The sequence below is a fragment of the Monodelphis domestica genome, chromosome 2, assembly GCF_027887165.1.
Source record: "Monodelphis domestica isolate mMonDom1 chromosome 2, mMonDom1.pri, whole genome shotgun sequence".
Lineage (NCBI taxonomy): Eukaryota > Metazoa > Chordata > Mammalia > Didelphimorphia > Didelphidae > Monodelphis > Monodelphis domestica.
In genome coordinates, this window is record NC_077228.1 from 300490802 (window position 1) to 300562890 (window position 72089).

General features: G+C 38.1%; 2 protein-coding genes across 6 annotated transcripts; one reads left to right on the top strand and one right to left on the bottom strand.

Moving 5' to 3' along the window:
• The first annotated feature begins 8667 nt into the window (after nucleotides 1-8667).
• Nucleotides 8668-24322, top strand: TMEM14A (transmembrane protein 14A). 3 transcript variants are annotated; one of them, XM_056818400.1, is made up of 6 exons: nucleotides 8668-9861; nucleotides 15107-15400; nucleotides 15753-15838; nucleotides 20209-20310; nucleotides 22165-22252; nucleotides 23696-24322. In XM_056818400.1, the coding sequence occupies exons 3-6, from the start codon at nucleotides 15763-15765 to the stop codon at nucleotides 23733-23735; spliced, it is 306 nt and encodes a 101-aa protein (XP_056674378.1). In that variant the 5' UTR covers nucleotides 8668-9861; nucleotides 15107-15400; nucleotides 15753-15762; the 3' UTR covers nucleotides 23736-24322. The 3 variants fall into 3 exon arrangements, with proteins under 3 accessions (XP_056674378.1, XP_001370631.1, XP_007484153.1); XM_001370594.4 differs by having other exon boundaries at nucleotides 15282-15400; XM_007484091.3 differs by lacking the exon at nucleotides 15107-15400.
• Nucleotides 24323-28348: 4026 nt separating this feature from the next.
• On the bottom strand, nucleotides 28349-43315 carry LOC100016934 (glutathione S-transferase alpha I-like). Of its 3 annotated transcripts, none has more exons than XM_001370611.4 (6): nucleotides 43080-43315; nucleotides 39292-39343; nucleotides 36135-36267; nucleotides 33850-33991; nucleotides 30008-30139; nucleotides 28349-29032 (listed from the first exon to the last, which is right to left on the bottom strand). In XM_001370611.4, the coding sequence occupies exons 1-6, from the start codon at nucleotides 43164-43166 to the stop codon at nucleotides 28862-28864; spliced, it is 717 nt and encodes a 238-aa protein (XP_001370648.1). In that variant the 5' UTR covers nucleotides 43167-43315; the 3' UTR covers nucleotides 28349-28861. The 3 variants fall into 3 exon arrangements, with proteins under 3 accessions (XP_001370648.1, XP_007484154.2, XP_056674377.1); XM_007484092.2 differs by having other exon boundaries at nucleotides 29982-30139; XM_056818399.1 differs by lacking the exon at nucleotides 39292-39343 and having other exon boundaries at nucleotides 29982-30139; nucleotides 43080-43313.
• Between the last annotated feature and the right edge of the window lie 28774 nt (nucleotides 43316-72089).

Genomic DNA, 72089 nt, shown 5'->3' on the forward strand with positions numbered 1-72089 from the left:
CAAAAAGAAATAACCTTAGAAATAAAAAAAAAGAAAACATTGATCTTAAAGGCAGGATGTGTAGAGACGATTTAAGGATTATTGATCTCTTGGAAAACAAGAGAAGTAAAAAAAAAAATCTAAATGTCATAATGCAAGAAATAATATAAGAAAATTGCCCACAAAATTGACCACAATAAGAAAATTGATCACAAAAATAATATACCAATTGAAAGAATCTACAAATCATTTCCAGAAGACATTCAACATTTTTTTTTACTTGATGGTGTTGAATATATCAGTGTACATTACAATAGATTTTTAGTCAGAGGATCTATGTTCATATTCTGGCTCGGAGAACCTTACATGTATTTGCTGTCTATGTAATTGTGAGCAAAACATTTAACCTCTCTGGGTCTCAGTTTCCTCATCTGTAAAATGAGAGGGGCAGCCTAGTTGACATCTAAGGTCTCTTCTAGTTTTAATATAGGATCTTACAATTCTATAATCCTGGGATATACCGTTTTAGAGTAATATATCTTGCAAACAATTCCCTATGCGTGTTATTGTTCAGTCATTCAGTGATGTTTGACTCTTTATGACCCTATGGACCATACCATGCCAGATCCTTCTATCCTCCACTCTTGCTCAAAGTTTGATTAATACTGTCTGTGGAGCTCTTGGCAAAGAAAATGGAGCGGTTTTCCATTTCTTTTTTCAATGGATCACATTTTGTCAGGACACTCTCCTATGTCCTGTCCTTCTTGGGTTACCCTGAACTGCAGTGCTCATAGCTTCAGTGAGCTTCTCAAGCCCCTCTGCCACAAGGCAGTGATCTGGGGAGGGGATTGCCAAAGGAATTTAATTCAAATTCTTTAGGTGGGCTTTCAAGGTCCTCAATATCTACTATGATTTTTCCCTCTCAGACTTATCTCTCATTTTTCTTTTCCATATACTCTATGGTTCAAGCAAATGGGAATATTGACTGATTGGACCCTACAATATTTCCCAACTCTATGCTTCTGCTCATGCTGTTCTCTGTTCCTCCAACTGGTAGTGTTCTCTCCTCCTAACTACTTTGTATTTAACTATCTTTATTTATTCCATATATATTTAGGATGTGAGGCATATTTAGAGCTTCTCTGCCTGCTCCTAGATAATTATTTATGCTAGATTACTTGTGTTTTATATGGGCAAGAGCCATTCAAGAAGAAAAGGTATGGATGGGTTAAAAGGAATACTGTCAAGAGGAGTACTGATCTCAGTGGATTATTGATGTGGTACTACTTGTACATTTGTACAAAACTCACTGTACCTAACATTATGCTCTGCCTAATAATGCTCTATTTAATAATGTTTGTTGAATTGAGTTGAATTAAAGGCAGCAACTATGTCTTATTTATTTGTATTAAAGAATCTTCATCATGGAGTCTTCTACATAGTAGGTATTTGATCAATGTCTGAGGGTTCACACATCTTTAAAAATACCTTCCCTTCTGTCTTGGAATCAATACTTTGTATTCTAAGACAGAAGAGAGGTAAGGGTAGGCAATGGGGGTTAAGTAATTTGCCCAGAGTCACACAGCTAGGAAATGTCTGAGGTTAGATTTGAACTCAGAACTTCCTGTCTCTAGATATGGGCCTTAATCCACTAAGCCACCTAAATGCCCTTGGTTCATGTATCAATTGACTGTCCATTTGGAACTTATATAATACCTTTCCCTGTTCCTAGGGCAAGACATATGATTATGGCTGCAGGTTATAGTATAGAAATAAACATTTTTCCAGAAAAGAATATAAAATTGTTTTTACACATATACATACATACACCTGGAATTGTAATCCTATTTTCCCATTTATTAGTCAAGCTCCTTTGTCCTTACTCCTTTCAGAGAATATACTTAAGTTGTACTGCAATGTTTTGATGGAATGGTTCCAACCTTGCCCATGGGTGTTAAAAGAGAAGTCTCAGTGCCACCTGCTGTCTTGTCCAGGAAAAGGAAAACAAGAAAGTCAGCAACTGGTTTCATTTAATTTGTTGACTTGAATATCCAATTAACATTTCAGTTTTACTTTTCTTGAATTAATCCTCAGTACTATAATTGCTGTGTATTTTTTCTTTATATAAATTTTTAAATATTTTTTCTCCTTTGGAATTTTCACACTTAAATTTGGTTTGTCCAAGTTGCTGTTAGCAATTTGCCTTTGGGATGTGAACTTTTTTTGGTATCATTTTTTTCCTTTGTTCTTGATTGCTTCATCAAAATTTTATATTTATTAAAGGCACGCATTGTATGGAATATTTTTGTTCAATGGCTTGAATCTTGTTCTCAACCTTAACTTCTCAACTATGTTCTGGTTTTCTCTACCCAACTCTCTTTTGGACCAGTCTATGTATAGATGTTTTATTATCAATTCAAATTCAACATGTGCACAACTATAGTCACAGTAAATGCTTGTTGAATAACACTTTGTGAGTAGCCAAAGAAGGAGTTGTGATGTGTGCTTTTAAAAAGGTTACAGTCTAGTTGGAAGATAAGATACAAAGACATGAACAAGGAAATGATACCATAAGAGTGAAATAACAGTTCATAGAATCACTGGCCATTTAATCCAACCCATGACCTGGAACACCTTTACAAAAGCTTGATGCTGGCTTTTTGTTTAGGTGTGTTCAACTCTTTGTGACCTCATTTGGTGTTTTCTTGGCAAAGATACTGGAGTGGTTTACCATTTCTGTCTCCAGCTCATTTTACAAATGAGGGCATCGAGTCTAGAAGGGTGAGGTGACTTGTCCAGGTTCACAGAGTTAATAAGGTCTGAGGCCAGATTTGAACTCAGGAAATCTGAGTCTGAATTCAGGATCCAGGACTTTATCCACTGCCCCATCTAACTATGCAAATGGATCCATTTAAATGTATATGATAAATTGTGAAATATAGGCCAATAAGGGAGGTTACACCCACACACACTGGTGAATTGGGAGGAGAGAAAGGGTTGAGGGAATGAGAGGGGAGAAGAGGTTGATATTCTCCTCTCTTCCCCTCAATGAAGACAACCCGAGTTTATCTCCCTAAGGGACAGAATATGTCTCCTCAGAGAATGGGGTTGGGAGGTGAAGGTTAAAGACTGGAGGAGAGGGCTTTAGAGGAATGACCCACTGCCTCCCTTCTTGATATTAGCTTTTTGTTGAGAGGTAGGATGAATTTTCCTGCCTCTGGATCTTCCCAGTACCCTAACTACCACTTTTCCCTTTAAGATCTGGTTTCACTCCTCATCCCTAGTCTTGAGCTAGTCCTCCTCTTTGGGGAGAGGTATGGTTCCCCCCAAATCTTCAGTCCCCTTCTTTAGTGTCAGAAAGTAAGCGGATTTGATCTAAATAGTATCACTTTAATAAAGAACCACACAGGGAAGGGAAATTGAAAGTTGCATAAAGAAAGTGGGTAGCAGGAGTCCCTAGAGACTGGCAGACTGACCCCCCTAAATATTGGGGGTCCAGGTCCTCAGCCTTGACCCGTATTTGGGTCAGCTGCTGGTTGTTCCTACTCTTGAGCTAATTTGATTAAATTGCTGGAGTTCAGGACAAATTGGGGCTAGAGAGGTAGAAAAAATCCAAGAGGATTTTCTCAGTAGATGGCTTCTTCAAAGTCCAATCTACAATGTTTGAGATGAACAAAAGACTTCCAGGGATCACTAGGAAGCAGTTGGTGTCCAGAGAGAGATCTCCAGCCTCTGAGATCCTCTTGTCAGGTTCTCAGCTGAAGGAGTAAGAGTTGAAGTGGCAGTTTTGAGTTCTACTCAGCCTCTGTTCTCACCTTGGAATCCTGAGTCTCTTTCTTTCTGCCCCTCCCCCACATGGGCTGCTTCTTGTTTCACTGGATCAGATTTCCTTCTTTTGCATCTTCCTCTCTTTTGTAAATTCTCCTCTTACAATTCCTAAGAAATAGTACAATAAATGCTACAAGAGTTCAGATGAGTTATCATTGTTAGATGGAGTGATCTGAGAGGATTCCATGGGAAGAACATTTTTTACTTTATAAAACTGGGGCCTTTTATTTTTGTAATATATTCACTTTCTATTATATAACTCTTCAACCCCACCCTGCTTCCCTATCCATTGTAATAAGGGGTAAAGTGGATAAAGCATTGATCTTGGAGTTAAGAAGATGAGTTCAAATCTAGTTTCACATACTTACCAGCTGTGTGATCTTGTGCAAGTCATTTAACCTCTGCAGCCCCTGTTTTCTTATCTGCAAAAAGGGATAATAATGCAAACTATCTCCCAAGGTTATTGTGAGATTATAATTAATCATATCTGTAAAGCAGTTTGAAAACTTGAAAGTGCTATATATATTTATATTATATATAGAAAATAATAAATAACATAAATATATAAATATATATATAAAACAAATATATTTTTTAATTTAGGAAAAATCAACTAATATATCAACCACTTTTATGTTCCAGCATTGTACAAACATATCCCCCTATCGCTTTAATAGAAGGGGAGAGGTACATTTTCTCAACTCTTCTTTGGGACTTAAGTTTGATCATTATAACTACATAACTTTCTGTTTCATCTTATCTTTTTTTTTCATTTTCTATTTTGGACTCATTGTATATATTATTTTCCTGGTTCAACTTTCTTCATTCTGCATCATTTCACATATCTGTTTTGTGTGTAATTGGAAATCTTGTGCCTTTGAACTACATTACCCAGGAGCCCACTCACTTCCTGTCTTGCCTGCTGTCCTAAACAGGAGATAAGTTGAGTGGGGATCATTGTTTAGTCTCTGCTTCCTGTTGGTGGATTTTTGAGCAGGTAGATTTAATTTGAGCAGGTAGATTTAATTTGAGCACATGGTTTCATTTTGTTAAATAATTGCCTTTCTATTTCTTTACTTCTAGTGATCATTAATAAATCTTATAAAATGTAATATTTGAAGTTATCGTATATTAATTTTATTATTGGATATCGTATATTAATTTTAATTTTTACACTTGCCATGCTTCTCTCAATTCTTTACATACAATTTGTCTAGCTATTCTCCAATTGATGGACATTTAACTTTGCATCTAGTTCTTTGATATTACAAACAGTGAACTTATTTTAAGTATGTTGGAATAAATGGGATCTTTCTGTCTTTACTTCCTTAGGGAATATGACTATGGGATTTCTAGGCCCAAGGGTAAAACACCTTTTTTGTTTTTAAGCATAATTCCAACTTTTTTCCAGAATAATTGGATCAAAGAATCCTATGATTCTATGCAGATAGAATTTTATCTATATATTTAGTGTGCCTGGACCTCCTTTAACAAAATCATCTTTGCCAATTTGCTGGATATGAAGTGAAGATTCAGGACTGTTTTAATTTGCATTTCACTTACTATTAGTGGTTTAAAGCAATCTTTAATACAGTTTGCTTTGCTTTTGAAAACAGTTGCTTATCCTTTGACCACATTTCCATTGGGGAAAAGTCCCTTGAAGTCTTATATATTTGATTTCATTTCCTTAGATGCCAGATCTTTGTCAGATTTGTTTGTGGCAAAGGACTTTCCCATTCAACAGTTTCTCTTTTTGTCCTCATTGTATTGCTTTTGTTAGTGCAAAAGCCCTGCAACTTCTTGCAGTCAAAATTATCTGATTTATCTTTGGGGATATCTCTCCTTAGCTTAGATAAGGGCCATTGTCAGTTGTTTGAAAGGTTACCTGCATCTATTTTCCTCCAATTTTTAACAATGAAATGGATCAAGGATATATGTAAAACCCAGTGGAATTGTGTGTAGGCTACAGGAAGGGTTGGGGGAGGGGACAGAAAGAATGTGATTCTTGTAACCAAGGAATAATGTTCTAAATTGACTAATTAAATACAATTTTCAAAAACAAAAATCAATGAAATGACATTCTATATTTAAGTTGTTTTAGCTTCTGCTACAACTGCCATCCTAATGAAAAGGAAATGTTTCAGTAAGGATATGTGGAATAAGGAATAGAAATTTAAGTGATTTAAATTTAAATTTAAGATTAAAATTTAGGAAACTGAGGCAGGTAGAAATTAGTTTCTCTCTGTAAGGAGTATTATATTTTTATGAGGTTTATTAAAGATTAAGGATTAAAGAAAATACAGGATAAGAAACACATGCCTAGGCCAGAGAGGCCTAGACAAGATAATCTCACATCATGGAAGAGCCTCGTCTGCTCCAAAACGGAAGTCCAAAAGACCACAAAAGCCTTTGCAATCAGGTTAAATCCCTTCTCGATCTCAGCCCACCTGAGAATTCAGTGAGATTACAAAGCATTTTGGGGAAGTGGAGCAAGGGCTTGTGGGGATTGAAGTCCAGAGTTCAAATCCATTTTTTACATTTCTCCATGTGATCATTTTTGGAAAAAATTAATTTTTTCCCCAAAAGGATCATAAAAACATAATCAACTTAAAAGATTGCAATAATGTGAGGATAAGAGAAAAAAAGAACAAAACCAATAATTGCTGGACGCATTGACAGAAAGCCAGTTAGGGGGCAGTCCCCTTTGGCATGAAAGTATACATGAAAATAAATGTTCAATCAACTACACCCAAAGTTCATTTTTGTGCAGCTTGTGGTCTGGAGGCTTCTTCATGGTGGCTTCTCCAACAGTTCAGTTTCTGGATTCAGAGAGGTAGCATGTTTTTTAACCTAAAATTCTTCTAAAAAGGAATTTAAACTTTGTAATTTAAATAATGATATTTTTTTTACACCTTCCCTTTCCTCTTTCTTTCTTCCTTTCCTTTTCTTCTTCCCTCCTGTTTCTTTGACCTTCCCCTCTTCCTTCATCCCTCCCTCCCTCCCTCCCTCTCTCTCTCTCTCTCTCTCTCTCTCTCTCTCTCTCTCTCTTTCATTCTTTCTCTTTCTTTCTTTCTTTCTTTCTTTCTTTCTTTCTTTCTTTCTTTCTTTCTTTCTTTCTTTCTTTCTTTCTTTCTTTCTTTCTTTCTTTCTTCCTTCCTTCCTTCCTTCCTTCCTTCCTTCCTTCCTTCCTTCCTTCCTTCCTTCTTTACTTACTATATTACTTTAATTACTTACTGTGCTGGAGGCTCCATTACTAAAGTATTTAAGGTAAAGAGAAAAGCTGGAACAATGACTCTAAAAAATAAGGTCAAGGAGAGACTGAATTCTCCCCCCTCCCCCCTTCTGTTTCCTTCTGTTGGTTTCAACAGTGATTCAGAGTTGGTAAGTTGACTGCAACTTCTAACAGATTAATCTCACTCTATAATATTGAAAACAGGGATTAATTTTAAGGAAGAAGGGTAAAGGAGTGGGGATAGGAGAGAGGGAATTTTGGTTTCCCTAATCTATTATAAATTCAATATAAGTAAGTAAGGTTGAATAGTCCTTAAGGATATTGTTAGCAACTTGAAAAGATCTTCAGAGCTGTACCACAAATCTTTCAAGGAGAAGCCAATAACCAGAAAGGTAGAGTAAATCTCTCTGATAGTTCCTTCCTCAGGGTCCAAGGAAGAAGGAGTGAGTAAAAACAGCTTGTGCCATCTTATTCAAACTGCCTTCCTCCTGGCCACATTCTCCTTTGGAATCTTCCTGGTTTACAGAACTTCAAGCTTCCATTCCTTGCACTTGCTTGCAAGTCTTTCTGTTGTAGTAATAAGTTCTTCACATGACTATACTATCTAGTCTCTTACTATATTCTCTCATAATAAAGCTTGTTTCCTTGAAATGGAGTCAGTTTGAGCCATCAATCAATTCCTTGGACAAGATCTAATTACCTTAACCACATCACTGCCTTCTGGATTCAAGTAGAACAAATCTAATCCTTCCGTATGATAGCCCCTTCATTTACTTGAAAATAGCTATCATAAGGCATTTCTTTTCAATTGTGGAATGTACCTTTGGGGATGTCACAGTCTCAGCTTCTGTATCCTAAGATCCCCAAACCTCCAGACAGACATGACACTCTAGTATCTCTCTTAAGATGTCATTCTCCCATGAGAAACAGAAGTAAGACACAGCCTTGGGTATCTCATACAGTTTCAAAAACTATAGGAATACCACTAATAAAAGGAATAAGGGATTCTTTAAATTCTGGTCATGATTACAGTGGCATGGGATGCTGAAGAGTTCTCCCCTGTTTCTTGGGATCTACCTTCTGTCAGCAATGGGAGCTCCACACAATGCCTGGAGAGCAAGCATATCAAATATGTCACTTGTGCTTTTATTCTAATAAAATTCAGTTCAGCATTTATTATTTCTACCATATACTTAGTACCATGTTAAGTGATAAGGAAAGAAAATTTATCAGACATAATCTCTACCTTTAGAGAGATAATGACCTACTGATGGAAATGAGTCAGATATGAAAATAAATATGGATACAAGATGGATACAGACAAAATCACCTGGAAAAAAACAAAACAAGGATGGAGAGACCACTGTGTAGAGGAATCAGGGAAGGTTTCATAGGAGGAGTTGGTATCTGAATTGGTCTTGGAAGAGAAGGTTTTCAAGAAAGTAGAGAAAGGAATGCATTTCAGGTTTTGGAGACAGAAAACCAGGTTAAGATCAAAACATCTGTCCTTACTTATAGAATTAATGGGAAAAAAAAACAGTGAAAGAGGAATCAGTTGGGTTAGAGTCAGATCAGAGAGGGCTTTTAAAATATTAGGTTAAAGAGTTGTTATTTTGTTGTTGGTTTTTTTTTTACTCTTCTTAAAGTAGCAAGGAGAAGTTTGAAATCCGGGAAGTGACATGGTTACGCCGATCCATTTGGAAGATTATTTGGGCAGCTATTAGTTTAATAAATTACTACCATTCAATGGTAGAGGCAGAGTTATGTAATGGAAATAATATTGGCATTGGAATAAAAAAAGTTAGATGCTAATGTCATTCGTGGAGCTCCCTACTAGACCAGTCAGTATACCTCTCAGACTCACTTCTCTCAACTATATAAGATGGGGGTGGGGGACAGGGATGATGATGATAATCATTTTTCCCAGGGCTGTGATGAAGAAAGCACTACATCAATTAGCTTTGAAGCGTTTTGTTCTTCATTCTTATTTTTGTCCACTTTGACTATGAGACCCAGCCTATCTCCTGAGTTGCAGCTATCCTGAGGGTCTTGGTTGGAAACCCCCCATTTGAATCACCTCTATGACCTGTCTGAACCTGTTTCCTCAACTGCAAAATGAATGGGTTGGATTAGCTGATCTCTAAAGGCCCCAAATCTATGATCCTATGGTAACGACAGGGCAAAAAAATGCAGTGTAAAGCATAGAACCAGGATACAGGGTTCTCTTATGAGCGTCCTGGTTACATTACACAGTTGTTTCCATATAATCCATCTGAACGCTTTTCCAGACCCCATTTTTCTCCAGCAGGTGGCACCCGCCCCCTCCGCCGTCCGTGACCGCAAGTTCCAATGCCCAGAGCCAGAAAGCCTGGCCCGGCTGCCAGATAGTAGGATGTGCTGGAGCTTGAGAGAGCACTGTAGGCGCGCGGCTGTCCGTTGAGCTAGAACGCTGCCTGGGACGTTCCAAAAACAGAATGTGGGCCTGCGACGTTCCCATAAATAGAACAAGGGTCGGAACGTCCGATAGAATGAATGCTGCCCAGAACGTTCAATAGACAATCCAAGATAAGGAGGTTTGAATCCCTCCTGACTCCTCCCGGGGCCTAGGCTGCTGAGGTTGGCCCTATTACTCGGTTCCGTACCACTTTCGGGCGCGGCAGCAGGGACTACACTCCAGCTCCGGGAAGGACGGAGGAGGGACGAGAGAGGGAAAGTGCGCCTGCGCAGAGACTAGGAGGAGCCTGGCAAGGCCTGAGGAGGGAAGAGAGGAAGGGAGGAAAGTTCAGAGGGTACTAGAAGCGCGCACGGCTCCAGGGCGCAAGGTAAGCAACTTACTCGAAACTTGAGCTGGTGGCTTTTCTCTTCCCCAGCTCCGGTGCGTCTAAGTGGGGCCAGCACTTGCCTCACCTGCAGGCGTGGGTTTGGAGAGCTAAGAGTCATTGGCAAACTGTCCAGTATCTCTTAGAATTCTCTCACCTGGAAATGCAGCCCTTGGTTCCCTTGCTGATGGACCCAAATGAAAGAAGGAAATGCTATAAGTACTGAGCAGAGACACTATTTTTCCTCCAGGGAGTAAACGAGACAATTGACCTTGTAAGAGACAGAAAGGTTTTTGCAGGATGAATCATCAGATAATCGCCAGGGTCCCTTCCTACTCTTCCATTCAGTGGCTGCAACCTGGGAGCAGCCGGTTTCACGCTTTAATCCAAGTTTCCAGGGAGGGGACCCTTGGTTTACCTTTTTCTTGCGAATCTAATTGCTTCTCTTTCCCTGTCCCCATGCGGTAGCAGACAGGAACCATTCCTGTATTAACCGGACTTCGTCAGACTGATTTCTCTTAGTCAAATTGCAACACACCCCTAAACTTATCAGGATTATTGTGGAGAGGGTAAAAAGCTTAAAAAAAAACGAAAAAAAAAACCCCACACCAAAAAAAGGGAAAAAAAAGTCCAAGTTTAGCTCTCAAATCCAACATCATATCAAAACAGCAACTTACTTAGAGAAAGGATCTGGTCATGTGGATGTTGAAGGTTCCGGATTTCAATCTTCAGCTCACCCTGTTAATGTTGTCACATTGCATGTCTCTCCTGGGTTCAGTTGCCTGAAAAATAATGGCCTTGAATATGGTGCACTTGACAGTTGAGAAATGAGAATGTCAGTGTAATTGGTAAATAACTTTCAGTTCCCTGGAGAAAGGTAATAAGTGTTAGTAGAAACCATTTCTTATTTTTTAATGTATATTCCTGGTACATAGAACAGCCTTTTATACACAGTGGGTGTTTAATAAATGACTGGTGGAAAGAGGCCCGTAGACCAGGGGTCAAAAAACTATCCTAGATTCTGATCTTGTTTCTTTACTAATTGTATATACTAGATGATCTCCCATGTAATAAATTATAATAGTGATCACTGAAGTTTATGTAGTACTTTTAAAGTTTGCAAAATCCCCACCACTTTACTGAAAATGATTTTTTCTCAACATCATCAATGACTTAATTTGTAAAACCCAATGGTCTTTTCTTGTTTCTAATTCATGACTTTTCTGTGGCATTTGACTGCTTTTTTTTCTTCCTGCATTTCTCCCTTTTTCTCTTGGCCTTTGTAATCCTGCTTTCTCCTGGTTTTTCTTTCAGAAAACTTCTTAGTCTTCTTTACTGCTTCCTCTTTTCCCCCCATAGCCCAAAACTCTCCTCACTTCATTTCTTATCTCATCTTTGATAATTTAGTCCATCAGTATGGCTTCCATTCTCACCTTAATGCTGATAACTCCTAAATCCATGTATGTATGTATATATATATATATATATATATATATATATATATATATATGTCTAAGTACAACCTCTCCCTTGAGATCTAGTTTTGTGTTCCAATGGCCTGCTGTATAGTTCCATCTATATGTTCTACTTATGTATTAATTATAATTAAATTGGAAGGAACCCCTTCCCAAAATCTGATCCTCATTTCAGCTTACTAGCTTCTCTCAGTGGCAACAGCTTTCTTCTAGTGCAATCATCTTTTAATTTTTTCCCTCTTCTACTACATCTGACCAGTCACCAAGTCCTCTGGAATCTGTCTTGTAATCTCTTACATCCTCCTTTTCATGTTTGTGCCATCATGTATAAAAGACCTAATTTCCTTTCACCTAGCTTTGTACTCTGTTTTCCTGCCTCCAGTAGGAGCTGTAGCTTAGACCTACTAAGAATAAATCCTGAACCAGTGAGAATGCTAGAACGTTGGTCAAGCTCAACTATATCCATTGACTTCTTGGTGTTAGTTCAAACTGAATTTGGTGCATTTTACTAATGAGACTGGCATTTCTATAGCAGGTAAAAGTTAAGGCTCAGGGAGAACTTGTAAGCACACCAAATCTTAACTATATGGGAAATTCTTAAAACTTTCCTTTGGTAAAGTTTCTGATAGCTAGATAGCTTGTTTTGTGATGTACAATTATCACTCCTTCAAAGACTCTTTGTTGAGAGAGTAGAAGTAATGTTGGAGTTAAAAGAGGCCTGGGGTGGTAGGGGGTAAAAAAAAAGATGTCCAATGAGAGCTTCTTTAAAAGGTAGGTTAAATTGGTGCCATATTACAATCATAGCATTTCAGAGGTAGAAGAGACCTTAGAAGGCCTTTAATGAAACCTGAAAGTAGGTTCGTTGTAGTTTATGTCTGTGCCCAGTACTAATGGCCACTTAATTCCCAATTGGGATTTTTCATCAAAGGCAGATGGAAGGGCAGATATAGTCTCTAATAAAATATCCAGAAGTCCTCTAAGAGTTCTAAAACATTTAAATAAGTTTAGAAATAAACATAGGACAGGTAGGTGGCACAGCCAATAAATAGAGTGCTAAGTCTGGAGTTGTGAAGACTCTTCCTGAGATCAAATTTGGCCTCAGAAATGTACTTAGCTAGGTGATCCTGGACAAGTCACTTGACCCTGTTTGCCTTAATTTCCTTATATGCAAAATGATCTGAAGAAGGAAATGGCAAACCACTCCAGTATCTTTGCCAAGGGAAGAGATGGACACAACTGAAAAATGATTGAATGACAGAAATAACCTAAAGAGCTTTAATTTTTTTGGTTTTGCATCACCTTTATTTCCCAAAATAATCTTCCAATCTCCTAGCCAGACAGTCATCCTTTATAACAGGGGTCCCCAAACTTTTTACACAGTAGGCCAGTTCACTGTCCCTTAGACCATTGGAGGGCTGGCCTATAAAAACCTAACCCTAACTGGGCAGCAGTAAACACAGTGCGGAATCCCCTCCCCAGATCGCTGCTTACCATGCTGGGCCATTGTGCAGCCACATAATCCTTTGTGCAGTGCCTCATTCTAAGGCACCACGCAAAGGATTATGTCACCAGAAGTAGTACTGTACGTGAGCAACGCCGCACTTTGTGGCGCCGCCACATACAGTGCTCCTCTTACTGACCACCAATGAAAGAGGTGCCCCTTCCAGAAGTGTGGTAGGGGCTGGATACATGGCCTCAGGGGGCCGCAGTTTGGGAACCCCTGCTTTATAAGAAAGGATTAAAAAAATTATAAAGAGTTCAGTAAAACTGATCAATATATTAACCACACTTGATATTATTTGATGTAGTGTTCTATGTCTATAACTTCTTTTCTTTTACAAAGATAGCAGGAGTCAGAATAGAAAGGAGGAATACATTCTCATATCTTTTTGGAAAGCTGGACTTGGTCATTATAATTATATAGCATTCAGTTCCTCCCTCCCTCCTTCCCTCTCTCCCTCCCTCCCTCCCTCCCTCCCTCCTTCCCTTCCTCCCTCTCTCCTTCTCTCCTTCCTTCCTTCCTTCCTTCCTTCCTTCCTTCCTTCCTTCCTTCCTTCCTTCCTTCCTTCCTTCCTTCCTTCCTTCCTTCCTTCCTTCCTTCCTTCCTTCCTTCCTTCCTTCCTTCCTTCCTTCCCACTTACATTATTTCAGTCACTATACATGTGATTTTCTAGGTTCTTCTTACAATTCATTTTGCACTACTTTATTCAATCTAAAAGTTCAAACCCTATTTATCCAAATCAGGGAAAACTTACTCTCCAGCACAGTAGCACTCCCTATTTACCTGACCCTGAGATTTCTGGTAACTTCCACTCTGTGGGACAGCCAGGAAAATCCAGGAGGTCCAGATGCAGAAGCAAAACATAGAGATGACAGACTGAGATGTAATTGGTTGGTTTGTGTTATGATAAAGCCTGTGTTAGCCTGTGACGTCAGTCAAATCCAGGCACTCCTAGTCCCTAAACCATAAAGCAATGGACAATAAAGAAGAAAAAAATTAATTGGGATTAAAGCAAAAGTGGTTTTAGAGATTGTTAAAAAATCACTGTGGATGGTGAGAAGGGACAACAGAGAGCTGAGGCAGCTGTAGGAGAAGAAATGGAAGAAATATCATTTAGAGCAGTTATTTTGGAGGAAATTGCTCTGTTGTTCAGTCATGTCTGATTCTTTGTGACCCCTTTTGAGGTATTCTCAGCAAAGACACTGGAGAGATGTGCCATGTCCTTCTCAATTCATTTTACAAATGAGGAAACTGAGGAAAACTGGGTTAAGTGGCTTGCTTGGAATCATCAAGGAAAAGTTAAAGTGATATTCACTCTGCTGTTTTTTTCACCCAAGTCCTCTGATGCCTCCTTTGGGCATATAAGTGGCTCTGGGTTCCCAAAAGCCATGTCATTAGTGCACAAGGTCCAGCAAGTGCTACCAAGCTGGGAAATCCTTGAATATAGTCATGGAGCCGGGCAGACTGTGTGTCCATCCTCTAAGGACTATCTTAGCCAAGTCTGGAGAGGCTCCTCACCCTAAAACTGGCCATTGGGTGATCTATTTGTTTGTTTGTTTTTCAACCATACTAACTCATGAAGACTTTCTACCAGGATGCCAGGAGTCATCAAGTCCACGCTATCTGACAGAGTCACAGATGGAAACCAGGGACTGCACGACGGCCCTCAGGAAGGATGGAAAACCCACTCAGACCCCCTTGTGCGATTTCTCTTGTTCACACCCTCTTATTATTGGAATTGTCATGATTATTATTCTTACCCAGCCCCAAGAAAACAGATGAGAGCAAAATGCCTGCAGGGATGACAAGATTCCCTGACCTGTCATATTAATTGCCTTTCTTGGAGAGGCTGGTACGTTCCACTTCACTGATTTGTTTTGCTAACTGTAGCCAAGGCAATATGTCTTAGATACCTTAGTGAAACATTAGAAAATGAAAGCTTGATATTGGAATAATACTTAAAACTGGGTTATATTGATTAATGTAGACTTGAAAACAATGTTGTGTTGATTATCTCCTTAGAAATCTGATTGATTATGCATTTGATTAGTGTAATGAATAATCACTCTTGGCTTAACTGCATGTTGAAGCACCTCATGAATTAATGAGGAACTTCTTCTAGCTGTGCTGCCTGTGATAAGAAAACATCCATTTTCTGTAAAAGCTTTACATTTGTTGTTAGAATCCATGGAATCAAAGTATGTAGGATAATTATACATTAATCAAATGATTTGTTAAAAGTTAATGTATGACTTTTTCCATTACCTGTAAGGAAGTATGGATGTTGAGAAATGAAACTGTGTGCCAAGTAGATGTGTAACCACTGAAGGTATAAAAATAAAGATCAATCTGGGCCAAAGCGGAACAGTTTCTTGTGATGCCTGGCTGCAGGTGAAAACCTAAAATGTCTCCCCATCTCCTTCATTATGCCGACACTGTCACACCAGCCAAGGACCCCCTACCCTGCGGGAAGACTGGCCCCGCCCACAGTGCCAGGACACAGAAAGGCTTACAATCTACAATGGTGGAGGGAGTGTCCACACCAATGAAATCATGGATCCCTGAGGTATGATCTGCCTATGGCAGACAAGTGTGGAATATGTTTTATATAGCTTTAAGAACCAAGTTTTAATTTGTGACAGTTCATTTATCTGGAGTCCTGATTCTCTTGACTACCTCATTCCTGGATGTTGCCAGATTTCGTGTGTTGTGGGGAAAGGGGTGGTAAGGAAAAGAAGGGTTGATCTTAAGCATTTGCCTATATTTTGTTTTTCAATAAACAAGCTTAAGAGAAATTCTTGATTTTATTTTATGTGCTGTAAATCACTTTTATGTGTCTGATTCCTATTTTCCTGTTAAAATTTTGTTTTAAAATGTTTTATCTTATTTGGGTCTTTTCCTTTTCTATGTTTCTTTAGACGTGTAAACATGACTATTGACTGGATTGGATTTGGCTATGCTAGCATGGTAGCATTTGGAGGCATTTTGGGATACCATCGCAAAGGTAAATTCTAAATTTTAAATCTAAGAGAGACTTAGGAGTCAACATTTTGCTAGAATGATATGAGGACCTGTGAATAGGATTAAAAAATTATGCTTTTCCATTTTATTTATTTATTTGTTTATTTTTTGAAAACGTTATTTAGTTAATTTAGAATATTTTTCCATGGTTACAAAATTCGTGTTCTTTCCCTCCCAAGCCTCTCCCATAGCTGATGCACAATTCCACTGGGTTTTACATGTGTCATTGATCAAGATCTATTTCCATATTATTAATATTTGCACTAGGGTGATTGATCATTTAGAGTCTACATCCCCAATCATCTCCCCATCTACCTACGTGATCAAGCAGTTGTTTTTCTTCTGTGTTTCTATTCTCACAGTTCTTCCTCTGAATGTGGATAGCATTCTTTCTCAAGACTTCTCCATTTTAATTAAGTCCTTAATTTCCTTACTTTAAGTTCCCTAGTTATCAGTTAGAGATTTGATTTTTTCCCTGCCTATGATTAGTCAGGGGTAGCTACATGGTATGGCGAATAGATCATCAAGCCTGGAATCAGGAAGATCTTAGTTCAAATCTGACATCAGACACTTATTGTGTGACCCCTGCACGTCACTTAACTCCTCTTAGTTTCTCTTCCTCATCTGTAAAATGGAGACACACTGGCTAAGGAAATGACAAACTATTCCAGGATCTTTGCCAAGACCCCATGGGTCCTAAAGATTCATACATGACTGAACAACAACAATAATCCTGGTAGGAAGCTTAAAGAGTTAATATTGATAAAAGGAAAATGTACTTAAGTATCAGGTTAGATACAGAAGGACATCATTTTATGTGAACTCAACACATGCAAATTCAGATATGTGATTGGTGATCAAAAAAATAAAGGCAGAAAAATACATAAAACAAAACAATTTTAGTTACCACTAAATCCCACCATTTCCCCAAGCCGTGTAAAGTCTTCCAGTTCCCCCAGTCACACTCATTCTCACTCTGATAAGCATCAGTGTGAGTCATTATGTTGTTTTACAATAACTATCAACTCCTGTATCAGTCTTTATCTGGGGTGCTTGCTTGTAACATGTCCTGTCTGCATTCAAGCAGCGCTTCTTCTTGTTTAGTAACTCTAGTTATTAATAATAGCTTAAAAGTATAAGAGTAGTGATGTTGGTAGTCTGATAAGCCTAAGAAAAGTCTTCAAGTGCCTACATATGTTCATGTAAGAAATATTTATTAAATAATGAAGTTCTTTATTGTGACTAATTTCCAGTTTATGTGAAAGGTCTTATGATGGTCACATAAAATGAGATTCTATTGCATTGTCTTCTTGCTAGTGTCCTAAAGAAAGGAGAATCCAACTCACTGGAAAATTCAAGGTGAAAAACACCTCGTATCAGAATTTTACTTTTAAAATTCTCATATAATTATGTAGAGAGTCATTGTTGGGCAGTAGAGTTGAACTCTGAATTGGAATTAGAAGATTAGAGTTCAAATCTAGCCTTTGGCACTTAGACTTTGGATAAGTTACTTCTCTTGGTCTTGGGTTACTCTAAGACTTTAATTTCTCCTCTGATCAGATCCTTAATTTATTTATTTTCACAGGCATATATAACTGAACAAGGCAAATTGTATTGAAGAAGATAAATTTATAGGCAAAATCTTTATTAAATTTCTTATTGATTTTTATGTTTTTGTAGAAGTAGGAAGTCAAAACTGTTTTTTGGTTTTTGGAGGAGGAAGCTTTTGCATTTCTGACAAGTTGGTATGCTAAAGAGTTTTGAGTAATGACATAGTAGCCAGGGTTGGATGTAAGCACTGACTTTTGTAGAGATCTCTCAGAAGAGAAGGGCAGAAAACCATTTGTCTTCTATGGTTTAGGTACTTCTCCCCTGGAGACTATGGGGATAGATTATAACAAATGACCCATAATGGTCCCTTTGTGCCCTATAAGCTTAAAATTAAAGTTGTTGGGTTTTTTTTTTTCCCATGTATTTGGTGTATTTGTTGGAAAAAATGAAGAAGCCAAAATAACCCCTGTAAATGATTGTACAAACATTGAAACTTAATAGATAATTATCTATTATGAACTTCAGAGGAATGAAATCCTTTGCTTGATCTAGTGGATAAAATGCTGAAATAGAAAGAACCAAGGAAACAAGCATCTTTTAAATGCCATCTATGTGCCAAGCACTTTATCAATATTATCTTATTTGATCTTCACAACAATCCTGAAAAGTAGATATTGTTATTACCCCCATTTTACAGTTGATGAAACTGAGGCAAATAGGTTAAATGATTTGTCCAAGGTCTCACGGCTATTATATTTTTGAGGCTGGATTTGAGCTCAGGTCTTCCTATGACCCACATTGGGGTGCTTTTGACTTGGCATCAGGAATGAATAGACTTATATCTTGCTTCAGACACAGACTACCTGTTTTACACTAACTTAACTTCTCTAATCCTCAGTTTCCCTCTTTTCCCATAAAATTAAGGTGATAATAGCACCTACCTCACTCAGTTATTGTGAGAGTCACATGAGAAAATGTATGTAAAGTGACTTGCAAAACTTAAAATGAGGTTATCATTATTACTAAATTGCTCATGAAAATACACATTATTCCCTACTCAGTGAAGTTTCCAAGTTATCTCAAGTATAAAATAGTAAACACACTTGAACATTTAACTTTTTTTTCCTTTCAAGTTAGATTATGAGAACCATTTATCACTGAATTTTCTTTCTTTTAAATTTTTTGTTACAAATGAAAATTCTCTGGGGAAGGGAGTGGAGAGGAGAGGGTTATATTCAGAATTGAACCCAGGAACTCCCATCTCTAGGCCTGACTCTCCATCCACTGAGCCACCCAGCTGCCCCCTTTAACCTTACTTTTGAAAGAAAGTGTAGAGGCAGCTGGTGGCTCAGTAGATAGAGAGCCAGTTCTAGAGGAGGGAGGTCCTGAGTTCAAATGTGACCTCAGACACTTCCTAGTTGGATGACCTTAGAGAAACCACTTACCTCCATTCCCTAGCCCCATGATGGTGGACCTATGACACAACGTGTCAGCACTGACATACGTAGCTATTTTCAATGACATGTGGCTGCATGCGGGCTCAGTGAGCCTTGAGGGCCGGGAGCCACCCAGGAAGCTGCCTGCCAGCGACTGTGGCCATAGTCATGCCCCAGCGTAGCGGGGTAGGGGTGGGGGTTTTCTCCACTCACTGGCTGTGGGGGCGGGGGTGGGCATAGTGGACGGTCTGTGCCAGGCAGCTGGAATGAGTGGAGCTCCCGCAGGGGTGGGGAGGAAGAGTGTAGGCATGGAAGGAGTGTGAGTGTGGACTGTTAAGCTGGCAGGTGGCAGCTGCTACTCTCGTGGCACCCCCAGGCCAGCCAGCTGAGGTGGGGTCAGGCCAGGCCAGCAGAAGACTGGGCGGGGCTCCAGCCCACATGCAACAGAGGAGTGCCTGGAACCCATTACCAGACACCTTTAGCACCCTGAAAAATATAGCAATGGCTTTACTCACAATTTTTCCTTCTATGTACTTTTGTGAGACCTTATTCTCAGCGTTAAATAATATCAAAACCAACAAAAGAAGCAGACTAACAGATGAAGTTAGTAGCGCTTGCTTGGGCTTGAAGTGTACAAAATACCAATCTTCAATTGAAGATTTAGCCAATGAAATTCAGCAACAAAAAAAAGTCACTAATAGGCAGGTTAGTTAAAGAATTCCCCTCCCCCTCACTTATCTTAGCTCACGGCACCCCACACAAGTTAAATAATATCAAGACCAACAAAAGAAACAGACTGACAGATGAACAAAGAAGTCACTAAGCAGGTAAAGTTAAATAATTCGTTTTTGGTTTATTAAATACAGTTATATATTACAATTATACATTTTTGTTATTTACACTATAAATATTGTGAAATTATGGGTTTTTTCTGAAAGTGACACATCATCCGAGTTATGCTCGGTTTTTTGGTGAATTTTGACACACCAAGCTTAAAAGGTTGCCCATCACTGCCCAAGCTCTTACTGCTCCTTCGCTTTGGAATCAATACTTAGTATCTATTCTAAGACAAAAGGTAAGAGTTTAAAAAAGGATAGAAAATTATTATTCTTCAGATGTTTTTAAATCCTCTCCAAAAGTCTCTTCTTGCAGGTGGCAGGAGAAGCTCTGGCATGCTCTAGCCCGCTGCATAAAGGTTCTACAGTCAGACTAGAGACAGAGCCAAGTGCTTTGAAGGAGCCACGCTCTGTCTCAGTGGAGGGATGACTCCCACCCTCACAAAGAAGTGGCCTAGACGAGCGTCGGTGGCAGGTTTCTTTTTTTTTTATTATTTATGCATCTCTGCTGAGCCTCCTTGTTGTTTTAGGAAGCATCGTGTCTTTGATTGCTGGCCTTTCCTTTGGGTTGTTTGCGGGTTATGGAGCTTACTGTGTTTCCAGGGACCTCCGAGATATCAAAGTGTCACTGTGTGAGTATTCTATTGGTCTAGCCTGAGCCAAGAATGTTTAAAGAAAAAATCAGAATCTTTCATAAATCTGAAAAACAGTTCTTTTAGACTAGGAGTCAACACGCTACAGCTCAGTCCCAATTAGTCTGAATCATAAATGGCAAAACATATTCAAACTTACAGTATTCAAAACTGAAACTCTACAAAATATGGTCATGGGTGTCAGCCCCTAGAAACAGGCAGGGCAAATTGGAATGAAAGTGAAATAGTAAAAGAAAGCACAGGTTTGGGGGTGAGAGGTCCTGGGTTCAAATCTCAGCTCTGACACTTGATAACTGAGTGATATTGAGCAAATCATGTCAATTCCTCAGGCTTCAGTTTTCTCATTGAAATAAAGGAGGGTGCACTAGATGGGCTCTGTGGCGCCTTCCTGCTACAGATCTGTGACCCTAAAAAAGGGCACTGCCTCTTGGCATAAAGGATTTGGACTCATCAATAGGGTGTGGCTTCTCCCATTTGGCATGACTCTGGTCCAGTCATTTCATTTCTGTAAGCCTGTTTCCTCATTTATAAAATGAGATTAATAATATTTGTGCCCCCTACTCCATGGGACTATTGTGAAGAAAGCACTTTTGAACACCTTCCACCGCCATAGAAATAGGAGTCATTGTTATCTTGGAGGTTGGGAGGATAGCTGGGGAGGCGTCAACGCCGAATGCTTTTCATTGAATGTTAGCTTCCTGGAGCACAACTTTGGATCATGCTGTGCCTTAAATAATCTGAAAAATCATGCGTTGATCATTTCTAAGTGTGCTAAGGAGGAGCACGACCACAGGCAAAACAATGATGGGACCGGGTGGCCCAGCTTAATCATAGACATCCATCAAGAGAAGAATGGAAAACCAAAGGAGCGAATGGTATCATTCTAGTGTAGCAGTTTCATCGCTGTAAAATGGACTTGAGTTTGTCCATGAACTGAAACACAAATTTGTTGGGAAGAAATGGCAATATTGACATATTGGGGTCTGGAACTGGGAGAAGGGGGCTGGGGCTGGGTGAATATGGATATCGCATATGTTATTGTGTATGTATACATACATGTAGACGTACATACATATAGATGGAGGTTGTCAGGAGTAAATTAGTAAAAAACAAAAAAAAAGCTTAAAACATCCTCTCAAGAAGGCATTTCCAAAAATGCACTTTTGTATGCATTTAAGCAGTTATATTCAAAAGCTTCTGTCATTTCCAGTCATGCAATTTGGCAAATTGTGTTGCTTTTTCTTAAAAGCCATTTTTCAGGGATGCTATTTTAATGCCATCAACACTGTGTGAAGCCTCTTGCAGATGGGAGTTGCTAAAAGACTGGCCTGCAAAGTGCAAACTACCCTGCTTTAGGGCATGCTGAATCCTATTAATTAGGCAGCCAGGTTATTTATTCTCCAAGCCTTAAATTCTCCCAGGTGTTAATGACATTATAAAAGCCTACTGGCTTTTTTTATGTCTTTCCTTCCAGGTTTAATTTATTAATGAGAAATTTCTTTTCATGGTATATTATTCCCTTTAAATCCCAATAACATCTTTTGGGGGGTGGGTTGGTCAAGGTCTGTTTCTTGTCATTACAAATGCTTCACGAACAATTTTTAGCTTTTTGCTTGTACTATTCTGGATAGCTTTTTGAAGGGGAAAAAACATTCTCCTAAGTATGGTGTCTTGGGAGTGAAGCAATTCAGAATTTGGACAAGAAAAAGGCAAATTTGCTGTGTCTTATGAGAGGAAGAGAATTTTGGACAAGTGAGATAATGTCCATTTATTTAATGTGTAACCAAGGTTTCTCTATTGTAACTTTAGCTCATGAACTGGCTTGTTTTACAGATACCGCTTTTCTTTTGACCATAATCATGGGCATGAGGTTCAAGAGATCCAAGAAAGTGATGCCCGCAGGGATCGTGGCTGGCCTAAGGTGAGGAAATATTTGGGTCCTTCCTTTGCTTTGCTGAGGTTCTGAAGGGACAGGTCTTTGGCAAGTAGAAGGTTTTCATTTTGAGGGGCAGCTGAGTGGCTCTGTGGATGGAGAGTCAGGTCTAGAAACAAGAGGTCCTGGATTCAAATGTGACCTCAGACACTTCCTAGCTCTGTGACCCTGGGCAAGTAAGAAGGTAAGAGGTTTGTTTTTTTTTTAAACAGACGTTTTTAATTTTTGTAAATATAATAATCTTGAAGATAAAAAGGCGCACTGAGACTTAGAATGGCAGTGACCCAGGTTGGAGTCCCAGCTTAGAGGAAGCCAAGTGGCCCAGAGGAGAGCTCTAGGCTCGGATCTGGAGACTCCCGTGTTCATGTGGGACTGCAGATCCTTCCCAGCTGCATGACCCTGGGCCAGTCCCTTCACCGTGTTGGCCTCGATGCCTCCTCTGTAAGATGAGCTGGAGAAGGAAATGGCCCAACGTGACTCTGAAGAAACGTCCCACTGGGGTCAGGAAGAGGAGAAACATTCTGAATTCGTCCCTGTACATCCATCCTGCGCTTAGAGAAAAATGAACTAACCCTTACAGGCAAAATGTCCCTGCCTTCAAGGCCCTTGTCTTGGGGTGGGGAAGGCGGGGGTTGTTGTTCATTTCTTGGTCACCTCAGATGCGTCCAGATTTCATTTAGGATTTTCTTGGCAAAGATCCTGGCCCTGGGGGCCATTTCCTTCCCCAGCCCATTTTATAGATGAGAAAATGGAGGCAAGCAGGGGGAAGTCACGGGGCTAGGAAGTATCTGAGGCTGGGTTTGAACTCGGAGAGGAGTCTTCCCAACTGCAGACCTAGCTCTGTGTGCATTGCGGAGCCCCCTAGTGGCCCAGTATGTGTGTTTAGTGTTTTGTAAAATTGAGTCTGTACATAGAACCACTTCCAGTTTACTTTATGTGTGTCTCTTCTCCATAGTTTCACAACTATGCAGTATATGCACAGCCCACACGTTTAATGTAGCCCACCCCACGCACAGTAGGGCAGCAGTGGCGCAGGGCAGAGAGTGCGGGCTTTGGGCTTCAGATCTGCCCATAGCAAGGCGCTCCCCCCCCCCCCCCCCCCCCCCAGCCTCCGTTTCCTTCTCTGTAAAATGAGCCGGAGAAGAATGGCAAGCCGCTCCAGCGCCTCTGCCAGGAAACCCCCAAGCGGGCCACAGAGGCACACGTGACTGGAGCGACTAACAACAAACTTACGCCGTGTCGGTAACACATTTATAGCTGGCATGTCTGGAGCGCTTAAAATTGGCAAAAAACTTTACAAATAGTATCTTAAATATCCGGCCTGGCTCCCTATCCACAGTGCCACCCAGCTGCCTCTGGAGTGACGTTTTTGTCTTTGTGTTTTATATCCATTATTTGTCCTTATTTTGGATTCCTTTTCTTTTTAAACAGCCTTTTGATGATTTTGAGACTTGTTTTGCTGCAGCTATGAGAAGCCCAGCTTCCAAGGACGTAATTCCCATCCTTCCACCACAACAGACTACATATGCTCTTTGTACTTGAAAGATAAGTTTTGATAAGAAATGTCAAGCATCTGTTTTAAGAGAAAAAAAGCAACTAACAAACGAAAACTTCTCATATTAGCGTTAGTTTGCAAGCTTTTTTTTTAACTAAAATTTTTTTAAGTGTCTTCTAATTGTAAATCATTATTTCCTAAAAAATACTTATAAAGATGTCTCATTAATCCTTATTTCTTCTTCTCTTATTTATCACAATAGAAGGTGCAAAGTCATTGTCCAGCGTTATGCATTTTTAAAGCATTTTATATTTGTTTACTGAAAATTCCAAATACTGATGTCACCAGACACAAGTTTACATGAAAATAAAACTTATCATATAATAGGATGCCTTATGTGTGATTGACTAAAATATTAACTGATTGCTCTAACCTCTGTTTGTCTTACAAGCTGCATAGAAAGTACTTTTGTCCTGTATTTTGATTTCATTCCACCCTCTATGGACACTGGATGTAGGAGCAGAGGGTAACTAGTATTCAAATAAAAGCTCTTCTATTTTAAATCTATTTCTCTTGTTATCATTTTGTGAGGTGTGAGCTTTCATTTAATTTGTGGGGGAAGTTTGGTTAAACAAAGGATTTAATAATAACTGCACCTTATATGCAAAATAACATTAGATCTCTTTACGAGGCAAAGTCTTATGAGCTCCAGTTAAGAGGAGGAAACTGAGGCTGAGTGTGTCACAGAGGTATTAAGGGTTTAGAGACAGGAATTAAACCCGAGGTTTCCTGACCTCAAATCCAATGTTTTCTCCATCAGGCAATGCGGACTATTTAGGCCCAAAGTTCTTTCATGTCTTCAGAAGTCATTTTTAGAGGCATTTGTAAAGATGGAAGAAAGTTCTTTCTTAGTTTCTACTTTATTGTGGGAATAAACAGATCACCTTAAGGAGCAATTAAGTGGATTTGTGGTTAGAGAACCAAGTCTGGAGTCAGGAGGTCCTGGGTTCAAATGTGGCCTCAGACACATCCTAGCTGTGTGACTCAGGGCAAGTCTCCTTACCCCAGCAACATAGACCTTACCACTTTTTTTTGCCTTGGAACCAATACAGAGTATTGATAGGAAGGAAGGAAGGAAGGAAGGAAGGAAGGAAGGAAGGAAGGAAGGAAGGAAGGAAGGAAGGAAGGAAGGAAGGAAGGAAGGAAGGAAGGAAGGAAGGAAGGAAGGAAGGAAGGAAGGAAGGAAGGAAGGAAGGAAGGAAGGAAGGAAGGAAGGAAGGAAGGAAGGAAGGAAGGAAGGAAGGAAGGAAGGAAGGAAGGAAGGAAGGAAGGAGAAGTTAGTGAACATAATGATGTCATTCCTCCCTATCCCCCCATTGAAGTTCATGAGTTTGTATTCCTGGAGGTTAACACAGTGCCAGGCACAAAGTAGGTGCTTAATAAGTGCTTATTTTTTTCCTTCTCCTCTTCCCTCCCTGTCTCACTTAGTTTAGAAGCACAGCAGCCACTCATGAACCAAATTCTCCTTATGATCAGCCCCAAAGTTTTGACCTACAACGTTGCTGAACTCACCACCCTTTCACTTCTCAACTGTACCAAATCCCAAAGCAGTAGTTTTTTTCTTTTGAAAAATGCTTTATTGTTGATATTTTCTTTCTTTTTTCTTTTTTTTCTTTTAACATCATCATCACTTCCCACATTCTTTGTCCATTCTTAATAGAATCTTCTCTCATAACAAGTAAGTGTACTCAAATGAAGCAAATCAATTCATAGCTTAGATATTAAACTTTAGAGGCAGAGTAGAATAGTGGACAGAGCTCTGGGACTAGAGCCAGGAATTCCTTTTTAAATCACATCTCTGACATTTAGTAGCAAGTCACCTAAGTTCTCTAAATTGTCTTTAACAATTCCATAAGGGCTTTATTTTTTTTTTAACTAAGTCAGAGATTGAAAACTACACTGATGGAGGGAATCACCACACTGAAAAAATGTTTTAGTGAATTTGAAAATTATAGAGAAAAATAAAATTTATTTTTGTAACTGGCTTTACCTGATTGGGTAACGCAAACCTTCCTCTGAGGTCTGAATAAACCAAATACTTAAGAATCTATGATTCCATTACTTTTTCCTTTTGGTAGGTCAATGGGATAAGAATTAATTTCTAGCTTGCCAAATTCAGGTCATTGGATTTTTATTTTCTTTGGAGGCACAAAAAGGCTTTTCTTTCTTTTTTTTTTGATGTTCCATTCTTTGCCTATATATGTGGCCGAACAACTGAGGGGGAAATATTACAAAACAAAAATTATTTTGAGCTCCTATAATAATGTAAAGGTACTTTGTAAGGGACAGGGGAAATTCAGGTGGAATGTTCATTTTTTTGCATAAAAAGCATCTTTATTTGAAATATTTTCATTTGATTTCATTTTTTAACTTTCATTGTTTAATTCATTTTTTCCCATTCTCATAATTATAGATTTAGAGCTTGAAGGAGTGTTTGAAGTTAATTATAACCCTTTTATTATAGAGACACTAATACTGAGATAGAGGAGTCAAATGACTTGACTAACAAATAATGTTATATTTTCTTTTTTACTTTTGGGCCCCCATTGAAGTAACTTTGCATTTTTTTCTTTGGGTATGGAGAAAGTCTGTTTGCCTTTCTTTGTTTTAAAATTTTATTTTGTCTATAAAAAATAGTGTTAAACTGCAGCATTTACTATTTTATATGAGATTGCATGTGAGAGGACCCAGTTGAGGGAGAATATCCAAAAGTGAGGAGAGGGATTTAAAACTAAGTTGTCTGCAGAGTGCTGCCTCTTAGTGGAGGCCCAGAGTTTCAGGGGAAAAAGGTGAAGAATCATAGATTCATAGATTTATTTTGTTATATCTTCCCAGAGAAGAGAGAGAGTTTTATCCTGTGCTGTAAGGGATTTTACCAGGAACAGGAAATCCTGAAAACCAGGAAGTCATAGAAGAAAAAACAGGAAGTCCTAGAGAGCAAGCAGGATCCCAGAAAGTTGAGGAGGACCCAAAGAACCAGTGATCCCTTCTCCTTTGGGTTTTCTGGAGACTGCTTATTCTTGATGCTGCTGCTGAGGAGTGGATGTTTAACAGAGCTGCTGGTGACTTTCTACTGAGACTGCTTCTTGACCCAAAGAAGGACTCCAGTTGTTGAGATCTACTTTGGCCTTGTTCTTGCCCTTACTAAACCCTCCCTAATCTTAATTAATAATTTAAGGAGTTAGTTTAGAATAGTTATAGGAAGTTATAAGGGTTTAATCTCTGATTTGTGGTTAAAGTTAGTTATTCCCTGAACCTCTTTCCTTTCTCCCTTTAGTTTAATAAACCTGTTATTTTGTTATATATTTATAGTTTTGAACCCTTATTTATACCCACCTATTTCACTGGGGAAGCTCTTCCTCCTTAACCACTATCCCATCATTAAGTAATCAGTTGAAGAGTGGAATGAGAAGATAAAATAAGATTAAATAAATGTGCTTACCACTCCACCGCACCACTTTTCAACTTACTTTGGGTTTACAAGATTGAATTTTAGTGACCCTAAAAACTTTAAGTCTCCCTTGACTCTGCCTCCAACAGTTGATAAGTTTCTTTTTAGCTTACCTTGCAATAAATTCTGGTAAAATAGTACACAATAAATGATCTGCTTGGGATGCTTCCAGAAAAACCTAGGAAGTCTTACATGAACTGATGCAAAGTAGAGTGAGCAGAACTAGGAGAGTTACATTGTATAATGATCAACTAGGAATGACTATTAGCTATTTTTAGCATTAAAAAGATCTGAGACAATTCCAAAGGACTTATGATGAAAAACACTGTCTACCTCCAGAGAAAGAATTAACAGAGTCTGAATTTAGATGAAAGCACATTTTTTTTAACTTTATTTTTTCATGGGTTTTTTTTTTGGTCTGTTTTCTTTCATGAAATGATTAATATGGAAATATGTTTTGTGTGATTATGTATTTGTAATCTATATCAAATTGTTTGCCTTCTCAATGATGGAGATGGAGAGAATTTGGAACCCCCAAATTTAAAAATCAAATGTTAAAAATTGTTTTGACATGTAATTGGAAAAATAAAATATTAATTAATATAAGTCATCTACTTGGAGAAATAAAAACATTGGTTTTCTTACAAAAATGTATCTTTGAATTTATAAGACCAGGGTTATTTTAAAAGTGGAAATTTCCCAAGTTAGTCCTTCATGCCACCCTTCCCCCATTGCATTAAAACTAATCATTCTTATTTTTAAAAGTAGAATAAAAACCATGATTAAACAACTTGGTGAGGAGAAAGGAGTGGAGTATTTTGTTTAATTGAAATGTCTGGTTAACTGGGAGCTAAACAGATCTTTTTTCTTTCTTTATTTTTCATTGAAAATCTTTCTAAATATTGTTAGATTGCTTTTCTGCCAAAATCCCATGGAGTGGACATAACTGGATATTTCTTCTTTTGTAGAAGATCCTAAAGAGTATTAGGATAGATAAAAATAAACAAACAAACAAAAAACCATTGCATATAAAGGCAATCCAATGCATCATCTAGTAGGTAAAAAAAAAATAAAGAAATTTTACTTTTTATCTTGTTTTCAAATGATTTTCATTTTATTACAAAATTTTCCACTTTCCAGAAAACTTTAGATGAATCAAAGGAGAAATAGTGTAACAGTTGAAAAAGTGTTGAATTTGGAAACAGGAGACCCAAGTTTGAATCCTGACCCTACCACCTGTGTGATGTTGGGTAAATTATTTAACCTTTCTTGTCCCCAATTTCTATACTCATAAAATAAAGAGGCTAGACTCAATGATGTCTGAGGTCTCTTCTGGTTCTAAATTTAGCTGTTTGTTAAATTTGGAATAAAATGAAAAAAAAAAGAATCTGTGATTCTATGAACCTGAGCAAAATCAAGTTCTAATTAAAGTTTTATAATAAGCATTATAAAGATTAGGTTTTCTGATTTATACAAACTCTAGAGGGAAGCATCATATTTGCTAGTTATGGACTAGAAATGCTACAGGGGCACATACTAGTATTTCTGTGAATGTTACTACAGGTAGAAACTGAAATATTAATTGTGCTCTTTAGAAATCAGCTAATATAACACCCTTGTGCTTAACATACAAGCCTTTTTCAAGGTTAAATATTTTCGTTGCTTCTTCAACAGCTTGATCATCCATTGGTGGCTTTCTTTGACTGCCAGGCTGAAGGAATTTCTGAATCCTGGGGAGCTTGCTGATTCTAGCTTTGAACTCCTGAAGTGAAAAAAAAATTAAACCACCTGTAAATGAAACAATTAGCCTTGCACATTGGAGCAGGGCCCCAGGGTTGCTCATGCCAAGACTCAACAGGGCTATTTCATCCTGGGGGAAAGCTATAAGCAACATGCATTTTCACCCTGTGGGCAGTGATGTTTGAAAGTCCTCAGGAACTTCCTGCTCTGCAGATGTAGAAGGCCTGCTTTTGTTATAAAATAAATATAACATAACAGGATATATGATATAATACAATATCATACAACATAACATGATAATATATCATAGCACAGGATATGATGATATGATATAATACAATATAACAATATAACATAACGTAACATAATATAACATAACATAATGTAACGTAATGTAATCTAGCATAACATAGTATAATATAATATAGTATCATATATCATATCATATATCATAACATAATATAATATGATATGATATAATGTAATATGATATGATATAATGTAATATAATATGATATAACATAACATAACATAATATAACATAACATAATATAACATAATATAATATAATATGATATGATATGATATAATATAATATAATATAACATAATATAATATAATATAACATAATATAACATAATATAATATAATATATAAAATGTACAAGGTGCTGCAAAGGCTTTGAGCTCTGGACTTGCCAATGGGTGTGATGCCTACTAGCTAAAAAAAATCTAGCTAAATTAGAGAACCTCATCTTTAGAAGTGGGAAAGAGACAATAATTGTTCTAGGCCACAGAAATACATGAAAACTATATCAAGATTTGTGTCCTTGGACAAATCACTCAGAGGAAATCCAAGATCTTTTAAATTAAATTTAAATTAATCACTTAATTTGCACTAAGCACTTTGCTAAGCAAAAATTGCCCCTGCCCTCAAGGAACTTACATTCTAGCAGGGAAGAGAATACTTACACTGCTGTATCTATGGATGGAATTATCTGTAGTTTAGGGAATGCCGAGAGAATGCCGGGCTTACATTCTTCAACCATTAAGATGAATTCAAGCAGAAGTATATCTGCCCAGCTCAGCTGGTTGCCAACAAGGTAATTTTTCCCAGGATCCTTTAATGCCTGTGAAATTAGTGAAAAAAGAGATAAAGTAAAGAATTTGTGGGAATATAGGGCACATTACTTGAAGACAGTATATTATTTGAAAACAGGGCAGTTTTTCTGGCCATCTCTAATGCCTGGACCACTTTCTTTTCTGTGCTCTTACAACCTCCCTGACTTCCTTTAAGTTTCAACTAAAATTACACCTTCTACAGGAAGCTTCCCCCCAACACCTATTAATGCTAGAGCACTTCCCCATCCCTAATTTCTCCCTCCCTCCATTTCTCTGTCTGTCTCTGTTTCTCTGTCTCTGTCTTTCTGTCTCTCTTTCTCGCCCTCTTTGTTTTTGTTTCTGTCTCTCTTTTTATTTCCCATTTATCCTGTACATGCTCTTATTCAGTCATTTTTCAGTCATATCCAACTCTTCGTGACTTCATTTGGGTTTTTCCTGGCAAATATACTGGAATAGTTTACATCCCCTTCGCCATTTTACAGATGAGGAAACTGAGTCATACAGTAAGTAAATGTTTGAGGCCAAATTTGAACTCAGGAAGATGAGTCTTCCAGACTCTAGGCTCCACTTTCTATCCACTGCCCCACTTAGTTACCTATCTTGTACATAGCTTGTTTGTTTGTTTGTTTGTTTGTTTTAAACCCTTATCTTCTTTCTTAGAATATTGATTCTAAGTCAGAAGAGCTGTAAGGGCTAGGCAATGGGAGTTAAGTGACCTGTCTAGGGTCACACAGCTAAGACATGTCTGAGGTTAGATTTGAACCCAGGACCTCCCATCTCTAAGCCTGGCTCTCAATCCACTGAGACACCCAGATGCCCCCATAACTTGTTTTATATAATATTTGGTTTTGTGTCATCTCCTTTAGATTATAGACTCATTGAGGGCAAGAAGTATTATTTGCCTCTTTTTGTATTTCTGACATTTAACACAGTACCTGTCAGGTAGATACTTAACAAATGTTTATTGAATGAATGAATAGTATAATGGAAAGAGCAAAGAGACACAGAAGAAAATTATTTAGAGGAGCTCACAAATAAATAGTGAAATTATTACTATCTCATTAGTTAACAGATATTTATTAAATACCCATTATATATAGTGCTAAGCACCAAGGATACAAAGAAAGTGAAAATACAATCCTTGCTCTCAAGGGGCTCCTAGTCTAATGAGGAAAGCAAATGCAAATAATTATGTAGAAATTATACTCACACCCACACTAAATTAGAGATAGTTTCAGAAGGAAGACACTAAAAGAAGGAGGACTAGGAAACTCTTCTTGCAGAAGATAGGACTTTACCTGGACTTAAAGGGAAGCCAGAGAAGTCAGGTGGCACAAGTGAAGTGGGAGAGGGAAGACAGTCAATGCCTGTTGAAACTAACTTACCCATGGATATATCTTTCTCACTATAACAGAAAACTAGGCAACTTGGGTAATGGCACATCAAATTTCTGTTTTAGCCATTGTTTGACAAATCAATACATATTTATTAAAGTTTCTCTCCACACAAAGCACCATATATCAAGATGGCCAAAAACAGTCTAGTCCTGTGTTGGCAAACCTATGGCACATGTGCCAAAGGGGGCTGTTCCTTTCCCTGTCTCCACCGTACCTAAGGATGTTTCTCACATCACCTGCCCCTCTGCCTGGCAGCCTGATGGAGCACTTCCTCCCTCTCCTGTCTGGAGTAAGATGGTGGCTCACATATGGTATGAGGGTGCAGTTTGGGAATTTGGTCTCTAAAAGGTTCACCATCACTGGTCTACTCTCTGCAATCTAGAAGCTTCTAACCTACCAGATGAAAGATACCAAAATATATATAGACAAATGTAATGGACATTTACGCAAAACATTCATTTCATTGATGCTCCAAATAATAGGATTTAGTTGTGGAAGGAATCTGGAGATCAATTAGTCTAACTCCTTTATTTTAGATAAAGAAATGGGGGCTCACTGGGGTTCAAGTGATTCGTTCATGATATATAACTTAGAAAACTGCTATTTTTTTCTATTACATCATGCTGTCTCCTCTAATTTAATTAAACTATGGCCTGTAACCTCACAATGGAATAATTTACTAAGGAAATATTATGAATGAAGTGCAGAAAGGGCATATGATATCGTGAAAAGAGCCTTCAACTGGAAATATGAGACTTTGATTCTTCTTCCTGAATTGCCACTTGCTGTGTGACATTGAGCAAGTGACTGCCTCTATTTACTCATCCATAAAATGATAGTGGCACTGCCCATATAAAGGGTTGTTGGAAAGATCAAATAGAATAGGGCTTGTAAAGTATTTGGTAATCATAAAACACTTGATAAATGTATGGCATTTAAAGCTTTTCAGAACCTGACTCCTGCCTACTTTTCCAGCCTTAATTTTATATTATTCCTAATCACATAATTAAAAGTCCAGTCAAACTGACCTTCTTGCTATGCCTCACACAAGGCTTCCCACCTCCTGATTCCAAGCAGTTGCAGAATCTAGCCCTCATGCTTGGTCTGTACTCTCTTTTTACCTTGAGCTTTATAGAATTCCTAGTTTCTTGAAAGTTTACTTCAAAGGTCCCCCAACTTACCTTACACTTATCTTTTTATATATCTATACCTTTATATCATCATATATACACACATGTATTTATACTTTTATTTATGATTTATTACCTTTATTAAATTATTTTATTTATTATTATATACAAATTATTAAATTAAATATATTGTTTATTATATAGTTATACTTTCAGTCATAGATGCTATACCCCCTATAGAGTGTAAGCAGGATCTTTCATTTTGTCTCTTTAATCTCACTGCCTGATGAATAGTTGGCTCTTTTTTTTTTTAAACCATTACCTTTCATCTTAGAATCAAAACTGTGGATTGGAATCAGGTTATGAAAAAACTTCAATAAAAGCTTGTTGAATTGTATTGAAACTTCACTTCATGGATTCCGTTTTGTTTTTAAAACCCTTTCCTTCTGTCTTAAAGACAACACTATGTATTGGGTCCAAAGAAGAAGAGTAGTTAGGGCTAGCTAGGCAAAGGGGTTTAAGTGACTTGCCCAGGGTCATGCAACTAGGAATTCTCTGAGGTCATATTTAAACCCAGGACCTCCCATCTCTCTCTATTCACTGAACTCTCAATCCATTGAGCCACCTAGCTGTCCCCTCATATAATTTTTAAATGTAAAAAATTATTAACTCATAACTAAATATTAAATATTAACTAATATCTCTCTTACAACTCTCTGAATGTTGTGTTCAAAGTGGCTACCTATCTTTATTTAGTGACAGCTCTTTATACATTCATAGGATCCTAGATTCTAGAGCTGGAAGTGACCTGAAGGGTCATTAAGTCCAACTCCCTTATTTTCAGATTGAAGTTCAGATAGGATGGATGACTTACGTAGGGTCACCCAGCTGATAAGTGTCTGAAGCAGGATTTAAATGTAGATCTTCCTGACTCTAAGCCCAGTACTCCATCCACTATATGATGCTACCTCACATTTTAAAATTTAGGAAACTGAGGTCTGGGATAATTTCAGCAATAAGAGTCCTAAGTGGGATCTGAACTCAGAGCCTTTGTCTAGACCCCAGAGCCAGTGGTTTTTCCTTTCTACCACGCTGCCTGCAATGCTTCTTCATCATTCTGTAGTTGCTCAGAATGAAATAGAAAAGATGCTTGTAATTTCAGTGAATGTGCACTGCCTCATTGTTCCATACCTTCTCGTATACAGGGAGAAATCTTTGGTTGGCTCTCTCAGCAATGACTCTGAGAGTCTCCTTTCTGTCTTGAGGCAAACACAATGGTTGGAGCATAATTATGTCATATAGATCTCGCATTCCTTCCACGTACATGTCAATACTGGAAAAGAAAAGAGGCAGCAATCAAAATCTAGCTCATCGTATTATTGAGAGTTTCTAATCAAATAATGTCTGGAAAATGCTTTGCAACTTTCAAGCTCTCTTTGCATTTGTCATTATTACTCAGTGCAGCATCAAATGAGATATTGCTTGCATGAATGCTTTTTTCGAAGCATAAAGAACTGTTAGGCAAATGTGAGGTATTATGACGTAGCAATGAAGGCTGGCATGAGTGAATTATTCCTGGATCATTGTAGTATAAATACCGTGATGTGCCATAGAGTAGACCGTATAGAGCAGAGCTTCTTGACATTTTTGTGGATCATAGATTATATATATAGACCCCTTCTCAAAATAATGTTTTTAAATGCTTAAAATGGAATACAGAAATCTACAAAGGAAACCAATTATATTGAAATGTTGTTATTTTCTAAATATTTAAGTAAATAAGTCCCCAATCCCCAGTGTAAGAATTCTGCCTAATCATATCTATGTTAAGACCCAGGTGCTGAAAATGGATCCATTTACAGACTAGCATCCAAGATCTTTCTGAAAATGGAAAAATGCTTGGTTCACGGCTTTAAAAACATCAAGTCCTATTTTAAAAAGATACTTTGACTTAGTTCAGACAAACATACAAAATCATCACCATAAAGCAGAATTCATCCTGTGTTGTTCTGACTTTGCCTTTTTAATCTGGACCTGTGATTTCATCAGCAAGGGCAATTCTCCCAACCAGGTGGACTGGCAAGTCACCTGTCATTTATAGTTTTAGGGGGCCTGGAGAACTTAGACAACCTTCTAGCGTCCCTTTAAACCTGGGCTCAAATCCTGGTTTTTCTGACTCTAAAGTTTCCACTCCTTTAGAAGAGAGATTGTTTTATTATTTGTGTCTCCAGGTTACATAGTAGATCCTTAACAAATCTTGTTTGTTTTTTTTTTTAATCTTATATTCTAGCTTATAATTTATACTAAGTATTGATTTATTCTAAGGCAAAAAAGAGAAGAAAGTTTAGGCAATTGACCTTAAATGACTTGCCCAGGGTCACACAGCTAGGAAGTTCCTGAGGCCAAATTTGAACCCAGGTCCTTCCAATTCCCCTCCACTATGCTACCTAGCTGCCTCAGTAAATTCTTGTTGTTTGATTGGTTCATCCAATATGGGCCATGTGGCTTCTCTATGTTGAGTTAATAAACATAGAAACTAATTTTTAAAAATAGCCTCATTTTCATTGAGTTAGTAGTGAAGTAATTTGTTGTTTTTGAATTCCTGCTTTTACAATGAAATTATTATTATTAAAAAGGACTTTTACATTGTAGTTAGGATATTTTGAGATCCAAAGCCTGTATTTCTTTTCTCCTAAACAAGTCATCTGTGTATGTGTGAATGGGCCAGTCCATTACAGATGAGCCCTAACACATTAGTAGGACAGTATTCGCAAGCATGCTCATCAAGTGAAGACCAAGTTCCATATGCATTTCATTGGATCATAAGATCTTTGGGACTGTCCTGACCCTTTTTTGTGTCCCCAGCATTGAGCACAATGCCTGGCACTTTGTAGGCACTTAATAAGTATTGGTTGATTGAAAAGCTGCCCACAGAAGCCAGTATCATAACTCTAGAGACAACACAAGCCACTAGAGATTTTGTTTTCTCCTTATTTTCTAATATCATCCTTATATGATACACATGAGGGTTTCTTGCACTTGCCTCCAAGATCTTCTCATGGGGGAAAAGGAGTTGAAAATTTTACATATTTACTTTTATACGGGAAGGATCAGAACTTTCTCGTTTTGTTCAGTATATAAAAGGAGATAATTTCTTAACACAATTTCATTAAGAGGCAGGAGGATATCATAGATTAAGAGATGGCTGGGAGGTCAGGAAGACCTACGTTCAAATTTTGTCTTTGACCTCTCCTGGTGGTGTGACCCTGGGCAAATCACTCCGCAGACCCCACTGTTAAGAAGAAATTTCTGGAGCAGCTAGTTGGTCCTTATTGCTCTTCTGCCTTGAAACCAGTACTTAGTATGGATTCGAAGACAAAAGGTAATGATTTTTTTTAAAGAAAAAGAAGAAATGTCCCTAAATTAAAAAAGGGCAGCTTCTGTGTTTTATTATAAACATGTAATGATTACTGTACAGTGCTTGCTCCTTCAGGTCCTTCCCATACAAGTTGTATTTCGAAGCTATATATCTTAGGATGGCTCTGGTTTGTACCAAGTACATTCCATCGATTTCAACCATTGGCACTTGTTGATACATCAATTTTCCACCTAAAAACGGAAAGAAACATCAGGTCAGTGGCTTACTCCTTCCCACTGGAGTATTTATTGTCATAAAAGTGTTGTTCTGGAACCAGAAGGGACTTCAGAGATTGTCTAGTTCAACTCATTTTACAGTAGGGGAAATTGAGACCCAAGAAAGTTGAGGGATTTACTCAAAGTCAGAAGCAGGATTTGAACTTACAAGCCAGAATTCTTTCCACTCTACTACGGGATTCTTTTTATTTTTTTATTTAAAAATCCTTATCTTTTGTCTTAGAATCAATTTCATGTATTGGTTCTAAGGCAGAAAGTCAGGACTAGGCAGTTAGGGTGAGGTGATTAGCCCAGGGTCACACAGCTAGAACCTCCTGTCTCCAGGTCTGGCACTCAATCTACTGAGACACATACCTGCCTCCAGGTTTCTTTTCATTCTAGAATTAGTGACTCCCACCATACAAAAAGGGATTGTGTGCTTGCTGCCCAATAAAGTTGTTCTAGATGTATTCTATTGACCCAGAAACACTGATCTTGCTGTTCCTCAAATAAAATACTTTTCTTCTTGACTCTCTCTCCCCATGCCTTGAAGGAGAATTCCCGATTTCTACCTTCCATCTTCCCTGGTTTCAAGTCCTAGCCAAGATTGCCACTTTGGCAAGAAGTATTCCCTGATTACCCCTTAGTGCCAGTGCCTCCTCTCTGTGAGCCATCTCCAGTTTATCCTGCACATATCTTGTTTGTTCCTAGCCATTTGCTTGTATTCTCTCCCATCAGACCATGAGCTCCTTAGCAACAGAGGCTGTTTTTGCCTTTCTATGTTACTCAGCAAAGTGGTTGGCACATGTTGTTGGTATTCACTTATTTCAGTTGTGTCTGTCTCTTCATGACCTCATTTGGGGTTTTCTTGGCACAGATGCTGGAATGAGTTGCCATTTCCCCTTCTGGCTAATTTTACAGTTGGAGAAACTGAGGCAAACAAGTTTTAGTGACCTGCCTAAGATCACATAGCTAGTATGGATCTGAAGCTAAATTTGAATTCAGGTCTTCCTGATTCTAGACTCAGCACTCTATCCACTGTGCCACCTAGCTACCGTGTGGCACACAGTAGGTGCTTACCAAATGCTTCCTGTCTGACTAAAAGCTACTGCTGGAATGCCATTCATTGACAATAGTTCTGAGAGTCATATTGGATTTCAGTATGCTAAACATGAATCCAGGAAAGATCTCTAATGATTAATCTGTGATCTGGCAAAGCAGGGAACTCCTACCGCCAACCCAGATGTTCATTCTTTCTATGACTTAAGTACTTTGCCTGTTTGGGTAATTTGATTCTTGATTTAAAGGATTCTGCCTTCAAGTCTTCTCTCATAAACTGATATCCCTAAAACACAGATCTGATGGTGTCTCTTCTGCTAAAAGACTCCATCTGCCCTTCCTGCCTCTGACCTAAAATGCAAACTCCTCTTTTTGCATCCAAATCCCTTCCTGGTCTGGTTCCAACCTGCCCTTCCAGGCTTCTCACCCATGATTCTTCCTCACACACCCTGCCTCCCAGACAAAAGGACCTCCTTGTTTTTCTGCAGATACAACATTATGCCTCCTGGCTCCTTACTTTTATATGGGCTGACTTCCATCCTTGGAATTTACTCCCTCCTCCTCCCCTATCTGGATCCCTCTAGCTGCTGGCACCCTCTTCCCCTGAAGTTACTTTCTCCCTGAAATTCATTGTTGTTCAGGCATTTCAGTTGGGTCCAAACACCTACCTCTCTTCCCTTGAAATTGCTTTGTATTTGAGTATACTCTATATTTACTCATAAAGGCAACTCGGTGCCTCAGTGAATAGCTCTGGACTTAGAGTCAAGAACACTAGGGTTCAAACCTTGTCTCAGACACTTGCTGGCTGGTAGCTCTGGGAAAGTCACTCAAGCTCTCAGCCTCAGTTTCTCCTCATCTATAAAATGGGGGTGATGCCAGCGCCCAGTCCCCAGGATGGTTGGGAAGATCAAAGGAGATAATATTTGCAAAGCTACAAAATTTGTAGAGCTAGAAAAGTATGATGATGATGATGATGTTAGTACACTATGTTCCCCCCCACCCAAGAGTATAAACTTGTTGAGGGAAGGAACTATTTTGTTTTTTTCATTTTTGTAGCCCCACTACCTTAAATATCACTTGATGCATTTTTATGCTATTGTCATTCAGTCATTCTTGACTCTTTATGACCTTATTTGTGTTTTGTTTTGTTTTGTTTTTAAGAGAAGATACTGGAGTGCTTTGCCATTTGCTTCTCCAGTTCATTTTTCAGATGAGGAAACTAAGGCAAATGGGCTCGGGTGACTTACCCAGGGTCACACAGCTAGTAAGTGCCCAAGGTCAAATTTGAACTCAGGGACTCTATACACTGGTGCCACCTAGCTGTACCTGATATATAGCAAGTGCTTAATAAGCGCCTATTGATTATTTTTTGCCTATTGATTTATTTCCTTTCTTCAGGTCCCAATGCCATAGCCTGGGTCAGGTTCTTATCACCTCCCATCTAGAGTCTTTCAGTGTTTCTCCCTTAGTTTCAGGAGTAAAAAGCTTTACTTTCTTCTCTGGTGTTTTCATTTGGAAGATCAAACCCTACCTCTGAGGTCCAGGGGAGCACACCTGTGTACTGTCCCATGTAACTCTCCATCCACTCTATGATTTATAACACACCTTTTCACAATGATAGAATCAGAGAATTTTAGGGTTTCAAGGGATCTTAGAGATCTTGTGTGTCTTTTTAGTCAAGGCGGTGGAATTTGTTCTTTTTCCCTAAACTTTCATTTTTCTATCTTAGTAACAACCCTAAGATAGAAAGTAAGGGCTAGGCAAATGGGGTTAAGTGACTTGCCCAAGATCACACAGCTAGAAAGTGTTTGAGGACAGATTTGAACCCAGGTCCTCCTGACCCTAATCCTGGTACTCTATCCACTTTGTCATTGATGGCAAACTACTACTAATTTGTTCTTCTTAGACTAGTACAATCCAATAACAAAGCTTTGAACTTACTCTTAATTAAATTCTCACGTTGTTCAGCTGTTTCAAAATTCCTTTCTTCAAACTAGAAAAGAGAAACATGAAGGTATTAGAGCAATGGAATCACAGAATGTTAGCACTGGGAAAGACCCTAGAATTCAGCTACAGCAACCAGATACTATAATGGGTAGAAAAAAGGAGAAGGAATCACAAAAACCTGAGTTCAAATTCTACCTTGGGTCTTTACTAGCTGGGTGACCCTAGGTAAGTCACTTAACTTTTGTGGGTCTTAGTTTCCTCATCTGCAAGAATAAGGAACTTGTGCCAAATGACCTCTAAGTTTTTTCCCAGCTCAGCATCTATGATTCTTTGATGTCCTTGTCCAACAGTTCTTAAACTCTTTGGTCTTAGAATGCCATTACATTCTTAAAATATTGAGGACCCACCCAAAGAGTTTCTGTTTATGTGGGTTCTATCTATCAATATTTGCCATATAGAAAATAAAACTGATGAACTTAAAATATATCAATTTAAACATATTTGTTAATTCTTTGAAAAATAATAATAGACTCAGTATCTAGTAATATAAATATTAAAATTATTTTAACAAGAAATTGGGAGAAAATAAAATAAAAATATACACATAAATAATTATTATGAAAAATGCCTGTTTTAAAAAAAAATAGTCAGAAGAATGTATTGGTTCCAAGATAGAAGAGCAGCAAGGGCTAGGCAATTAGGATTAAATGATTTGCAGGGTCACACAGCTAGGAAGTATCTGACACCACATTTGAACCCAGAACTTCCCATCTCTAATCCTGGCTTTTATCACTGTCCCTTGTACATCTCTTTGACAGTCTAATAGACGACGGCTAGATTCTTCTATCTGTTTCTGCATTTAGTCTGTTACAATCTATTGTTTTGGATAAAGTATATATGTGAAGAAAATCCAGCTCCACACAGATACATAATTCAAAAAGGGAGGAGCATTTTAATAGGTTAATAACATTTTAGTAATATTCTAAAATCATTTTGACTCTAAGTATCCCCTGAAAGGATCTTGGGAAACTCCAGGGCGCTCTTTGAGACCTCTGTTCTAGTCTACTCTCCCTCTCTAGTCTATTGATTGTTCTAGTCTACTCTCCCCTTTTTATTTTATTCACAAAGAGTCTGAGAGAAATGATTTAATGGAATAAATTGCCAGATGGAAACAATTTGTATTTTTTTTCATTTTGTATCTGTACAGTGTAAAGAGTGTACTGTATCAGAAAATATAAAGAATCTATGATTCTGCAATCATACATATTTTGGCTTAATATATAAGTTCTGTCCCCTAAAGCACATAGAGGCAAGATTTTATTTCAGGTTTTCCTAACTCTAGATGCCACATCCTGTCACTATAGTCAGCCTTTTGGGGATGGAGATGGGGGAAGTGTCTGGAGTTCTGATTCCTTCATTATGGGATGGAGGCATCAAAAAGGCTGCTTGTAAAACTCCTGAGTACATGGGAAATATTTATAAATAAAATTGCAGGGGTCAGCTAAGTGGCTCAGTGGATTGAGAGCCAGGCCTAGAGATGGGAGGCCCTAGGTTCAAATCTAGCCTTAGCTATTTCCTAGCTGTGTGAACTTGGGCAAGTCACTTAATCCCATTGCTTAGCCCTTACTACTCTTATGCCTTGGCACCAATATATAGTATTGATTCTAAATTGAAAGGCAAAAGTTTTTGTTTTTTTTTAAGAAAAGTAAAAAAGTAAATAATATTAGAACAGGACATAGAAAATATCAATAGCATCAATATGTGATTTTTTTCTCCTTACACAGGGTTTAGTGGTCCCTTTTTATATTTGAGTTTGATCCCACTGATGGAGGGAACTCTCACTGAGGAAACGACATCTACTTGGAGCAGAGGGAACAGCATAAACTAGACACCCTCAAGATTTCTTCCAATTCTCTCTCTCTAATCCCATGATCCTATGACTTAGCCGAGGTTACCCAGCTAATGAGTGACAGAGTCACAATTACAAGCTGTGTCTCCTGACTTTACTGTGCCACAAATTAATATTGTGACTGCTATTAATAATTATAATTATTGCTCATAGGTTCATAGATTGAGATTTTCAGGCTATTTTTGTTCAATTGTACCCTATTCTTCTGGCTTCATTTTGGCATTTTCTTAGCAAGGATACTGGGGTGGTTTGCCATTTCCTTCTCTAGATCATTTTACAAGTGAGGAAACTGAGGCAAGTAGGGAAAAGTGACTTGTCCAGTGTCACACAGCTAATAAGTGTTTGAGGCCAGATTTGAAGTCAGGAAGAGGAGTCTTCCTTGTTCTAAGCCCAGCACCCTAACTACTCTACAATCTAGCTGCCTTTTGAGGCTGTTTACAGAACAATGAGGTGGTGTGGTGGCTAGAACACATGTTAGTCTTATTTTCTATTCTGTGACAAAGTAGGCTGCTCTGTCTAGCAAAACTGAAGTCCTTCTGAACCTAGAACATGGGTAGAATGGAAGGGGCGTTGGAGATGATCTTCCCCAGTCCTTTCCAAGAGAGACAATTTACTAATATTAATTGGAGGTTGGGGGTGGAAATCATTCGCTACCACCTGAAAGATTCTGACAATTTTTTTCTACCACATCAGCCTAAACTATTCATGTTTAAAGGTTTCTACATTTCATGAAGACTTTGGGAAAACCTTGTGTATAATGACACTGAATCTTCCCTATTCTCTCCCCAAGAAAAAGAAAGCCAACAAAAATGAAGATGGCTAAAATCTCTAGAAACAAACACAACTTCTGCTTCTTGATGCTTTTCAATTTTCCAAAATGTTGGATTTTTAATGAATAATAATACTAAATAACAGCAGCCAGGAAGCTAAGGAAATAAATGGGAACCAGTGTCAGTGGGCTCCTACAAACCAGTGTGATTTTTTTGTGTTAAAGCATAGAAAGCCATTTTTAAAGGAGTCATTATAGGCACAGATAATAGAATGCTAAAGATAGCACTAATCCAGTTCCAACCTCCTATGTAGGAAATGATGAACCTGAGACTCAGAGATGCACATTGTTTGCCTAAAGACAGATAATTAGTAGGTAGTAGGGCCAGACCTTGGACCCAAGTGTACTGAATTCAAGTTCAGTGCACTTTTCACTGTCCTCTGATAATACTTTCAGAAGAAGACATCAACCAGTACTTAATTGTCCAGATGAACCCATCCTTCAAACTATTTCTATGACTTGGTTCATTGTTTAAGAAAAATAGTGACTCTAAACAACCACCCTAGTGCAAATATCAATAATATGGAAATAGGTCTTGATTAATGACACAAATAAAACCCAAATGGAATTGCACATCAGCTATGGGGAGGGGGGAAGGAGAGGGAAAGAACACAAATCCTGTAACCATAGAAAAATATTCTAAAATAATTAAATAGAAATTTTCAATTAAAAAAAATTTTTAAATACTGATCCCAATGATTGTGCCTCCTTTATTAGAGGGAGCCAGGTGGTTCCGTGACTAGAGGGCCAGACCCAGAGTCAGGAAGAATCATCTCCCTATTTTCAAATCTGTCTTCCAACACTTATTTGCTGTGTGACTCTGGACAAGTCACTTCCTCCTATTTGACTCAGTTTCCTCATCTGTAAAAGGAGCTCGAGAAGGAAATGGCAAACCACTCCTCTATCTTTGGCAAGAAAACCCTAGATGACATCCCAAAGGGTCAAACACTACTGAAATGAGTCAACAACAAATTCAGTGAGTTCTGTGTGGCTTTTCCACTTAGGCTGTAGGAAAAGAATAAATCTAAGAAACTAAGCATCTACCTCGACTCCAGCAGCTGCCAAGAGCCAGCGCACTGATTCCATTCTGCCTCTTCCATTGAAGTAATGAAGTATGGGCTTCCCAGACATGATCTTCAATTCCTGGTTTTCTGAAAAACAGCAGAAAGCAGTGAGCTGACTAGGAACTAGAGATAAAAGTTGTCCTTTTTGTAATCTTGACTCCACTGAGAATAGCAGAGCTAAGTCCAAACACCAAGCTCAGAGAGCAGACTGGGAGGGAGAGAAGAGGGAGGAGACTCATGGGAAGGGCAGGAGTCAGACCTCCCATTTCCCCCCAAAGACAGGCAGAGGGCAGGGAAGCATGGATCCACTTAACTGCCTGACATGTATTTGGGGCTTTAGTGAGCAGTGTCTCCTCAGCTTAGCCTGGTTCACACAGGATATTTGAAATATAAATGTAGAGCTTCTTTCACTGGGAAAGGAACGTCCATTCAGATCATTTTTCTCATCAAATTTTATTTTATACCATTTTAGGTCAAATACCACTATATCAAAGTTGGTCATCGAGTCTGGCTATCCTGGATCTCATATCGTTACCTTTTTTAATTCCAGGGATTATTCAAGGGGTTATTTTAGTGATGCAGACACAGCTCCAGCCTTCCCAGGAAATTCTCTATCAAAACCCAAGAATCAAATGGAAAGGTTTTCTGCTAAGATGAATAGCAAAGTAAATGATACGGATCTGTGATATTATTTATGCAGTGAGTTCCTTCCACCAATAGCAGTCCTGCCATCATTCTGGGGCTTTTGGTCTGAGAGTTGCCCAGGACACAAAGAGGTTAAGCAACGACAGCTTGCAGGAATCAGAGACAGGACTAGAATCCAGACCTTCCTGAAACTGAAGCGGCTTGTCTATCTATATACAATGTCTCATTTCCCCTCCACTGTAGCAATCCATTTCAATAAAATATGTGTTCTGACCTTGATATAAGTACTTATTTCAAATTAAGTCATTAAGTCATTGTTTAGACATTTTTTCACTCATGTATGATTCTTTAAGAACCCATTTCAGGTTTTATGGCAAAGATACTGGAGTGATTTGCCATTTCCTTCTCCAGCTCATTTTAGGAAACTGAGGCCAGCAGGGTTGAGTGACTTATCCAGGATCAGAGAGCTAGTAAATGTCTGAGGTTGAATTTGAACTCAGTTCTTTCTATATCATCTAGCTGCCCAACCTACTACATAAAGAAATACAAGTTCCTCTGGATTCCCATACAGCCAACGAGAAAGAGAATATTGCAGACTCCCAAGGTTATGGGAGCTCCAGTTATGGTTCATCTGGAAAACCTCTAACAGTCCATTTTCCAGACAATTATCGATGCCCCACTGATGGTTTATTCTGTCTCTAAAGTTGCCGGAGTTTTCCTCTTGGCCTGAAACTGGGGTTCCATTTTCTTCAAAAGAAATGTTAGCACTCTTTTGTGAAACTGTCCAGCCAATATGTCTGGAGTTAACTCCATTAAAATTTTTTTAATTAAGAATTTTTATTGAATTAATTAATTTAGAATATTTTCCATGGTTACATGATTTATGTTCTTTCCCTCTCCTCTTCCCCCTTCCCTCCTCGTAACCGACACGCAATTCCACTGGGTTTTACATGTATCCTTGATCAAGACCTATTTCCATATTATTGATAATTGCACTAGGATGATCTTTTAGAGTCTATTAACGCCATTAAAAAAACCCCAACAAACCTTTACCTTCCATCTTAGTATCAATGTTAGCATTGGTTTTGAGGCATAAGGGTAGTGAGGGCTAGGCAATGGGGATTAAGTGACTTGTCCAAGGTCACACAGCTAGGAAGTGTCTGAGGTTAGATTTGAACTCAGGAAGATGAATCTTCCTGACTCCAGGTTCAGCACTCTATCCACAATACCTTCACGCTGCCCAGAGTTGACTCTATCTTTAGCTCTTTTGGCTCAACAATTTTCAACATTCTTCTTCAAAGGAATTTTCCTAGCCTTCCTGATATGTAGGTTGGGGAGAGTAAATTCCTTTTAAGCTCCTATCAAGAATTTTGCAGATAATGTCAGAGCCATTTAAAATTATATCCTAACTTTAATAACCTTCAAGGAGCCACTTGCCCACATTAAGGGTTGGGGAGGGCAGAGCAAGCATTCTCATCCTTGCATTTCTGTCATTCCACCCAAGTCCTTGACTTCCTTACAATTGTTGATTATCAGTTAATTATTAGTTATTATTAGTAATTTTACTAGTTAAATATCAATTATTAATTTGATTAAGCAGAAGAATGGAATCCTAGAGCATCATCTTGACCAAAGTTGCCCAAATCATCTGGAACAGGAATCTTAACTCTGAAATTCCTTTATCTTATCTCAATCTGTTATCATTGCTCTCTTTTCCCCATAAAGTGTTGAGTCCTTGTACAGAAAATGTTAATAAAAGAACCCTATATAAGGCAGCTAGGGGGCACCACACTGGGCTTGGAGTCAGGAAGACTCTTCTTTCTGAATTCAAATCCAGCCTCAGACACTTACTCACTGTCTGACCCTAGGTAAGTCACTTAATCCCATTTGCCTCAGTTTCCTCATCTGTAAAATGAGCTGAAGAGGGAAATGGCAAATCACTCCAGTATCTTTGCCAAGAAAACCTCAAATGGGGTTGTGAAGAGCTGGACACAAATGAAATGATTCAACAACAATTTTTTTTTTTGGTGAAAGACTAATAATGTCATTGCCAGACAATACTAAAAACAACTGAACAGATATAATTTCAAATGAGAAAGGTATCACTGAAGAGACAAGGAGCTATGAAAAGGAATGTTGGAGGATATCACTTGTCAGTGCATTAACTCCAAATAAAGTATACTTCCCAAATAGAAGGAAAAATTGAGAAAACAACAATGGCTGAAGTTGGAGATTAACAATAAGTAGAATTTTATGTAGTGCTTTACAACAATTCTGGGACACAGGTGTTATTAATATTCCCATTTTATCATGGAAGCTAGTACTGGAGATAGAAGGTCCTGGGTCCAAAATCTGGCTTCAGATGCTTCCTAGCTATGGGACTCTGGGCAAGTCACTTGACTCATTTGCCTAGCCCTGACCTCTCTTCTTTGGAACCAATATCTTGTATTGATTCTAAGAAAGAAAGAGAAGTTATTTGTTGATAGTATTCCCATTTTATAGATGAGGAAACTTAGGCATATGGACATTTGAGATCAGATTTTTACTCAAATCCTCCTGTCTTCTCCAGCTCTTAACACATTGCCTAGGTCATAGTAGGCACTTAATAGGTGTTTGTTGATTGACTGTCTAAAAGTCCAGCATATCATCCTAGAGAAGCCATTGAACTTCTCCATGTATCAGAAATTCTCTGAAACTAAAGTCACAGAGCATTTTAAATTCACAGACTAAAAGTCCCTCTGCATTGGAAGTTTACTCACTGGAAGTTTCCTATGACAAAAAATCAGTAGTATAACCATAACAACCCCCACATACACATTTCTGTTGCTCAATCCAGTGCTTGGCATATAGTAAGACTTCAATAAAAGTTTGTTGATTTAAAAAAAATTTTTTTTTAAACCCTTACCTTCCATCTTAGAATCAATACTGTGTAGTGGTTCTAAGGCAGAAGAGAGGCAAGGGCTAGGCAATGGGGGTGAAGTGACTTGCCTAGGGACACCCAGCTAGGAAGTGTCTGAGGCCAGATTTGAACCCAGGACCTTCCATCTCTGTGCCTGACTTTCAATCCACTGAGCCACCCAGTTGCCTCCTTGTTGAATTGAATTTTTCAATTTTATGAAACGTCACATCATGAATTCCATTTTCTTCCTTCCTTCCTTCCTTCCTTCCTTCCTTCTTCTTCCCTTCCTTCCTTCCTTCCTCTCCTTCCTTCCTTCCTTCTCCTTCCTTCCTTCCTTCCTTCTCTTCCTTCCTTCCTCTCCTCTCCTTCCCTTCCTTCCTTCTTCCTTCCTTCCTTCCTTCCTTCCTTCCTTCCTTCCTTCCTTCCTTCCTTCCTTCCTTCCTTCCTTCCTTCCTTCTTCCATTCCTTCCTTCCTTCCTTCCTTCTTCCTTCTTTCTTCTTCCTTATTTCTTTCTTTTTTCTTCTTCTTTCTTCTTCCTTTTCTTTCTTTCTTTCTTCTTCTTTCTTCTTTTCTTCTTTCTTTCTTTCTTTCTTTCTTTCTTTTCTTTCTTTCTTTCTTTCTTTTCTTTCTTTCTTTTTCTTTCTTTCTTTTCTTTCTTTCTTTCTTTCTTTCTTTCTTTCTTTCTTTCTTTCTTTCTTTCGTTTCTCTTCTTTCTTTCTTTCTTTCTTTCTTTCTTTCTTTCTTTTCTTTCCTCCCCTAGAGTCATGGAATTTGGGTTCTAATCCCCATGTGGCCACTAATTTACTGTGTGTATTTAAGCAAACCACTTAATATTTCTGATATTTGAACCTTAGTTTCCTCATTTGTCAAATGAGGAAGTTGGACCAAAGGATCTCTACAGTTCAATTTTTATTTTATGATGTTTTAATATTTAACAAGCAACACCAAACCTAGAGGTTTTTTTTTTAAATGGGGGGAAATATGCAATTCTGGAAGCTAACATTTTATTTCTAAGACCAATCAAGGGGGGAGGGGAAAGGTTTCTATTGGTGAAATGGAATAAGATGTCTGGAACTGACCATTTAACATTTTTTTTAATTTTTAAAATTAATTTATTTAGTCAATTTATAACATTATTCCTTGGTTACAAGAATCATTTATTTTCCTCCCTCCCCTCTACCCACCCTTCCCATAGCTGATGTGCAATTCACTGGATATTACATGTGTCCTTGATCAAAACCTATTTCCATGTTGTTGGTGTTTGCACTAGGATGTTCCTTTAGGGTCTACATCCCCAACCATATCCCCTTGACCCATGTAATCAAGCAGTTGTTTTTCTTCTGTGTTTCTACTCCCAATTTTTCCTCTGAATGTGGATAGTGTTCTCTCTCATAGATCCCTCCAAGTTGTTCAAGATCGTTGCATTGTCACTAATGGAGAAGTCCATTACATTCTCAAATTTGAACCCAGGACCTCCCATCTCTGCCCCAGGCTTTCAATCCCCTGAGCCACCCAGATGCCCCTTTCCATTTTCTTGTTATTGGAAGCACACTTGAAAGTGATCACTGAGGTCACAAGTTGGTATTTTTAGATGGATAAGCCTTTATTTAGTGCTTGGCATTGGCTTAAACTATGTGGAGGCCCTGGCAACATAGTGACCAACCCTTAGATTAGTCATTCAAAATCACTAATTTTGAGCCTTAGCCTCATGTGCCTGGATGCCATACTGGAATATTCACTTTTTGTTGTGCTGGAGGTTTTTATGAGGCATAAGAAATACAGATCCTGATATTTGTGGCATCAGCACAATTTTCAGCAATAGAGTTGAACATCTTGGGGGGGGATTTCTAACTTCTGTTTAGCAAGCAAAAATAACAGGAATCAGACAAAAGAGATCAGAAAATCAAAGCAAAAAACAGATGAAGCAGCCAGTTAAAACAAATCTTGACACAGGAGCCAGCATGGATATAACATGCTTGCATAAGGGACTTTGGAAACCCCTAGAACTTGAATAAACCTTTTATTTATCCAAAAGAGCTTTTTTTTTCCCTTCACCAAATGCTCTTCAAATAGAATTGCACGTTCACTGACATTCAAATTTTCTGAAGAAAGAAGCCCAAATATATGGTACCTGTGTGTTAAGCATTCTAAACCGGCTAATCAAACAATGGAGCTAAGGGAATAAAGGAAAAAGAATCATAGAGTTGTGTTACACAATGAATGTATTGTGCATTGAATTTCAACATTCTAGCCAGTATAGAAATGCTCTTGTATCCTCAATGACCAAAGGTCGTTCATCCTTTGTCCTGCAATGGGTAACACTTCCTGTGATGGGTAAGTTACTGTCTTACAAAACAGTCCAATCCATCAGATAAAATTGCTAGAATGTTCTTCTTACATTGAGTCAAAATCTGCCCCCATATAATTTACAGATAGGATGCTGGTTTTCCCCTGTATCCGCTACAATTTTTTTCCCTCCCTTCCTATGTGATAGATCACCAATTTAAAGATAGCTCTCATGTTCACGTGGAGCTTCTCTTCTCCAAACAAACAGCATAGTGACATGATTCAGCCGGTAGGGTCAGCCACAATTGGCCTTACTGCTTTAGTCTGGATGATGTGGTAATATGGTTCAGGGGAGAGAAGGCTGAATTTGGAGGCAGAGGACCTGGTTCAAACCTTGTCTTTGTTATCTGTGTGGCAGAGAAGGAGTCATTTATCCTCCTTGTTTCTCAATGTCCTCATCTGAAAAAGTAAAATATGGGAACAGAGAACTCCATTAATTAATATCTATTGGACAAGAATTTCCCACAAGAACAACAGGTCACGGAGAACTGAATGACCCCCTTGAAGCAAGTGGATGCTGTTGGTTCGTTATTTTCAGTCATGTCCAACTCTTCTTGATTCCATTGGAGTTTTCTTGGCAAAGATCCTGGTCTCGTTTGCCATTTCTTTCTCCAGCTCATTTTAGAAACAAGGAAACTAAGTCAAACAGGGTTAAGAGATTTGCCCAGGATCACACAGCTAGTAAATATTTAAGACTCAGGAAGATGAGTCTTTATGATTCCAGGCCCAGCATTTTATGCACTGAGCCACCTTGCTGCCCCAAGTTTGATGTGCAAGGGGAATTTTGAAATTACCCTCAGAAAATATTTGGTTTTCTGCCATAATCAAATAACTTAGTTTATGTTGGTCTCCTCCTACAAGATGCAATAAGGATGCCCAAGGAGGTCCTGTCTACCCCTCTTAAGTTATCAGAGAAAATGAAATATTACTTAGAAAAAATGGAGTAATATGGAAGTGAAAATTCTGAAAATTTAACAACTGGCTCACCAGTAGGCTCAGAGTTGGCTCTAGCACAGTTCTGACTAGCTTAGTGTGTTAGTGTGGCAGTTAGGTGACATAATGGATAGTGTGATAGGTCTAAAATGGGGAAAACCCAAGTTCAAATCCAGCCTCAGATACTTACTTTTTTTGGAGAGCTTGGGCAAGTCAGATAACTTCCATCTACCTCATTTTCCTCATCTGTAAAATATTAAATGAGATAATAATTGTAAAATTCTTAGCAGAATATCTAGGAAATAGTAGGTGCTATATAAATGAGCCATTAGGCAGTACACTAGACTTGGGATCAGAAAGATTCATCTTCCTGACTTCAAATTTGGCTTCAGACTCTTGCTGTGTGACCCTGGGCAAGTCATTTAACCTAACTGAGTTAACCTCAGCTTCCTCATCTGTCAAATGATCTGGAGAAGGAAATGGCAAACCACTCCAGTATCTTTGCCAAGAAGGTCCCAAATGGGGTACAAAGAGTCAGACACAATCAAAATGACTCAAAACCAAATATAAATGTTAGTTATTATTATTAATTCCAGCTTTTCTTATATAATTCAAATTATATCTCTAGATGGCCAGAATGTGAAGCTGTGGTTCTTTAAAAATCTTCCAGGAAATAGTTCTTGATCAATGACATATGTAAAACCCAGTGGAATTATGCGTTGGCTATGGGAGGGAGGTGGGGATAGGGGAGGGAAAGATGAAGAATCTTGTAACCATGGAAAAATATTCTAAATTAATTAATTAAATAAAGTTTTCCCAAAAAATAAATCTACAAAAATCTTCCAGGTAAGCCTAATAAGGAAAAGAGGCACATTTCACAGAAGAGGTGAAATAGAAAGAATGCTAGATTAATGTCAGGACACTTGGCTTTTACTCTCATTTTTCTATTAATTATCTGTGTGACTTAAACCACACATTGTAAGTCACAGCTCCTTTCTGTCCTCAGTTTTCTCATCTATAAAATGGGGGAGGGGGAGAGTGGACTTTATGGTTCCTTCCAGTGTTTTATGGTTTCTTCTAATCAATCAATTCTCTGTACCTGGTATATAGTAACAGAATTTTAGACATGGAAAGGAAATTAGAGACTACTATTCACACCTTCATTTTACAGATGGGCAAACTGAGGCCCAGGGAGGAGAAGTAACTTGCCCAGGGTTACACAGGTACTAAATATCTGAGGCAGGTCTTTCTAACTCCAAGTCTACTTGGCTATGAATAAATATTTGGTTAACTGGCAAGAGATTTCTATTGCAATGTGAAATGTTCTTCATGTGAATTTGGTTTGGAATGAAAGATAATCTAACTATAAAGACTTGCAAAACAGAATTTCCATTTGATCAATGACCTTTCAGCTCTTATCAGTCAGTGCCCAGCACCTGGCACAGAGTAACGTAATTATTAAACTGGAAGGGGCTATGCTAAATAGCCCAAAATGGTGTTTTTCCTCATTATTTAAGATGAGAACCTCTTAAAGAGACTTTGTTACAATTTATAACTGGTTATAAACACCTCATTTTTGTAAACCTCCTTCACATCATGCAGGCTCCTTGTTTTTGGATTCCACATCTTATCCTGTGCTGGAGTTCTCTTTTTTTCATATAATCAATATATTTAAGAGGCTAGACCTGAACCTAGGTCATCCTGGCTTCAAGTCAACCTCTCTAACCTTTGAAAATTCTTTCTTGGGAGTTTGATGTCATCCTGAGTCACTACCACCAAGAAAAATAGAGTACCAGAGAGGGGTGTGCTGGAGCCAGCTCTAATCTGAAATGGGTTTTACGCCTTGGGAATCAACAGTTACTAATAATCTGGGCTTGATATTATTAATTAGTTGATTTTCTATTGTTGACTTAAGAAAGTACTCATAATGCAGATTAAACTTAAATACACGTGTATTTCCTGAGGTTGTTAAGCATTTACCAACACACTCTTACTACTCCATAGCAACAAGGCTGAGTTAGACCTTTGACCACTCCCCATCTCTGATGAGTCACAGCATGGAGTTAACTCTGATCTCTTGAAGACCATTCCATTGGAGCACAAATTCTGGGAGGTCCTCCAGAACTTGAACAGTGTGGAATACTGGAGAAGGATGGAGCTTATGTCTATTTTCCACAGACCATTTTCCATCTTTCCCAGTTGTTGCTGTTTATAGTCTCTGGAACTGTTTAAACCATATTGTTTCTGCAAGCCAAATTGGAATATGTTCATCAGCAAGGTGGTTACAGAATGAGGAATTTTTTAGCCATATCAACTCTCAAAGACCATCAATCAAATCAAGAAGCATTTACTTAGGACAAAAATTTGACCCAGGCACTGTGCAAAATGCTGGGGATTCAAAGACAAAACAAAAACAGCCCTTGCCTTCAAAATATTTACATCCTACTGGAGAAACAATTTACATAAAAAAATAGAGTAGATGAAAGATAATCTTGAGGAGATGGCACCAGCAGCCAGTAGAACCAGTGCAGGTATCTTGGAGAAAACAGTGTTCAAGCTGAGACTGAAAGGAAGCTAGGGATTTCAAGAGTCAGAGGCTAGGAGAAAAAACATTCCAAGTTTGGTGAATAGCCAGTACAAAGATGGAGACAGAGGGCTTAGTGGATAGGGAGCCAGGTCAGAAAACAGGAGGTCCTGAGTTCAAATGTGACCATAGACACTTCCTAGTTGTTTGGCCCTGGGCTAGTCACTTAACCCCAATTGCCTACCCCTTATACACTTCTGCCTTGGAACCAATACTCAGTATGGATCCTAAGACCAAAGATAAGAGTTGTTTTCTGTTTGTTTGTTTGTTTTTGAGTCTCCATTCTATAAGGTAGAGGTGAGAAGGGAATGCATTCTTTTACCTAGTTGTACAAACCACATTGACCTCTTTGATAGGCTCCTGAAATGGCCTAAGGGCCGACACAGCAGTTACTGTTCCATGGACTTCTATTCTTTGACAACCCACCCCCTACATTTTTGCTAGGTTTCCTAACCTTTCAATGAGACTAAGGTTACCACACTACTGTTGTTGTTCAGGTATTCAGTCTTCTTGCATTCGATTCCCCTCCACACTCTGTATGATTCATCCACAGTGGCCTATTTTCTCTTCTTACACCTGACACTCCATCTCCTATCTCCATCTCCTTCTTAGAATCCCCAATGAGTATGGTTTTTACATTTAAAATAATCTATAATTTGCTGACCCCTAAAAAAGTCAATTAAGGTGTGGAAGAGATAATGAAATATGGCATTCTCCTTCACAACAGAAAGATGGGGGACTAATTGTTTTGTCAATGTACCTGACATTTGTTTTGTTCTTTTTCTCTTTTATTTCCTTTTATCCCCAAATTATTGTAATTTATAAATTGGTTATGTTTATGAAATCCATTGGGGAGACTAGTCTTCCAAAGGATCTCAGGGGGAATTGTGTAATTAGAATCTGCTACCCTAAAAACTATGATCCCCAACAATTCCCAGCAAAACTATTATCTCCAGCAAAACTACAATTCCCAGAACTCCATTCACTTCCTGTCATTATGTGGGGACATAGACAGGATATAAATTGGGTGGAGGTCCATCTCTCTCTCTCTTTATCCTTCCTGTTGTGTTTTTTTTTGGTGGAGCAGGGATTTTGAGGTAAAAAAAAAACTTAGTCATGTGGTTCTATTTTGTCAGATAATAAACTTTATAAAAATAATACTTGAAGTGTTGGGCATTAATTTAATTCCTACATAGGGAAGAACATTGTATACATTGTCAGACAAGTTTTCTTTATCATCAAGCAACAAATAAGGTTGTTGCCACAAAAGTAAAAACAAATTAGTAAAATACACATATCCTCTAAAATGAAGGGGGATCCAACTAAACCATTAACACAGCTTGGTGATACAATGGAGAAAGTATTGGACTTGAAGTCAGGAAGGATCAACTCCTGACTTAAATCTGGCCTTAGGTACTAGCTGTATGACACTGGAAAAGTCACTTAACCTTATTTGTCTCAGTTTCCTCCTCTGTAAAATAAGCTGTGGAAGGAAAGCGCATACTCTAAAATCTCTACCCAGAAGACCCAAATGGGGTCAGGAAGAGGTGGACATGACTGAAAACAACTTTCATCAATGAAAACAAAACCATCTCTAATGTCCCTTCAAATTCTACGAATATGTGATTTTAGTCTTTTGTGCTTAACTTCTTTTAGAACAGGAAGTTTATGATGTTTATGTGAGTCTTTTCAAGTTGACCTCTTGAATTCTGAATATTCTCTCCTTGCATTCTTGGCCAGTTTCAGTCTGTACTAAGGAGACAATAAAGTTGTCTTTTGATAATTTACTGTTTGTTAAAATTTTTGCTCAAGCTCAGCACCTGGGGACATGTATGGTTTAGTGTTTGGACAGAAACAGAACTCTCCCATCATCTCAACATAATTTATTATGACTGGTGTCTTAGCCCTGGAAGAAGGAGGGAGGAAGGCATATTTATCTGAGAAGGAAAGTCTTTTATTAAAGAGTTTTGGCAAACATCTAGAAAAGCTATTCAAGAAAATGTGGGTAGATCTGTAGTAATTCATTCTGTTCCCAGAAAAGTAGTATCCCGCCATTATGTAAGAGACAACAAACATTTACCAGGTTTGGGTAACAGAAACTCTCTTCCGACCAAATTCCATTTTAATATGAAATGGGGATTGGAGTTAAGGTTCTTTTCTTCTCATTACTTTTATCATAATTACTCACTACTACTACCTAAAATTTATGTGCATCTTAAGGTTTATAAAATTCTTTACATATATTATCTTACTTTATTTCCACAACAACCTTGAAAAATAGGTACAATTACTATCCCCATTTTACAATCCAGGAATTGAAACTAAGGTTACTTAACCAATAAATGTCTGAAGTGGGATTTGAACCCAAGACTTCCTGACTCCATACCCATTTAGTTCCCTTTCTTCCTTTTTTTTAAAACCCCTTTCCTTCTGCCTTACAATCAATATTGATAATCAATATTTTAAGGCAGAAGAGTAGTAAGGGCTAGGCAATAGGGGTTAAATGATTTTCCCAGGGTCATACAGCTAGGAAGTATCTGCGGCCAGTTTGAACCTAGGATCTAATGTCTCTATGCCTGGCTCTCAGTCCACTGAGACACCCAGCTAACCCCACATTTAGTTGCCTTTCACAGACAATTTGCCAATTTACCAAAGAATTTTATTGAGGAATAAAATTTCTAGTTAAATAAGAGACAAAGCTTGGTAGAGCTTCTCTTCCTTTTTTCCTCCTAACCAGTAAATGATGGCACACAAAAAATTCAACAAGATTACCCATAAAGTTTCCCTCTATTCTTGTTAAGTATGGAATTTCCACTAAAATTGCTGTCACAATAAAAAAAAAGGGAAAAGCATTCAGAAATTGCTACAAATTAAACATCCATTTGCTATCATTAAAGCTTAACTTTAAGGAGAATAAAGGAACTTAATATTATCATAGATTTGGAACTACAAGGGCCTCAGAAGTCAAAGAATCCAACTCAAACGCCTTCCTTTCCAGAGGTTCTGGGAACATCACTTGCCCAACATTTCCAAGCTAATACATTTCAGTATTTGAACCCAGATCCTCTGAGTCCAAATCCAATCTCTTTCTTCATTGTTTTCAGAAAGAATGAGAACAGGATGTTTTGAGTCTCTCCAGGTAGGTTCAACTTATATCTTCTTTTTCATTCTTTTAGTCCCTCCCTTCTCATATTACCTTGCATTTGATACTGGAGTGGTTTGCCATTTTCTTCTACACTTAATTTTTTAGAAGAAGAAAATGAGGGAAACAGTGTCAAGTTTCTGAGATGGAATTTGAATCCAGTTCTTCTTGACTCCAAGTCCATGCCCTATACAGGCTGCTACTCAAAGTGGAACATCTGCCTTTGCCCACTTTTGAGCCAGGGCTCTCTTTGTGTCTTGGGCAAACACGATAACCATTACACTACAGATACACAGAAAACCCTTTGTCAAACTCAGATTTTAAAGAGGCATGTAGAAATAATGAAAAACAAAGACAGATAACTGAGGATAAGACAAAAGAATATACTATAATGAAACCCTATTCACAAAGAACCAGCACTGACTTCATCAGGAGTGAGTACGACATCTTGTAAGAGTAGTGTCAGGAGCACAAAAGGTCTAAAGGGACCACACTGGCCAAAAATGCTAAGGACACAAAAAAGGGTTTAGATCCAGTATCCCCTCCACTAATTTAATCTATGTAGAGGAAAGAGAAGGGGCAAAGAAAAATTGGGGCTGCTACTCAGTGTAGATAAGATAATGAGAAAATAGAACCACTTGTTTTGCTTCTATTTTCTTGTTCAAGGAGAATGATCTCTGAACTAAAAAGAACAGAACAAAATATCTAATGGAGACATAAAACCTCAGATAAGTAGAGAGATATTAAGAAAGTATCTAGGTGCCCCAGGGGAGTTCAAGTCACCAGGCTGAGATGAACTTTATCTCTGTGTACTGAAAGTGCTGGCCTCCACACATGACTGAGAAGCTACTGTCAGTAATCTTTGAATGATCAAGAACAAAAAGAGCAAGAAGACTCATGTCTTTTTTTTCCTGTTTTTTTAATTGAAATTTTTAATTAATTAATTATGTCTTTTATGTTTTCACCTTTCAGTTCACTCTCTGGAGGTAACATTCATAATTTATTCTTCAAGCATTAAATCTGTAGCTGTGTATGATGTTCTCTTGCTTCTACTCATTTCATTGTTCATTTATTTCATCAAGTTCTTTCCATATTTTTAAAAAATGAGCTTGTTCTTTGATCCTTATGGCACAGTAGTACTCCTATAATGCATTCTTAAAAGGATAAAATTAGTCTTAAAAAAAATCTCTTGCCTTCTGTCTTAGAATCAACACTTTGTATTGTTTTCAAGGCAGAAGAGTGGTGAGGGCTAGGCAATAGGGGGTTAAGTGACTTGCCCAGAATCACACAGCTAGGAAGTATCTAAGGTCAGATTGGAACTCAAAATCTCCCATCTCTTGGCCTGACTCTCAGTTCACAGAACGACCTAGCTGCCCGCCCCCCCCCCCCCTTGTGAAATTTTGATTACTCCACCCTACTTAGATCTTACTTTATGGAGAAGATGAAATTGTAATCTCCTGATTGAACAATTAAGGTACTTAGTTCTTACTTTATAGTGAAGCTAGAGCCTTAAGCTAAGTCTATTTTAAGATCTTAATACAAAAAGGTGTTAAGTAACTATAAAGGTTAAATTAATCACAAAAAGGTTAAGTAACTAACAAAAGGCAAACTTAACAAAGAAGTGTTAAATAACTCAAAAGATATAATCTAATCAAAGAAGATGAGAAATAAGGAATGGGTAGTTCTAGAGAAAAGTCTCTGATATGATTGGTAGACGTGAAAATTTAGAGGAGGGGACATAAGAGTAAAAGGTCTATATATTTTGTGTCACTTCCTCTCTCCAGGACCTTTGGTGGTGGAGAGGTCGCTGGTGGCAGCATGCTGGGCCTTTCGGCATCTTGGCATGGCTACAGCTATTGTCCTGTTCAGTGGTGAGTTTCTGGCTGAGTTTTTCCTCCTTTATGTTCCAAACTTTATCCTCTTAGAAGCCTCTAATTTCCTTCTGAGACCTAGAGGCGGAGATCTTGAACTCCCCCTGGCACAGGCCAGGCAGGAGAAATCCTAAACCCTCTTCCCTCTTTCTCCTTAAAATCCTTCCCTCTATATTAATTTAAATTACCATAAATTTCCAGACTGACTTAGGTATTTTATTTGGGATTTTTTCCCTGGTGACCAATTAATTTAGATTTTAAGTCACAACCCTAAAATTATCTCCACAGCCTGTAATACATTCTTAAAAGGTTAAAATTAGTCTTGAAAAGGGAAGCCATATTCACAGAGAACCAGCAATGGCTTCATCAGGAATGAGTATTGTCAGATTAACCTAATTAGTTTTCCACTAGAGTTTATGATTAGAACTATTTGAAGGTATTAAGAGATTAAAACAACAACAACAACAACAACTTCTTTGAGATTCTGATTGTCTTGGACCATGGAAATAGCTAACAGCTAACATTGTTTTCTCTTTGGCATATAATTGCTGTTTCAGAGAGGTGTGAGAGGTGATGGGGATTGGAGGAGAGGTCTAATCCACCATCTTGTAGCTCACAGGAGACAGAACATGAAGTTATCAAGGAAATAATTGACTGGGAATTATAGTGGTTATTAAGTAATAGTTAATTGACATAATATAGTCCAATAAAAACCTAACCCTAACCAGGCAGCAGTATTCACAGTGCGGAATCCCCTCCCCCAGATCACTACTCCCCATGCTGATGTCTTCCATTGTGCAGCCACAAAATCCTTCTCGTTCTAAGGCACCACACAAAGGATTATGTCACTGGAGGTAGTACTATACATGAGCAATGCCTCACTTTGTGGCGCCACCACATACAGTGCTCCTCTCACTGACCACCAGTGAAAGAGGTGCCCCTTCTGGAAGTATGGTGGGGGCCGGATACATGGCCCTAGTTTGGGGACCCCTGATATAGAACCCTGATATAGGGACCCCTGATATTTGCTTTCTTTGTTCTGAAGAGTCATTTTTAGTTGGCCTTCTCTTGTTCTGAATACCAAAACAATATGACCACCAGCTAGAGGTCTTTCTCAAAATAGTGCCCCGGGGACTTCATCGAAGCTGTCAAAATGTTGATCATTCAGTTGGTTAATAGATAATAAATATTTAGTAAGCACCTTTTCTGTGCCAGGCATCATAGGCTACACTGTACAAAGTACAAAGAAAGGCAAAGGATTGTGTCTGCCCTCAGAAGTGCTTGTAGTCTAAGGGAAGGCAGCATACAAAAGGAAGCTGGGGAAAAGGGGCTGGGGAAGATTATCCAATGGGGCATAATAAGGACCTGAAGCAGGCTGTGAAAATGATGAGGTAACTGCCCTGGAAGACCTCCTCAGATAAATGATTGGGGAGGAACTCTCCAATATCTGCCATCTACCCTCTCCAATCAGAAGGAAGAAGGAAGGAAGGGGTGGCAGAGTCAGAGATACTGAGGAGGTAGTCGTTTCAGAAGTTTATTTTGCAGTAATAGATGGGATGCTCTTTTTTTTCAGAAGCAGAAGTCATAATATGAAATCCAGTTTGAGTGTTGATTTGAGATTTGAACTCCAGACTCCAATCCCCAGAAGTCCTTGGTATTTCCCAGAATTCCCTATAATCTCGCCTGAGTCCCCACCTGGGCGAGATCACAATCTGTATTTAAACTGGCTGTAACACCTACTTCAGCCTCTCTCTTCCTCTACTCGGAGATTGCAATATGTAGTAAGTAGGCTATGAATGGACTAATCAGCCTAGACACATGGTTTATTATTTTGTATCCCTGATTTCTAATAATCTTTAATAAACCTCCTAAAATATAATACTTTTATTGCTAGAAACTAATATAACTTTTACAGTTTGGGAGTCATAATACTAAGCCAGATCAAGGTTTTTGGAGACCAAGATATCAGGAGAATTAGAAAATGCAGGAATCAAGGTGAAATCACCAATGGTGGAGAAGACTATCCACATATATGTCAGAGATGGACATTTTGGCCTATGGATCTGACCAGGGCATCATGCTACCTTTTAATGGTTCATGGCTCCTTCCCTTTTGTCTGAGAGCACAGAACTATGTATTTTGCTATAGGCTCATCCATAGGTATCTTCATTTTTTCCCACAGTTGGAGATGCAAATTAGTACAATTATACTGCATCATTTAAATGACTTTAGGCAAAACATTCTCCTGATTTAAAATCCATTACAGAAATAAATAAGATGCACAAATAAATAAGATTTAAGACCCTTAAGGAGCTTTACTCTGGTAGAAGAGATAGAACACATACATAAATAAGCATAATATGAAGGTCATGTGAGATATATATAAGAAATAGAAATACAATGCTTTTAGGCTTAAGAAAGAGTGATCAATCACTCAACAAAATTAATTACTTATTATCTTTTTTACTTTTTTTTAATTAACAAGGTAACTTATTAATGAATCTGGTGTGGTCTGTCCTAATGTTTCTTGTTGGCAGCTGCCACCTATTCTGCAATTCTGTATAGGTCTCTCTGTCCCTGAGTTGTCAGCTTCTGGCCCCCATCATGGTCCTTCTCCACCATCTTGAGCCCCTCCAGAACTTGCAGGATACTCTGGGGTATGCTCTTTGAGCCTCTGATGAAGGACCTGGGCATGACCCCATTGCACTGTCATTGTCATTCTTGGTCATGGATCCCACACTGGCATCACCTCTCAGGTACAAGATCAGATACTATGCAAGGTCCTGGGAATTCAAAGACAAGCAAAACTATGCTTGTTTTGTCTTCTATTGAGAAGAAATCTCTCACACGCACACACACACACACACATACACACACACACACAAACACACATAGATGTCACAAAAGTCTTAGTATGGTTTTAACTCAAAACTCCCAGTGGAATTGCTCATTGGCCATGGGATGGTGGAGAGAGTAAGGGAGGGAAAGAACATGAATCATGTAACTATGAAAAAATATTCTAAATCAAATTAATAAATTGTTTAAAAACCTAAAAATATTTATATGAACTGAAATGATCAAATCTAGGAGAACACTGTACACAGCGACAGCAATATTGTACGATGATCAACTGTGAATGATTTAGTTACTCTGAACAAGATATTAAACCAAGAAAATTTCTTAAAGAGTAAGGAAGCAGAGGTAGCTAGGTATCTCAGTGGATTGAGAGCTAGGCCTAGAGATGGGAGGTTCTAGGTTCAAATCTGGCCTCAGACATTTTCCAGCTGTGTGACCCTGGGCAAGTCACTGAACCCTCATTACCTAGGCTTACAGCTCTTCTGCCTTGGAATCAATACAAGATGGGGAAGGTAAGGGTTTTTTAAAAAAAAGAGTAAGGAGGGGTGGGGAAAAGGGAGATAATTTGAAATTTACAATTTAAAAAAAGTGAATGTTAAAATTTTTTACATATAATTGGAAAATATTTAGCAAAATAAATAAAATATATTTTTTAAACTCCTTCATTAAGACTTTTTGGATACACCCTATGAGCATATGGAAATACAAAGTAAATTGAGGGGAGTCACTAGCTAATTTAAGACTTAATTTAAGAAGTAGAGAATTAGACTTTGAAGGAAATGGAGATAGAGGTTAGAAATGGAGATAGAAGGGAGTCCATTCTAGGCACTAAGAATTGTGTGTATAAAGGTATGAATAGAGGAGATAGGATATAATGGATGAGAGGAGGCAAGTTTGATAAACTGTAGAGTGTGTGAAAGAGACTACTCAGGGAAGTTCCCTACCTCAATGAAATCTCAAGTCCAATTTTTAAAAAAATAGTACTGATACTGGGGTTATTTACAATCCTTCCAGTAGCCTATGTGGGTGAAGCAGAGGGACCTCAATGGACTCTTAGTCACTTGGTGGAAAGAACCCAACTTTAATCTCAGGTAAAACCATTAGCCAACAGTGAAATGCAAACATTGCATTTAACTCTGGCCTTTAGAAATATTCTAGAATTCAAAATTGTTGTGTCATCCCAAGTAAGCAGGCTTAGACTCATGTAACATGGGGGGTGAAAGATCTGGACTAAGTCCTAAAGATGAAGTGAATTACCTACATGCCTCCTTAAGGTTGATGTTTCTGATAGATACCATCAACAATATCTGTCTCAAGATGAGCAAGGGAACTTAAGGCTGTGAGCAAGGTCCTCTGCCATCTAATGGAAATGAACTTTTTCTACCTTCTACACTGCTGGCCAAGTTTGAACCTAGAAGCCTTGAATCTAGACTTTGCTGTTTACTATCTCTTGTAGCTTTTGCCAAATCATTTGACCTGTTCTGACCTTAGTTTCATCATTAGTAAAGTAAGGGAGTTCTACCCTAAATTACCATGTATATGTTTATCTTCATTCATTTCCATCATGTCTGATTCTTCATGAAACCATTAGGCGTTTTCTTGGGAAAGATGCTGGAGTGGCTTGCCATTTCTTTTACTTTTTTTTTATTTGGTCAATTTCAAACATTATTCCTTGGTTACAAAAATCATATTCTATTCCTCCCTCCCCTACCCCACCCTTCCCATAGCCGACGTGAAATTCCACTGGGTATTACATGTGTCCTTGATCAGAATCTATTTCCATGCTTTTGGTGTTTGCATTAGGATGTTCATTTAGGGTCTATATCCCCAATCATATCTGCCTCAACCCATGTAATCAAGCAATTGCTTTTCTTCTGTGTTTCTACTCCCACAGTTTTTCCTCTGAATGTGGATAATGTTCTTTCTCATAGATCTCTCTAGGTTGTTTAGGGTCACTGCGTTGCCACTAATGGAGAAGTCCATTACATTCGATTATACCACAGTGTATCAGTCTCTGTGTACAATGTTCTCCTGGTTCTGCTCCTCTCACTCTGCATCACTTCCTGGAGGTTGTTCCAGTCTCCATGGAATTACTCCACTTTATTATTCCTTTGAGCACAATAGTATTCCATCACCAACATATACCACAATTTGTCCAACCATTCCCCAATTGAAGGGCATCCTCTCATTTTCAAATTTTTGGCCCCCACAAAGAGCACAGCTATGAATATTCTTGTAGTCTTTTCCTTATTATCTCTTTGGGGTACAAACCCAGCAGTGCTATGGCTGGATCAAAGGGCAGACAGCCTTTTAGCACCCTTTGGGCATAGATCCAAATGGCCTTCCAGAATGGTTTGATCAATTCACAACTCCACCAGCAATGAATTCATGTCCCTACTTTGCCACATCCCCTTCAACATTCATTGCTTCCCTTTGCTGTCATGTTAGCCAGTCTGCTAGGTGTGAGGTGACACCTCAGAGTTGTTTTCATTTTTTTATGTGCTTCTTAATAGTTTTGATTTCTTTAACTGAAAATTGCCTATTCATGTCCCTTGCCCATTTATCAATTAGAGAATGGCGTGATTTTTTTTTGTACAACTGATTTAGCTCTTTATAAATTTGAGTAATTAGACTTTTGTCAAAGGTTTTTGTTATGAAGATTGTTTCCCAATTTGTTACTTCCCTTCTCATTTTGGTTACATTGGTTTTGCTTGTACAGAAACTTTTTAATTTGATATAATCAAAATTATTTATTTTATATTTGTGACTTTTTCTAAGTCTTGCTTGGTTTTAAAATCTTTCCTTTCCCAAAGGTCTGACATGTATACTATTCTGTGTTCACATAATTTACTTATAGTTTCCTTCTTTATGTTCAAGTCATTCATCCATTCTGAGTTTATCTTGGTGTAGGGTGTCAGGTATTGATCCAAACCCAATCTCTCCCATACTGTCTTCCAATTTTCCCAGGAGTTTTTATCAAATAGTGGATTTTTGTCTCAAAAGCTGGGATCTTTGGGTTTATCATAGACTGTCTTTCTGAGGTCACTTACCCCAAGTCTATTCCACTGATCCTCCTTTCTGTCTCTTAGCCAGTACCATATTGTTTTGATGACCACTGCTTTATAGTATAGTTTGGTACTGCAAGGCCACCTTCCTTCACATTTTTTTTTCATTGTTTCCCTGGATATCCTTGATCTTTTGTTCTTCCACATGAACTTTGTTATGGTTTTTTCTAATTCAGTAAAAAGATTTTTGGTCGTTCGACTGGTATGGAACTAAATAAGTAAATAATTTTGGGCAGGATGGTCTTTTTTATTATGTTAGCTCTTCCCATCCATGAGCAATGAATGTTTTTCCAATTGTGTAGATCTATTTTTTAGTTGTGTGGAAAGTGTTTTGTAGTTGTGTTCATATAGTTCTTGTGTTTGTCTCAGCAGATAGATTCCTAAGTATTTTCTATTGTCTAGGGTGATTTTAAATGGAATTTCTCTTTCTAATTCTTGCTGCTGAGATGTGTTGAAGATATATAGAAATTCTGATGATTTGTGTGGGTTTGTTTTGTATGCTGCAACTTTGCTAAAGTTGTTGATTATTTCCACTAGCTTTTTGGTTGATTCTCTAGGATTCTTTAAGAAGGCCATCATATCATCCACAAAGAGTAATAGCTTGGTCTCCTCATTGACAATTTTAATGCCGTCAATTTCTTTTTCTTCTCTAATTGCTACTGCTAGTGTTTCTAGTACAATGTTAAATAAAAATAATAGAGGTGATAATGGGCATCCTTGTTTCACTCCTGATCTTATTGGGAATGCATCTATTTTTACCCATTACAGATGATGTTGGCTGATGGTGTTAGATAAATACTATTTATTATTTTTAGGAAAGACCCTTCTATTTCTATACTTTCTAGTGTTTTTAATAGGAATGAGTGTTGTATTTTGTCAAAGACCTTTTCTGCTTCTATTGAGATAATCATGTGATTTTTGTTGGTTTGCTTGTTGATATGGTCAATTATGTGGATGGTTTTCCTAATATTGAACCATCCTTGCATTCCTTGTATAAATCCCACCTGATCATAGTGAATAACCCTCATGATGACTTGCTGGAGTCTTTTTGCTAGTGTCCTATTTAAGATTTTTGCATCTATGTTCTTTAAGGAGATTGGTCTATAGTTTTCTTTCTCCCTTTTTGACCTGCCTGGCTTTGGAATCAGTGCCATATTTGTGTCATAAAAGGAATTTGGTAGAACTTCCTCTTTGCTTATCATGTCAAATAGTTTGTAGAGTATCAGGATTAGCTGTTCTTTGAATGTTGGATAGAATTCACTTATGAATCCATCAGGCCCTAGGGATTTTTTCTTAGGGAGTTCTTTGATGACCTGTTGATTTCTTTTTCTGATATGGGATTATTTAAGAATTGTATTTCTTCTTCTGTTAAGCTAAGCAATTTATATTTTTGTAAATATTCATCCATATCACCTAGATTGGCATATTTATTGCCATATAATTGGGCAAAATAGTTTTTAATGACTGCCTTAATTTCCTCTCCATTGGAGGTGAGGTTTCTCTTTTCAACTATGATACTGTTAATTTGGTTTTCTTCTTTCCTTTTTTTTTATTAGATTGACCAGTACTTTATCTATTTTGTTTGTTTTTTCAAAATACCAGCTTCTAGTCTTATTTATTAGTTCAATAGTTCTTTGACTTTCAATTTTATTAATTTCTCCCTTAATTTTTAGGATCTCTAATTTAGTTTTCTTCTGGGGATTTTTAATTTGTTCACTTTCAAGATTTTTAATTTGCATGTCCAATTAATTGACCTTTGTCTTCCCTAATTTGTTAATATATTCAAGGATATAAATTTCCCCCTGTGTACTGCTTTGGCTGCATCCCATAGATTTTGAAAGGATGTCTCATTGTAATTTTCTTCAATGAAATTATTAATTGTTTCTATGATTTGTTCTCTGACTAGTTGATTTTGGAGAATCATATTATTTAATTTCCGATTAATTTTTGATTTGGCTCTTCATGTACCCTTATTGACCATTATTTTTATTGCTTTATGATCTGAAAGGGTTGAATTTATTATTTCTGCTTTTCTGCATTTGTTTTCTGTGTTTTTATGACCTAGTACATGGTTAATCTTTGTGAATGTGCCATGTGCTGCTGAAAATAAGTTGTATTCCTTTTTGACCCTATTTATTTTTCTCTATATATCTATTAACTCTAATTCTTCTAAGATTTCATTCACATCTTTTAACTCTTTATTATTTATTTTTTTATTTGATTTATCTAAATTTGATAGTGGCAGGTTCAGGTCTCCCACTAATATAGTTTTACTATTTCCTCATTCAATTCCACTAGTTTCTCTTTTAGAAATTTGCATGCTATGCCATTTGGTGCATACATGTTGATTACTGATATTTCCTCATTGTATATATTCCCTTTTATCAGGATATATTTACCTTCCCTATCCCTTTTAATCATATTTATTTTTACTTTGGATTTGTCAGATATCATGATTGCAACTCCTGCCTTCTTTCTGTCAGGTGAGGCCCAATAGGTTTTGCTCCAACCTTTGATTCTAACCTTGTGAGTATTTATCCCCCTCAGGTGTATTTCTTGTAGACAACATATGGTAGGATTTTGGATTCTAATCCACTCTCCTATTTGTTTGCATTTTATAGGTGAGTTCATCCCATTCACATTCAAAGTTATGATTGTCACTTGTGTATTCCCCAGCATTTTGATATCCTCCCCTAGTTCTGTCCTTTCTTCTTTTGCTATATCCTTTTAAACCAGTGGTTTACTTCTAATCAATCCCCCCTAATCCCATCCCTTTTCTGGCCCCTCCCTTTTTGTTCCCTTCTTGGTTTTTTAGGGTCTGTTAAGTTCCTTTCCCCCTCTCTTTCCCTCCCTTTTTGTACTCCCTCCCTCTTGCCCCCCTTAGTTTTCCCTTCTTACTTTCCCAGTAGGATAAGATAGAATTCAAGACCCCAATGGATCTAGATGTTCTTCATTCTCAGAATTGATTTCACTGAGATTAAGGTTTAAGTATTACCTATTAGCACTCTCTTCCTCTCCTTCTTATGAGAGTATTTTTCCCCTCCCCTTCCCATGCATATCTTTGTGTGATAAAGATTATCCTATTTATCTTATTTCTTCAAGTATCTCTTGGTGCCTTCTTCGATCCCCCCCCCTTTTTTTTTTGTATATGATCTTATAGCACTTATTACCCCAATCTCTTCCTGTGAATGATTCTTATAATTACTATAATAGTGAATATAATTTTTGAGAGTTACAAATAACATTTACCCCATATATTAATATATAGTTTGATCTAATTGTAGCCCTTAAAGAAGAAAGTTTGAATAAAAAAATTTTTCCCTTTTCCCTCTCTTATTTACCTTTTCATGTTTCTCTTGATCTTTGTGTTTGGATATCAAACTTTCCACTTAGTTCTGGTCTTTTCTTTACAAATACTTGGAAATCTTCTATTTTGTTGAATGTCAATACTTCCCCTTGGAAGTATATAGTCAGTTCTGATGGAAAAGTGAGCCTCGGTTAAAGACCCAATTCCCTGCCTTTCTGAATATCATGTTCAAAGCCTTGTGGTTCTTTAGTGTGGAAACTGCCAGGTTTTGTATGAACCTGATTGCTGCTCCTTCATATCTGAATTGTCTCTTTTTGGCTTCTTGTTGAATTTTCTCCTTAGCTTGAAAGCTCTTGAATTTGGCGATTACATTCCTGGGAGATGTCTTTTGAGGCTTTAATGTAGAGGGTGTTCTATGAAATCTTTCAATGTCTATTTTGCCCCCTTGTTCAAGAACATCAGGGCAGTTTTCTTGGATGATTTTTGTAGTATGATGTCACGATTTCTGTTTATTTCTGGGTTTTCAGGTAGACCAATGATTCTCAAATTGTCTCATCATGATCTGTTTTCCTGATCTGTCATCTTGTCAGTGAGATATTTTATGCTTTCTTCTATTTTGTCAGTCTTTTGACTTTGCTTTATTAATTCTTGGTGTTTTGCAAGATCATTGTCTTCCAGTTGCCTAATTCTTGTCTTTAAGGACTGATTTTCCACTATAATATTTTGATTTTCCTTTTCAGTTTGGTCTTTCCTGCTTTTCATGACTTCCAGCTGTTTCTCTAATTGGGAGCTCTTGTTCTTTAAACTGTTATTTTCTCTTTGAATCATTTCCCACTTTTCTTTCCAGAAAGCTTCCAATTTTTTTTGATAATTTCCAATTTAAATTCTTCAAGAGCTTGTGAACAGTTTCTATTTTTTGGAAGGTTTTGGGTTTATTTGAATTTCTTCTATAGTCTGGGTTTTTCCTCCATAAAAATTTTCCAGGGTCAACCCCTTCTTCCTCTTTTTCTTGGAGGGAGATTTTTGCTCCTGGGCACACTTGCCCATCACTTTGGAGGTTTTTCCTTCCCTTTTTAGTCAAAAATCTGAGTGAGATGGTCAGGCTCTCTGTATATGAAGCTAAGGAGCAAGGATTTTGACTGAGGTAAGCTCTCAAATCTCCACAGCTTCTGCTATTTGCTGCCCTTCTCTGTGCTATTTTCCCATGAGTGCCCACAGTCTGGGCTCTTCAGCCTGCTGTGGTTTCAGGTGTACCTGCTCTCAGGGGTAGGTCTTTGGTGGTATTTGTCAGCTCCCAAGGACCTACAGGTTCCCCTTACTCACTCTAGAGGTGCCCCTTGCTCACTGAGTCTGGCACTCACTGGCTCTGACTCTGGCTCCATAGATGGGGTGGGGGAGGGTAGATCAGTTCAAGGTTTTGGTGGGAGCTTTTTCACCCCCTTATAGTGTGGAAATACCCAAATCCCACATACCTTCAATGTCACGCTCTACTGTAGAGTCCCTTCATTCTTATGAATTTGGTTTTTTTGGTGTTTTGAGGTAGTCTGTATTGGTGGGTGCTGAGGAGAGGACGAATCTTGTGTCTAGACTGCCACCATGTTTACCTGGAACCCAATTTCTTTCTCTTATAATATTTAAATTATAATATGCACTAAATAAATTGCATATTTACAAAATATACACTTAGACTATATTTACCCTCTATAAGTAGATTTGTATTCCATTATGTACAGTACAAGGTAACTTGAGGGTACTTGTAGGTGCGGGCTCAGAAAAGGCCTTATATGGTGCTTGTAGTGTAAGTGGAAATTTTGTATCCTCCACACTTCATCCCCCAGAAATCCTTCAGTATTTCCCAGCACCCCTTTTTGGCACCTCCATGTTGGTGTGGTCACATTATTATTTCATAACTCCTGTAATCCTCCCACTCTCTGTCTTCTCTCACAACTGGGTTAGTTAGCTTTTTCTTTTTACTTTAGTTATTTTTTTTAAACCCTTACCTTCCGTCTTGGAGTCAATACTATGTATTGGCTCCAAGGCAGAAGAGTGGTAAGGGCTAGGCAATGGGGGTCAAGTGACTTGCCCAGGGTCACACAGCTAGGAAGTGGCTGAGGCCAGATTTGAACCTAGGACCTCCCGTCTCTAGGCTTGACTCTTAATCCACTGAGCTACCCAGCTGCCCCCTTTACTTTAGTTATTTTTAATAAAACTTTATAAAATATCGTACTTAGTTTTTATATGTCAATTTTAATCTTTACAGTAGAAAGGAAAGAGAGAGAAATGGGCTGAAATATAAGTGAGAGAAATGGTTTTGCAGAAGTTGATTTGGCTGCATGCTAGGAGCCTGATGACAGGGTATTCTGGAACCTGGAGAGAGGATTTGAAGGGACACCAACAAACTGAGGGAGCTTTTTGCTTTCTGTCCCTGGGGCTGAGCGGAGAAGAGGTAGCTGATCTCTGTTGTTCCTGCTGTGATAAAATCTACAGTGAGGTTGAAGGGAAGTGTTTATATACCTGTTGGTAAGTACCTTTCCTCACTAAGAGGATTATATCGAAGAAGATCCTTATAACAACTAGCCTAAACTGTCAAGAGACAGTGTTGGTATGAGGGCTTGAGGCCAGCTCTGGCCCTGGCCCAGCTGGGTTGAACTCAGTCATCAAGACTTCAATATTTCTTTTCTCTCAGATTGCTTAGAATTTTAAAGTGGAGATAAACAAAACTTTGTAGGGTCCTGAGATAATACAATCTACTCAGGGGATAAAACAGACGTGGGGTTTCTCAAATCAAGCTAAACTCTGAAAGAAGCCATAGATCATAAAGTGTGATGGAAGGAGGGAATTAAGGGGTGAAGGTGAAGGAGTTCATTTGAGGCAAAGGCAGGAAGATAGTAGACAAAATAAAATGTGGTTGTGAAATAGTTTGGCAGTGTTTGTTTTTTCTGGAAGATAGTGAATGTCAGGCGCAATTAGAAAGATAGGTTGTAGCTAGATTTTGAAGGACTTTAGCCCAATAGAAGAGTTTTTATTTGATCTTAGAGGAGAGAAGGAATCACTGCAAGTTGCCCAATTAACTTGTCCAAGGTTACTTGCCAGAAGCACTTATCAGAGGCATGATTTGAAAGCAGAACTTCCCAACTTGAAGGCCAACTTTCAGTTCACTCTACCACCTGCTTCTCATTTATACCTTTTAGAATACTCCCATTTGAAAATATATGCTGTTTTAATGCACATAAAGTAGGTACTTTATTTAATTTAGTATATTTATCCACATATCCCATACCCTAAAGACTTAATTATCTCAATCAAGGAGCAATGATACGTTTTTTAGACTTTGTTCATAGATGTGGTGATGGGACCTACCCATGTGGGTTTAAGGAGATAACATATTTCTTATCAAAGAAGCTGACCTTCCTGAATGTAATTAAATGGGACCACTAATGTCGGAGAAAAGATAGCATTAATAAAAAAAAAAGAGTGCCAAGGTAATAAATAAATGATGAAAATGAATTTTCACACCCAGCCAGTTCTGAGCTCCCCACTTCTCAAGTTTTCTGGAGGCAAGAACAAAAGTCCTTAGATGACCTTGATTGCTTGGACCACAACTTGCCTCTTAGATTCATGAGTTACTTGTGGGTCATGCTTCTCAACTAAGAGAAGATGGCTAGAGGAGGAGATCACTAGAATTCAGGTTATATCATTTGAAAAGGAAGAAATGAATGAACCAAGAAATCTTAGTTTTTTAAAGGCAGGACACAATCAAAGGTTTAATACTGTCAACCAATCCCTTTAGTCAAAGTCTATTGAATTCTGGTAAAAAACCACTTCACTTTCAAGAGGCTCTGGATTGGTATATTTAGTCAACTCATGAAGGGGCTTAAGGATTAATGTACAGAGTCAGCTGTAGACAGTAAGCAATCTTTCTCTTCAAAACACTATTTGAGAAATAACAGTGTGTGTGTAGAACCTTTAAAAGGCATAGAAATGGTGCTCTCCCTGAGACACATCGTCATACAAGTAATGGACCTTAGGAAGAAAAGTCTTTTCCTTAGGAATTTTTCTTTAGAATCTTTGTGGCCTTAGTGACCAGATTGGAGACCAAAAGCAAAGAATCAATCCCCAAAGCATGTAATAGAGGAGAGTCAAGAAGGAGGCTATTTACATTCTAAGAACAGAATCATCTGGAAAGAGTAACATTAAGTATCTGTAAAAATAAGAAAGAGGATTCTGTAGAATCTTGAGACTTCCTCCTCAAAGAATATTGCAGCTTCTAATCTATGACAGGAAACAGGTATTGGATGAGGATAGAAAAGAAAGCAGAATTTAGATCAGCAGCTATCAAATGCACATTTAGATGAATGCAAAATAATATGGTGGCTGGGTTTGGGACAAGTGGGAAGAGAGACAAAACTACAGAATTTACATCAGGTAAGTCTTAGACAAAGAAATAGGGGTCCATTCCAGGTTCCATGACAGTTAATGCAGGAATATTACAAGGTTTAGTGGATAGAATAATAGTACCTTATTTCACAAGGGCAGAAGTAATCAGCCTGATAATGTCATGTGTTTGTAGGCATGGTGGGTTTGGCTATTTCCTACCTGGTCCTGCTTTTAAAATGCTTGCTTCCTCATTAACATTCAGGAGACCACAGATAGGGAAGGACTTTTAAAATATTTTATTTAATAATCATAATAAAGATTATATGTTAGAGGTTGGTGAAAGTGCAAATGACTGCTTCAGAGATCCACCATGACACATTCAGTCTCTATTTGGAGCATGAAGTAAAACTCCATCTGGAGTGCTATATAAAAGGAGGTCATCTTCTAAAGAAGTCTCTTCTAAAGAAATTAACAGGATGGCAAGAGTTGAGGAAAAAGGCATGAGTGCTGGTCAGAAATGGGTCCTAGAATAACATAGAGAAGTTCAGTAAACAGTAGGGAGCACTGATGTTCTGTGGTGGGAGGACTTGCTGAACCTTTTTCAGGGCTACTCATCCACCTTTGGTGTCCACCTCTCACTCAACTTTCACCTGTGGCTCCAAGAAGCTGTCCAGGTAGATTGACTAAATCAGGTTGAGGGTAACTGATAGACCTCAAACCTGATGGTGAGTAAGAGGTGTGTCTACACCAACCATGTGAAATTTCCCTTGGTGGAATGAGCAAGAGAGGACAATTTATTCCAATGGCCATGAAGGTATCTGAAGCAGGCACAGTGGAGCACTTAAAGCTTAGTCAGACTTGGAGGGTGCCAAGGTCATTTACTGTGTCCCCAGGCCATGAATAGTCATCTTGACTTTTGTCTTGCCACTGGACTTCTGTGTCAATGGAAGAGAGAGTGAGGCTG

Bases quoted from the DNA above. Each gene is read 5' to 3' on its own strand.
- LOC100016934 (XM_007484092.2), bottom strand. From the start codon at position 43,166: ATGTCTGGGAAGCCCATACTTCATTACTTCAATGGAAGAGGCAGAATG. The intron at 36,268-39,291 runs GTAAGTTCAAAG...TTCCGTTTTTAG, and splicing joins ACGTGAGAATTTAATTAAGA to GTGGAAAATTGATGTATCAA. The intron at 30,140-33,849 runs GTATGGAACAAT...CTAATTTCACAG, and splicing joins TTCTCCCTGTATACGAGAAG to GCATTAAAGGATCCTGGGAA.
- TMEM14A (XM_056818400.1), top strand. From the start codon at position 15,763: ATGACTATTGACTGGATTGGATTTGGCTATGCTAGCATGGTAGCATTT. The intron at 15,839-20,208 runs GTAAATTCTAAA...TTGTTGTTTTAG, and splicing joins TTTGGGATACCATCGCAAAG to GAAGCATCGTGTCTTTGATT. The intron at 20,311-22,164 runs GTGAGTATTCTA...CTTGTTTTACAG, and splicing joins AGATATCAAAGTGTCACTGT to ATACCGCTTTTCTTTTGACC.